Source organism: Pongo abelii, chromosome 15, assembly GCF_028885655.2.
Source record: "Pongo abelii isolate AG06213 chromosome 15, NHGRI_mPonAbe1-v2.0_pri, whole genome shotgun sequence".
In the NCBI taxonomy this organism is placed as follows: Eukaryota; Metazoa; Chordata; class Mammalia; order Primates; family Hominidae; genus Pongo; species Pongo abelii.
The window spans coordinates 111215229-111287317 of NC_072000.2; the positions used below are offsets into that span (position 1 = coordinate 111215229).

General features: G+C 42.9%; 9 gene segments (V, D, J or C); all 9 read right to left on the bottom strand.

The window, feature by feature from the left end:
- Positions 1–213: 213 nt before the first annotated feature.
- On the bottom strand, positions 214–1972 carry LOC134759986 (immunoglobulin heavy variable 4-4-like). The segment is given in 3 exon segments: positions 214–336; positions 1355–1785; positions 1869–1972. Coding segments are annotated over 3 exon segments (621 nt in total).
- A 14866-nt stretch (positions 1973–16838) lies between these two features.
- Positions 16839–18029, bottom strand: LOC129047373 (immunoglobulin heavy variable 1-58-like). The segment is given in 2 exon segments: positions 16839–17846; positions 17932–18029. Coding segments are annotated over 2 exon segments (363 nt in total).
- Positions 18030–22051: 4022 nt separating this feature from the next.
- Positions 22052–22833, bottom strand: LOC129047414 (immunoglobulin heavy variable 4-59-like). The segment is given in 2 exon segments: positions 22052–22647; positions 22730–22833. Coding segments are annotated over 2 exon segments (663 nt in total).
- Positions 22834–29518: 6685 nt separating this feature from the next.
- Positions 29519–30096, bottom strand: LOC129049885 (immunoglobulin heavy variable 4-38-2-like). The segment is given in 2 exon segments: positions 29519–29943; positions 30019–30096. Coding segments are annotated over 2 exon segments (492 nt in total).
- A 9477-nt stretch (positions 30097–39573) lies between these two features.
- Positions 39574–42384, bottom strand: LOC100431520 (immunoglobulin heavy variable 1-58-like). The segment is given in 3 exon segments: positions 39574–39667; positions 41737–42046; positions 42132–42384. Coding segments are annotated over 3 exon segments (450 nt in total).
- Positions 42385–46256: 3872 nt separating this feature from the next.
- LOC100446017 (immunoglobulin heavy variable 4-59-like) lies at positions 46257–47011 on the bottom strand. The segment is given in 2 exon segments: positions 46257–46852; positions 46935–47011. Coding segments are annotated over 2 exon segments (642 nt in total).
- A 6120-nt stretch (positions 47012–53131) lies between these two features.
- LOC129049886 (immunoglobulin heavy variable 4-39-like) lies at positions 53132–54374 on the bottom strand. The segment is given in 3 exon segments: positions 53132–53271; positions 53781–54158; positions 54234–54374. Coding segments are annotated over 3 exon segments (585 nt in total).
- Positions 54375–65925: 11551 nt separating this feature from the next.
- On the bottom strand, positions 65926–66373 carry LOC100935981 (immunoglobulin heavy variable 1-58-like). The segment is given in 2 exon segments: positions 65926–66242; positions 66328–66373. Coding segments are annotated over 2 exon segments (363 nt in total).
- Positions 66374–70662: 4289 nt separating this feature from the next.
- On the bottom strand, positions 70663–71207 carry LOC100446599 (immunoglobulin heavy variable 4-59-like). The segment is given in 2 exon segments: positions 70663–71048; positions 71131–71207. Coding segments are annotated over 2 exon segments (432 nt in total).
- Between the last annotated feature and the right edge of the window lie 882 nt (positions 71208–72089).

Here is a 72089-nt window from a genome sequence, read left to right on the forward strand (position 1 = left end):
GCTGATACCGGCTTCTGGCCATTCCTAGGTAGCCTGATGAGGGGTGTTGAGAGAAGGATGGATGCAGGATGTGGATTTTAGAAAGTGTTGTGGTGTTGGGGGCATTGACAGCCAAATTTTATTTTAAGTCTATTCTGTCCTTGGTACTTGGGGAGGACTGGGAAGAAAGGAACAAAACTCAGACCCCATGTAGCTCCCCATTTAGAAAGGGATTCAGTGCAAATTTAGAAAGTTGAAGAAATACACTATACTGCAGGGATCATTTCTATAGTCCGTTTGAGGTGGTTGAAGAAAAACAGTGAAGTTGGTGATGTTGGTGTGGTTTTCTGTGACATACTAAGGAGATGACAGAAGATGATCAGTGGCCAGTCTCCATCCAGCTGGTACCTCTTGTCGATTTGTTATGTCCAAATAAAAGATAAAAGACAACATTTGTTACACACACACACCAGGGCTGGTTTCAGAGACCTTGCTCAAAATTGGCCAAAAGGGCCATGACACATTTCTGTGTGAGAAGTACTATTTTTGCCTACTTCATGTGGAAATCTGAGAGATGCAGTGCCCAGCCTCCGGGGGCTGCTTCTCCCTCCAGGAGACAGAGCTAACAGAGTTACGTGGTATCAGTCACTTTGGGTCTTCATAAGAAGACAACAGGGGTGGGTGGTTTAAACAACAAATATTGATTTTCTTACAATTCTGCAGTCTGAATGTGGAAGACCAAGGAGCTGGCAAAATTGGTTCTTAGTATGGCTTCTTCCTGGCTTGCACAGGGCCACCTTCTAGTGTACTACATCTCCACATGGCTTCTTCTCTGTGTGCAAGCGAAAAGTGAGAGGTCTCTGGTGTCTCTTCCTCTTCTTATAAAGACAACTGGTTTATTGAATTAGGGTCTCACACTTTGACCACATTTAACCTTAATTTCATCATTAAAATTCTAGTATAGATCCATTGGATTTAAGGTTTCAGTAAATGAATTTCAAATAGGGCACAATTCCATTGATGACACAAATCAAGAGATGGTGAGAACCATATATATATATGGTGTGTGTATATATATAATATATATATGGCGTGTATATATGTAATACATATGGTATATATATATGGTGTGTGTGTGTATATATATGGTAAAATGAGTCATGCAGGAACTTGTAGGAAAGTTCCTAATAATTGGTGAAACCTCAACAGTAAACAGAAAAATTGTCTTCCTCCTTTCTTGTCTGCCACAAGAATGTGAGGAAGCAGAACCACAGATAATAAAGAAAGAGGAGCCCTGGGGACAGCGAGGTGTTGGCGAGGAGGGAGACCACAGAGCAGATGAGGAAGCCCCGCCCTCCCTGCACCGGCTCCTGACCCGGCCTCCAGCTCTGTGGGCCCCGCGCGCCCCCTGCTGGTCCTGAGCAGCAACTGCGGCCGCCCCCTCCGCCTCCCTGCAGGGAGGTTTTTGTCTGGGCTCACACTCACCTCCCCTCACTGTGTCTCTCGCACAGTAATACACGGCCGTGTCCGCGGCGGTCACAGAGCTCAGCTTCAGGGAGAACTGGTTCTTGGACGTGTCTACTGATATGGTGACTCGACTCTTGAGGGACGGGTTGTAGTAGGTGCTCCCACTGTAATAGATACCCCCAATCCACTCCAGGCCCTTCCCTGGGGGCTGGCGGACCCAGCTCCACCAGTTATTACTGCTGATGGAGCCACCAGAGACAGCGCAGGTGAGGGACAGGGTCTCCGAAGGCTTCACCAGTCCTGGGCCCGACTCCTGCAACTGCACCTGGGACAGGACCCCTGTGAACAGAGAGACCCACAGTGAGCCCTGGGATCAGAGGCAGCCTCCCATATCTCCATGTCTGGATCCCTGAGACACTCACATCTGGGAGCTGCCACCAGGAGGACGAAGAACCACAGGTGTTTCATGTTCTTGTGCAGGAGGTCCATGAGTCTCAGAAAGTATTTCCCATATGAGCTGGACCCTGAATTTAAGGAAATGTGTTATGGTTTCCTGTGGGTGCCTAAGTGAAGATTTGCATGTGGGTGGTGCCTTTGTATGGACAGGTGAAAAGGGATGAGGGAGGCCCAGTCTTTTGGGCTCACGCTGAAAGGAGGCTGCTGGCTGTGCCCTCTGAGAACTCAGTTCTCTTCCTGTGGCCTCCCCTTACCAAGCACATAGTCCTCTTCTTCCAGGTAGAGAAATGTGCTGAAGATGCTGGTCTGGGAGATCAGTGTGATCTTGGATCAAGGACAAATTTTGGAATAGGTTCAATGCTGTTCTATCCTTGAAGATTTATATAAAACAAACCACACACCCAGGTCATCTAAATTGTCATTTACCCCTTCAGACACATTGAAACAGCAGCGAAGTGTAATAATCACAGTGAATTCAGACCCTGGATCCATGCAATGTTTATTGTAGTTCAGAACATCCATCATGTTTAGAAGGATGCTACCTGTCCCACGAAGTGGGTTATTTTTAAATAGCCCCTGAGAGCTGCCCTTCTGAGACCTTTTGAAATTTCGGTTTCTGCCTAAGATCTCAGGAGAAGGTAGTGGAATATATCTCTGTCCTTCTCAATGTGGGATCCTGAAGATGTGGCCTGACCTCTAAACACTTCTGCTTGAAAAGATATAGATTGTGGATAGCAGTGTCAACTTCAAACAACAGTACATCAGCACAGGAAGACTGTCTCATCACCAAGATTAATGCAATTACCTTTCCTGGGAACAAGAGAGGACCTCTGGGACCCGTCCCCTCGGAGAACACAAGAAACTCTGGTTCTTCCCTGACAGGTCACACCTGTGAAACATGGCTGGAAAATGACACTTAAGCCCAGAGTCCTTACACACATATTTACCAGTGCAGTTCCATCTGTCTCTGAAAGACTTTCTCCTCCATTCAACTGCATGAACATACCCTAGGATGTGCAATATTGCACCTTGGGCCTTTGACATTACTTTGATTAATTGTATAATAAATAATGTATCTCCATGGATGTGGGTAACAGGAGAGTCAGCAGAAGTTGGGAATGTTGTAAAATCAAGATAAAACTGAGCTCTCTTCTTAGGACCTGAAAAAGTGGGCTGACCTTATGTGAGACAACAGGGGAAACAGGTGAGCCAGGTGAGCTCCTTACGTAGCTCAGGTGGTCTCTGGGCCTTTTGTCTGAACAAATCCAGAAATATCTTCCTCACCCTCAGAAGAATTATGAACATTGAAGGAAATTGAGATAAATTTTTATTTACAGAGATTAATTCATAGGCTTGTAGACATCTACCTGTGTGAGTACAAGGTTGCTAGGATGTGCTCATACACAGAACAGAAATAATTATATTTTGTGGAAAGTAACCAAAGAACTTCTGAATTTGTAGGTATTGCTTGCCACAAATGTATCATGTCACTAGATAATGTTACGATGCTAGAGGTAAAAACTTCTCAACATTGTCATGGAGACAAAAATGCAAAAATGTAAAAATTCAATTGAGATTCCCTTGAAAATCACCAGTAATGAACAGGCTGAAAGAAATCAACCATTATGGAAAGAGTGGTCATTAAATGAAACAGTAAATTCCATGCTGAGGTGAGAAGGAAGATCCGTCTGACAGCTCATTTTCACCCCGCGAAGACTTCAGAGCACAGACTAAGAGCAGAGAGTGAACTTAGGGCAAACAGGGGTCAGATGTTTGAGAAGGATGCAGAGTGAGGTGGAGTCATTGTGAGCTATTCAGAAAAGCAGAGTTTTCCAGGGTGTATTGAATCCTCCTGAGTTAAGAGGTGCTGAATATGTGCAAGTTTCACTGCCCTCATTGCATTTTATTCTCCAGACTCTCTTGGATGTCCAGATTTGAACACGTGGAGTGTTGATGGAACTGAACATAACTTGGGAAGATTTCAGTGAAGATATAGGTAACAATGTGGGTGTAATTAAATTTGGGTTATGAAAATATTATTATCTGAAATGTCAAAGTCAGTACCTATTAATTTATCTTTCTTTTTTATTTACAGGCAAGACTTGTTTTGTTGCCCAGCATAAAAATGATCAGCCCAATTTATGTAGTCCTGTTATCTCCATCAAGGATTTAGGTCCACGTGGCCTGCGACATAGCTCTAGTCACAGAGGGAAGAGCGGTGGTTTGTTGAGTTGATGCTGCCTCTTCAGAGGGGAATTTAAACAATCAACTCCTCACCTCGCCCAGTCTATTTTTATAATTTTGGATGACGCTTGGGAATGCAGTTGCCGTTTCTTACATAATGGGAGTTGACTGTGCTGTGAGGGTAACAGGAAGATGTGTAAATTTAAAGCCTGGTTACATAACCTGCTGAATTTTAAAAGCCTAGAGCCAATCACATTCTGGCATCTTGTTTAATTAGTTCTGAATTTATCTTTCGTTGGTTACTTCAAGTTCCCGTAATTCATTTTCTGCTACAAGAGTCACATACAATAATCTTGATATAGTAAAATAAAAAATAACTAATTTGAAAATGAACCTGACTTCCAGAAGAGGTGAACATTTCTTTGGGGTGAATGGTGGGAAGGGTGGAGACATGGTTGAACACTGAGGTTGTGCTCACAATTGTTTTATTTTAATTAGGGGAACTTCTATATATCCCTTAAATTTATAAGAAACTCCCGACGGGAACCTTGAAGTAACGTAATTAGTTGATAGAACACAACAACAACGGTGATGAAGGTTATTGAGCAGGAATTGCTATCACAACGTTAGCCTTGCTTTACAGCACATTTTTCTACCTGATGAGAAATTAGCCCAGGTGCGCTGATGAGAGCTTGTCAGTTAACCAAAGACCAGGAAATGGGTACACATGTTTCTGGAGCAGGGCATGGCTTTGGGATGCTTTGCTAACAAAGTGGCTTCTCACGTCTTCTGGAAAACCCATCAAAATGGGCAAGTTAAGGATCTCTTAGGAGCACCCGTCTATCCCACATTCCTGGCTAATATTAAAGCGGAACTCAATGCAAACTTAGATAAAATGGAAGTTTAGAGACATGCTGCACCACTGCCTCAGCTCATCACAGCTGCCTCCTCCCTCAGGGTTTCTAAAACCCTTGGGATGTGGGTTTCCACACGGTGTACCTCACACAGTAATAAATGGCTGCATCCTCAGTCTTCAGGCAGCTGGTCTGCAGATCTGCTGTGCTGACAGATGTGTCCATGGAGAAGACAAACCGTGTGTGAAGCTGTGGGCATACGTTGGGTTCACCAGGGTAGGATGATCCATTCCATCCACTCAAGCCCCTGTCCTGGGGTCTGTCGTATCCAATTCATACCATAGGTGATGACAGTTTAACCAGAAGCCTTGCAGGAGAACTTCACCGGTCCCCAGGCTGCTTCACCTCAGGCCCAGACTGCACCAGCTGCACTCGGGAGTGGGCATCTGTGGAGAGGAGACAGCAGTGGGTGAAGTCTCACATGACTGGCCTGGTTTCTCCCTCAGCCCTGGGACTGGGGAGTCCCTTACCTGTTGCTGCTGCCACCAAGAAGAGGATCCTCCAGGTCCAGTCCATGGTGAGAAGCTGTGATCTAGGGGATTCTCCCAAGGAGGGGTGCGGTTGTTGGGTGATGCTCTCACAGCACAGAGATATCTGTATTAACCTTAGTGATTTACATATTCATGAAGGATGCTATTGAATAGCCCAATTCCTGAGCCAGGATGAGATAGAGCAAATACATGACACATGGACGACACAATTGTAGAAACTGAGGGTTCAAGCCGTAATCCTGTTAGAGGCGATGCGACCCGTACACATCCCTGAACTCTGTGTTGACAGAGCTTCCCCCACTGGAGAACAAGCTCCCCCAGGACACGCATCTCACTTTGAACCCACATTCGAATGTCCCAGGGACAACTTGAACCATTTCTAGATCTTAATATGTGAACGCGTTATTTTGGGAATGAGTATGTTTCTCCAAAAATTGTGCTTACTTAAGAGAAAGGATCTCTTATTGACCTCCAGTTGCTTACTATTAAGATATCTAGGGGAGTTGGAAATCCCCATTGTAAAAGTGGTTCTTGTTACAACATCCAGTTTGATAAATGCTCACAATTGAATAGGATATTTATACAAACATCAGCAGCCCTTGTGAAATACTTATTTTAGATATTTTCAAAGGAACTCCCAGTCCCTGAGAGGAACCCCTCCCCAGCCTCCTGTGCACCTGCTCTGGGGCGGGAGACTGTGCTGGGTTTATCCTGAGCGCCCCCTGCAGCCCAGCCCCTACCATGCACGAGGATTTCTGTCTAAACTTACAGAGTATATTCATACCAGTGTCTCTAGCCCAGTATAAAGTGGCTGTGCCCTGGCTCAGAATTCTCCTTTAGTGACACCACATGCTCCTCACACCATCTTTAGAAATAGTGAATTGCCCTTAGGAAACCCAGAGAACTTTGCTGGGAGACCTGAAGAAAAGATCTCATACATCACCGGGGAGCCCCTTCCTGGAGCTCTAGAGGCACTGAATCATTGGATACACGGTAAACCCAAACACTCTTCAGGGGTTTGGGGAGACTCTTATTTCCTTTAGGGTCAGGCAGTTGATTATTGCACCTGAGACTACCTGCAGGTGCAGGCGCATGTGGATAGAAGCCCACTCCAACTCTAGTATTCAAATCACACATACACACACACACATACACGCACACACACATACAGTGGCTAATTTTTACATTAATTGGCCCCATGTTTTTCCTTTTTCTCTGGTATTCATGTCATGGAAAGCACTCCCTACACTGACACTAAGGCTGAGTATGTGTCTACTTTCTGCAAATAGAAGTAAAGTAAACAGAATACAAGTGGACACCTGGGAAGTGCATGCACATTGAATTCACCTGGTCTCACTGTGGAACCCTGAAGATGCTCCATGAAAAGTAAATTTGAGGCCAATGAAGGTGAAATCATTTCCTTGGTGCTGAAGTTGCTGGTGTCAGAGGCTTCAAATTGCTATATTTTCTTTAACATTTTTTCTCTGATTTTCCTCCTTAGTTAGAGTTGGTGCATTGCCATGCTCTCATATTTAATCCATATTGACTAAACTGGTGAGACGTAATGTGTGGAACACGGAAGCATTGCATGTTCTTACAGTTGCATTTTAATTCTGTGGTGATTTTCTTTGTCTGGGCTGTGCCCTATACAGGAAGTCTCCAGGTGTGAAGCTGATTTTTGCTCTTTTCTGGATGGAACATCACAGGAAAATTTTCTTAAATGTGCCCCATTGGCTAACTTTACCTATTTTCATGATAAAGTTAGGCTGCTGGCAGGGGCTTCTAATGGGTATGGATTACTTTTCCCCACATACATAAGGGTGTAAAAATGCCCTTTCCCTGGGTTGTCTGTCTGAAGAAGGTCTGAGTGATTTTATCAGAGATTTGGTCTCCTGGCAATAGAGCCATGAAGGGATCTGTGTGGATTCTCACCCTGAGGACCTGGAGGTTCCTGGAGGAAAGGGCAATAAGAGTAAGGGGGGTGGAGCTCCCAGAATCTCTCACCCTCATGCTAGTCCAGACATGCCCTTTATGTATATTTAGTTCAGGTTTTCATATAACAAACCACACAGCCAGGCCCATTTAAATTATCCATACTCAGTCCATATAGGATCAGCATCTGAGTATAATAATCACATTGAACTCAGACAAAACTGGGTCCAATCCAATGTTTACTGTAGCTCAGAACAGCTTTACTGACTCACTGAACTTGGAGATTATTTCTTCCCTGAGAGAACTGTAAGGGTTGCTGTGGAGCCTCTGCAGGGTTGGATTTTTTTGCATCAGCCTGTCATGCAGGGTATTCCGAATGATGTAGACCTTTACACTTAGATGGTAATTATCCTTAGTGTTGTGGAAATGGCTGGCAGTCCTCAATTCTGTTAATTCCTTCGGTTCACCTGAGTGTCTACAAGAATCTGATGAACCTCAGGACTCTCCTTCATAGATGACTGCGAAGATTGTCAATAGACTCAGTGCTATGGACAGAGGGAGCTAATGGAAGATTCTCAGTCCACTGATATGTTGGGCAAGCAACTTAGGACACATCCAAGAATGAACAATTTTTGTCAATGCAAATCAATATTAAATTCAAGAGTCAAGATTTTCAGTAAACTGGAGTGTAAAATTTTCATGATTCTGGACAATGGGGTCTCAAACTTCATGGTATGCAGAAGAAATGAGCTCATCATGGTTAGACAGAAGTTTCTTTACCTAGGGAGTTAGTCTTTCAAACTAAAGCACGAGAGACATGGTTTCCTGAGATCTTGTGAAAATTTATCTACTGGGGAAAAAAATCAGAAAAACTGGTCTCAAATAATTGAAAGAAACTTTATAAGAAAGTTTTAACAACACAGCCATGAAATTCCAAAAAACTCCAGTCAATTTTTTGGTTCATGTCTTACAACTCAAGAAGCAATGAAGAAATCTACAAAACTGGAAGCCTTCTCCAACAGAGATCATTTTCCCTAATTGAGAAATAGACCAGTATTTATAAAGAGACACTTTTTCATGGGACCTCCAACTTACACAGATTTCTGTGACCTGAAGAATTTTCCCTAAGAGAATCATCCTCTAGACATCTGTATATGCAAAAATACATTGTGTATATTTGTGTATGATTAATCTGTAGAAGCCTTTGGCATATTAAACAAACTTCATGCAAAGGTGATAAGTTTATCACTTACTGTGCACTCACACTTTACTTGTTTCAAAAGTTCATCGCCCTTGTGATGCAGCAATAGGTGCCTTTGAGAATGTGCTGTTGCTTCAGGCGAACACATTCTAGATCCTCATTTGACTTCGTGGTTTCATATTGAGTATCGACATATCTATGACTGAAAACCCAACATTTTTATCCAACTGAGTTTCCTCTTATGATATCATTCTGAACCCTGCTAACAGCCTCCATCATGCATGCTTCAAATCTTTTGCTTTTGAGGGAATAAGGGATAAAATTAATCCTTGCTTTAATGTGAGAAGCTTTCTTGACTTCTATCATATTTATTAGAAATTCTCATGGAGAGCCATAATCAAACATTATTTGTTTATGGATCACACCTCAAAACTGAAACTGTTTTTCATAATGGCTATACCATTCTATATTTTCACAATTATGGAAAGCAATATAAAGGCACCAAATGAATTAAAACTGGAAATATTATATGACCAGAAATTATTTTAGAAATATACCCAAAGCAGATGAAATTACCACCTTGTTAAGATAGTTGAATTCTATGTTTATTGAAACACTATTAATAATAGCCAATATATGGAAACAATCTGAGTGTCAGTAGATAGACAAATGGATAAAGGCAATGTTGTATTTATACACCATAGAAAACTATTTAATCTTGTAAAAGAAGAAGAAGCTGCCATTTGCCACAAGATGGATTCATTCCCATAACCACTAACAGGGTACACCATCCGTTATAGTTCCTCCCTAGGGATGGCAGATCCTTACTCAGTAGTAGACACTGGCAGTGATGGGAAGTAGACTTTTATGAACTATTGCATTTTTCAGCATAACATATCAAAGTCTTAAAATATTCTGCTGTGTCTGCATGTGATAAAGTGGAGTCTAATATTAGAGGTAAAATTAAAAGTGCAGGGGTCTTCTAGACACCAACTCATAGTATGATCATGTCTGTGTACTTAAGGGTATGGACCATAGGTCATGAATACTAGTTGGAGTGGTTTTGGCAAAAGATGTTCCAGAGGTAAAACTTTCTTGAACTGGCCAGAGGCTGCACAGGTGAGGCAGAGGGTCAGTGAGGGCACTTTCAGTCTAGGGCTGACTCCTGTAGCTGCTCCTAGGACAGGACACTTAGAGATATAGAGTCTCAGTCCCTGTCAGTCACGTGCAGTCACAACCATCCCTATAGGTCATGTCTGACATCTGAAACACTCAACTTGAGAGCAGTCACTGGGCAAAGGAGAAGACATAACAATGTCACCATCTTCATAAACACAACTCTGCATTCCTCTCAGACCTTCACCTTTTCTAAGGACAAAGTGATTAGCTTTTCCATTCCCAATGTTGACTCTATCTGAGGGCTCGAAGAAAAATCTTGATGTGGCACAGCTTTGCCTTTATAAGAGAGAGAGACTGAGGTCAGACTCCCCTGTATTTGAAAGTTTTATTGTTGTCTTTCTTTCTGGCTGAATTGAAGCACTGTCTTGCCAAAAACCACAACCATTAAGGGTGATGAAAGCTTCTTGATTCTGATATTTCAACTTGGGACATATGAACTTCTATATCAATTGATTCATGCAAATCTCAGGAGAATAATTTCAAAATAACTCTCTAATTCATGAGTATTACTCCAATACTAGGCTGTTATTACTGCCAAAAATCTTCTGGAAAGGTTGATGAAGAAATACATAGTAAATTCAATTTTAAAATTAAAGTTATCAAAACTTTCAGAAACCCCTGAACACCCTTTGCCAAAGGTAGTGCCACTAGTGTGTATGACCTCTAGTTCACTCCCTCAGGGTCACAGGCATAATTACCCTATGACTTATATCTGAAGGTCCATGGATGATTTATTTTACCTCCCATATTAGACTCTGCTATATTACATGCAGAACAACAAAATATTTTAAGAGATTGATATTTGCTGTATTAGTCTGTTTTCACACTGCTAATAAAGACATACATGAGACTGAGTAATTTATAGCGGAAAAAGTTTAATGGACTTACAGTTACACATGGCTTGGGAGGCCTCAACATCATGGTGGAAGGCAAGGAAGAGCAAGTTATATCTTACATGGAGATGGCAGCAGACAAAGAGAGGGCAGGGAAACTCCCATTTTTTAAAACCATCAGATCTCCGAGAGTCATCCACTATCACAATAACAGCACAAAGAAGAACTCCCTCCATGATTTAATCACCTCCCACTGGGTTTCTTCCACGATACGTGGGAATTGCGGGAGATACAATTCAAGATGAGATTTGTGCAGGGACACAGCCAAACCATATGATTCCACCACTGGCCCCTCTTAAATCTAATGTCCTTACATTTCAAAACCGTTCATGACTTTCCAACAGCCCCCTGAAGTCGTAACTCATTTGAGCCCCAACTCAAAAGTCCACAGCCCATGGTCTTTTCTGAGATGAGGCAAGTCCCTTCCATCTATGAGCCTGTAAAATAAAAAACAAGCAAGTTACTTCGTAAATACAATGGAGGTTCAGGCATTGTGTAAATACAGCCATTGTAAATGGGAGAAATTGGTCCAAACTGCAGGCCACATGCAAGTCTGCAATCCAGCTGGGCAGTCAAATCTTAACATTCCAAAATAATCTTCTTTGACTCCAGGTCTTAAATCCAGGTTACCTGATGCAACTGGTGGGTTCCCATGGTCTTGGACAGTTCTGACCTTGTGGCTTTGCAGGGCACAATCTCCCTCCTGGCTACATTCATGGGCTGGCACTGAGTGTTTGTGGCTTTTCCAGGCACACTGTGCAAGCTGTCAGTGGATCTACCATTCTGGGTTCTGGAGGATGGTGGCTTTCTTCCTACAGCTCCACTAGGTGGTAACCAAGTAGAGACTTTGTGTGGGATTTCTGACCCCACATTTCCCTGGGAATAAAGGCACGTGCCACAACACCTGCTAATTTTTGTATTTTTAGTGGAGATGGGGTTTTGCCATGTTGACAAGGCTGGTCTTGAACTCTTAACCCCAAGTCATCTGCTTGCCTAAGCCTCCCAAAGTGCTGGGATTACAGGCCTGAGCCTCCCTGCCTGGCCAAGATTAATGTAACTATGAAATTTAATGATGTATTTGAAAACTTGATGGTCATGCAACCACACATACATACACAACAGCCCAGCAAAGACTCATACATGTGCCCATGCAAAAGAGAACGTATATCTAAACACCAAAACAACGCACCTATTTGTTTCATATTATTCTAATTATTTAACTGAATTAAAATTGTGTTTACCGTTTGAGGTTGTAGTACAAAATAATGCTTTTCTACGTGTATGTCTGCCTATACCAATATTAAAAAGACAAATATATTTAAATCCATGTTTTGGTAAAAATATATGTAAATGCCATTCTTGTCAAATATGTCACTTAAATGTGCAATGGAATTTATTTTAAATATCATTCTGTTTTTAATAAATTGAATAACCAATAAGACAAATGTCACCTTCAAAATTGTATTACATTATTTGTTGAATTTACGTTATAGTTTTCAAACTAGGCAGGAAAAATTGTTTTATTTGAAAAGTTTTGAAAGAAAACTTTTTTGGCATGAATATTCAATACAAACTCTAGTCTTAATTGCCAGTATTCCTTTAAAATAGAGAAGATTCAGCAATATGAAACTGAACACAGCCCATAATTTCCAGGACTCACTCACAATGGCATCTTCCTAGAGGGTGGTCTGAGAGAGTCTAAGCACATGGGGATTTGGACTTCATCATCAAAGCACTAGTGAGCCCCAAGGCTGAGTACACACAGGACAGCAGGAACTGCAGAGCCCACTCTGTGGTACTTAGGGAAGGGAGGGTATGGGATGAGTGTGATGTGTGCAGGACCCTAGAAAAGGGTGAGAAGGGCAGAGAGTCTGCAGGTAGATGAGCATATTCTAAGGAGAACTGTTATCCTCCTAAACTTGGTTGGCTTCAGTGATTATGAAGAGAAGGGAACTGATTCACTAGACTTGGAGGACAGAAAGTAAAGGGACTTTCTTTATCCTGCGTGGAGACTGAGAAAGAAAAAGACTTTCAAAGAAAAAGGGAAGATGAAAAAATAGTCTGAAAAACAGGACACCCGAAGCGAACCAAAGGAGAGAACAAGAGCATTTAAAGTGGTGTTTAATTTCCAAAAACAGCAAATGAAAGAAAAAGAAACAAAACACCATGCATATGCTGAGTTACAGTTAGAAAATATATACAATTGATTATTACAGCACAAAGACACAAAGCTCTACTTATTGAAACAGTTTGTATTTTTAAGAAAGGGTCTCACTCTGTCAACCAGGCTGGAGTGTAGTGGCACAATCACAGCTCACTGCAGCATCAACCTCCCAGGCTTAAGGGATCTTCCCACCTCAGACTTTCAAGTAGCTGGTACCAGAGGTAGCACCACACCTAGCTATTTTCTTTTTCTTTTTCTTTTTGTATGGAAAAGATCTAAATGTGTTGCCAGGCTGTTCTAAAACTCCTGAGCGCAAGTGATCTGCCTGCTCAAGCCTCCTAAAGTGCTGGGATTAGAGGTGTGATTTTAAAAATTCTACTATTTTCAAGATAGTATCATTTTACATAAATAAAATATATAAATAACCAATTTTAAAAATTGTCCTGAGGGGACATTGCTAGTATTACTTGGAAAATCTGCAGCATTAAAAGTTGAATTAAATCCCTGTTCTAACTTAATGTTTTGTAGGTAAAAAAAATCATGGATTTACGAAGAAGAAATGGTGACAGATCCTGGGGAAGACTTTTGCTTGACCAGGTCAGGAATCACCAAGGTTTAAAAGGAAACCACAGCCTCTCTGGCTCCTGATGTGGAGCTGCTTCCTAAGAGAACCCTCATGTACTGGGCAGCCCCTGGTGGTTTTGAGTGCCCCCTCGTTGTCCTGAGCGCCCCCTGATGTCCTGAGCGTCCCCTGATGTCCCGAGCACCCCTGGTGGTTTTGAGTGCCCCCTGGTGTCATGAGCACCCCCTCGTGGTCCTGAGCGCCCCCTGACGTCCTGAGCACCCCTGGTGGTTCTGAGCGCCCCCAGGTGTCCTGAGCGCCCCGTTGTGGTCCTCAGCGCTGCCTTGTGTCCTGTGGGCCCCCTGGTGGTTCTGAGTGCTCCCTGGTGTCCTGTGCGCCCCCTCGTGGTCCTGAGCATCCCCTGATGTCCTGAGCACCCCTCATGGTTCTGAGAGCCCTGGATGTCCTGAGCACCCCTGGTGGTTCTGAGCACCCCTGGTGGTTCTGAGCACCCCCAGGTGTCCTGAGTGCCTCCTGATGGTCCTGACTGCCCCCTTGTGGTTATGGGGAGCATCTACCATGCAGTTCCCTCCTGTCTTCCTGCAGAGATTTTTCTGTCTGGGCTCACACAGATATTCCCTCTCCTGTGTCCCTCACAGTCTAACAAGGCCTTGCCCTTGACTTTCAGGTTGGTCATTGTAAGGTAGACTGCACATGAAAAGGCGTCGCTTGGAACTGTTAATTTATTTGTACTCAAGGAGAGTAACTCTGAACTCCCGCATGATCACTCACTGTTTCCACCCACACCAATCTCTGTCATGAAGCCTGATGGACCAAGGTCATGCTGTAGCCAGTGAAGGTGATATCAGAGGCTTTGCAGGAGAGTCTCAGTGAACCCCTGCACTGTACAATTTTCCCCCTCTGACTCCATCAATAAACTTCACACAGGACTTCTGCAAACACAGAGGAAATGGAAGAATGGCCCCATGTGGAGCAGCTGCAGCTGGACCTGATTCACAAGGGATGCTAATATTGAGGGTGATGAGAAGGGAAGCCCAGACCAGTGCACACCCCACGGTGTGGACACTGAGCAAGGGAACATACATGGGGTGGCTCCTCACCAGGGCCTGAAGGAAAAGGGGATGAGCTGCCTTTCATGAGGAGGGGAGGGGACACATTGCCATGTCTTTCCTTTTGTGGTCATGGGTGCACTGCTCAGCATTGCTCATCCTTCCTCTGTGTCTCCATTTCGGAAGGGCAGGATCAAAGGACTCCTGGGTCTGGTTGCACAGGGTTAATCTGCTTATCACTCTTTCTTATTCTCTCGTATGGACAGTGTTCGGGTATCTTCATAGTAGCAAACATTATCAAAAAATATGTCCAGTAAGAACACAAAAATACATTTCCAGAGAAAAGGGATAACTTTCTCACAAAACAGTTCAATAGTGGATATATGTGCTTGTGTAAGGAAACAGTCAGTGTGGAAATACACATACTTATCTGACTGAAGAGTTCACATGGAGACATGTTTGCTTGTCTGAGACAAGAGTCCACATGATGCAATGTCTGTTTTCTGAGGAAATAGTAAATGTAAGGACAAATGTTGTAATCTGTGGAAAGAGTCCATGTGGGGACATGTGTGTTTGTCTGAGGGAAGAATCCACATGAGTAAAGGTGTGTTTGTCTGACAGAAGAGTCCCCATGTTGACAGGTGTGTGTACCCATCTGAGGGTAAATGCCCATTCAGGGACAGTGTATACCTGACGTGTGCTGAAGCTTGTAGAAAATCTTTCTCAACCAAGGAAAGAAAAGAATCCTATGAGTTATTTGCTTGTCAGAAGGAAAAAAAAACTGGATCACGTAGAAAACTGTTTTTTTAATTAAAGGTCTTTAGTGAACAGTAACATCTTATATGCAAATGAGGAAAATACCTTAATTCTTTGTTGCATGTGTCTCATGATACCCCCACCCTCATCAAATAAGTTATTAGATAATTTTATACAGTCTTGTTTAATCCTGGGGTTAATGAACTGCTGAATTTTTTTTTACAAAAATTGTATATATTTAGGTTTATATTTTCTGTCACAAAAGTATGAGCTTAGCGAAATTAATTGTGTTATGTCTCAACCATTGCATATCACTAAAATAATTTTACTCTTCTTAAACAGTGCCATTTTTGCTTATTTTATACCCACTCTCTAAATTCCTTGAATATCCTCTATATGTTTACCTGACTATAGTTTTGGCTTTGAAAGAATTTCAAATAAATGACATTATACATTGTCATTGAAATGACTTCACTGAGGAAAGTGGAAAATGAAGTTGCTGACCTAAGCAACTTTGAAAATGAAGAAATTCTGTAAGTTTACAGTGTAAAGAAACTGCACATAAGCAGTCTGTTCTAGTAGATAAACATGTTTCCATGAGCTTTACATTTCTGATACTACTATGCGTGTGTCCTGAAATTGTGCAGCTAAGTAATCAAATGGCATATGGTGGGATGGGGTTCCTCACTTTGCAGTGGATGGTTATGGACAGTGAGAGAAGGAAGGCTAGAAACGTCCATGTGGCAGCATAGTTGGGTGGAGACACCAGTGTGTTCTCATTTTTAACGTAATCATGTTACAGAAGATTAGATACATAAATAGTTTCGATGTGTCCATAAACATGGGTTCATATAAACATGCCCATTTACTAGGTCAATTAGTTGAGATGTGCAAGAAGAAGTACTGATACCACATTAACAACACACATACCCAGTATCACATTTTTAAATTTTGATACTATTCTTTAACATGAGACACAAGCAGTCTTTAGAAAAATGGCTGATTCAATGTACAAAGAAGGTAACGTAGAGAACAAGCTTAGAATTTTTTGTAATACTTGGAAGCAGGGAAATGTCCAAAAACAAAAAGATGAGGTTTGCTGTAAGGATGCAGGATCCAAACTAAATGAGCTCCCAGCACCTAATAAAGCTGTGGTGTTTTGAACAATAAAACAAGTAATGTAACAAGGATCTTCTTCAGAGTATGAAATAGACACCCATAAACCAATATGGACATCAGTAGATGACTAAATAAAGAAATAATGGGAAGGATACATCTCCTTACAGAAGTATTCCAAATATCTCAGGTGGGTAGTCCTCCAGTCAGATAGGGAAGGTTAAACACTCATGAATTGACTGTGTCCTAAGATTAGAGACATGGAAAAAATAATGACTATTGTGTCTTTTACAATGAGATTTCAGATATACTGCCAAAGACATGATCTTTGAATGAATAAAAATGTACATTTTTAAAATCTAAATTTGTACGTACACATGCACACACACACACACAAACATTTTTCTGCAATACACAGGGATAAGGGAGTAAAAGACAACTGCAGACTTGGAGAAAAAAATTCCAAGTCACATATTTGTTAAATGAATTATTTTAATTTGTTAAATGACTTTTATAATCAATGTGCAAGCATACTTACAACTCATAAAAAATGCAGTTAAAAAATGAACCAAATATCACAAGAGGCATCTCACCAAAAATTATACAAAAATTGTTAAATATGAATTTTTTTAGGGACATGTGCATTTAAATAAAAATTAGATACCGTTACTCACCTATTAGAATGGTTAAAACACACAATACTCTTAATGACAAATGACAACGTGAATGAGGAAAACCAAGAACTATCATGCATTGACGGTGGGAATTCAAAATGGGACATGCACAAAATAAGATTCTTTTTGGCATTTTTTGAAAATAGAGATAAAAGTAGAGTAAAAATGTGATCTTGTGTCTGTGTTCCAAAATATTCACAACGCTGATTCAGAAATTGATGTTTACGAAGATATCTTCAGAGGATGTCTATATCAGCTTTATTAATTGGATTCATATTCCAATCCCTGAAATAGCTTACAGAATAAATGTTGTATGAAAAATCTCTCAAAAAATTAAAATTTCTCAAACACGCATTTATGTTGTTCCTTTTCTTTAATGACTTGACGTTGTTTTCTACGAAAATCTTCAATCTCATAATCTTTGTCATCCTCTCCATGCCAGTACAGCTGCCTCCTTCCTGGAGTTTCTGACACTCTCAGGATGTGGGTTTTCACATTGTGTCTGCCGCAGAGTAATACTCAGCCATGTCCTCGGATCTCAGGCTGCTCAGCTCCATGTAGGCTGTGCTCGTGGACATGTCCCTGGTAATGGTGACTCTTCCCTGGAACTTCTGTGCGTAGTTTGTGTTACCATTGCCAACGATGATCCATCCTATCCACTCAAGGCCTTGTCCAGGAGCCTGTTGCACCCACTGCATAGCGGAGCTAGTAAAGATGTATCCAGAAGACTTGAAGGAGACTTTCACTGAAGAACCAGGCTTCTTCACCTCAGGCCCAGACTGCACCAGCTGGACCTGGGAGTGGGCACCTGTGGAGAGAACACAGGAGTGGGTGAAAGCCACCTTGACTGGACTCAATCCCCTCCTCATCGCTGGGACTTGGCAGCCCCTTACCGGTCACTGCTCCCACCAAGAAGAGGATCCTCCAAATCCAGTCCATGGTGAGGAGCTGTGCTGTCTGGGGCTTCTCTAGCTGAGGGATGTGGTTTCTGGGTGATGCTCTCAGAGCTGACAAATATCCTTATCTACCTCAGTGGATCTCAGGTTATTTGCGTATTCATGAGCAGAACATTTCATAGCTGAAGACCCTGATGCAGGATAAGAAAGGGAAGGTAAATGACACATCAGCCTTACAAAAGTGGGATGCTGATGCTTCAAGCCCTAATCCTCCTTGAGGAAATGCATGCCCTGCTCCATTTACAAACTTTTGGTTGCCAGACATCCTTTCACTGAAGACCAAGCACCCAGTGGACATGCTCCTCACTGTGAACCCATAATTGACTAGCGAATAGACCACCTGGATGATTTCTGGAACCATCACTCTCTATGACACTGAGAAGGTGCCTTGACCCCATCCTAGTCCCATCAGGCACCAGCACAGCTCACTGGTGACTCTGAGAAAGTGACTGCTGATGTCCCACGTGAGTGTCCATCAGGCCCCCCTGAGATCATCTGGGCACTCCTGAGACAGTGTCTCCAGCACCTGTCTGGCATCCTGATCCACCACGATCTTCAATAGAAACACTCTTGGTTTACAGATTTGCCCTGTGATCCTAATTAGAGCTGAATTTCTCATCTCATGGACAATAGGAATCAGAAGATGTAAGAGAAGTGGGTTTCTGATTAACTCATTGCTCCCAAAATAATCGTCAAGGAATTTGTGTTTTGGATAAGTTTGGGTTTTATTTCCTACTCTATTTAATAGAATTTCATGAACTGTTTACATACTTTCAGTTCATATCCATAGATCCTCATCTTTCCATATTGATTTCTGACTCACTAGGTCTGTGCACCTGCCACACTCTCAGATCCACCACTGCCCTGTCACTCACACAATGTAGGCAACATTACTTAACACTGAAATCTGAATTTTTAATTCATAGGAATATAGTGACTCCCACAATTCTGTATCCTTTCAATTAGTAAAACCATTCCTATCCTTTATACCCTCAATATTAGGATACTTACAGTCCTTGGAACTCACTTTAAAAAATAGTTTTGGTTGCCTTAAGTTATATGAATGGTTCTGATGTAACAGGATATTTAAAGACACATCAGCAACTTCTTGAACACTTAGGATTTTTTTTGTTGCCAAAGGAAGACACAGGTTCTGAGAGGGAACCTCACCCTCAGCCTCCTGTGCACCGCTCCAGGGATGGAACCTGTGCCGGGCGGCTTCTGCGCGCCCCCTCCAGCCCAGCCCTTGCCTTGTGAGGAAGTTCCTGTGGGGCTCACAAAGCATCTTCCCCCAGCTTCCCTAGCCTAACATGAAATGGCTTTGTTCTGGTTTAGAATACTCCTTCAGTGACAGCATACGCTGCTGACACCATCTCTTGGAAGAATTGATTAGCTTTGCTAAATCTAATGAACTCTATAAGGAAACTCAAAGCAAGGATGCTATGACACAGGAGGGAGCCCCTTCTCTGAAGCTCCAGTTGCACTGAATCAGTGGACAATGAATCCAAAATCTTCCAGGAGATGTGGATGTGCCTTGTTTCTTGCAGTTGAAAGTTGCATTTGAGATTTCCAGCAGGTGCAGATGCTTTCAGATGAGAGCACACTTCATATCCACTATTCCAATAACACACGTTTTCCGTTTCTTCTAGTGCCTCACCTGTAGAAAGTGCCTCCTACACTGACACTAGGCTGAGGTATCTGACTTTTTTCTCCTAGAGATCTAAAGCAAACAGGATACAAGTGGAGACTTCAGAAATGCATGCAGGTTGTTATTTTCTTTGTCTCAGCTAAGAACCTTGCAAAGTCTTCATGATAAAAGAAGCTGAGGTGAACGAGGGAGTTTCCAAGATATTGTTTTTAAAAATGTTGAAGCCAGAGGCTTCATGTTGCTCTACTATCCTTGTCTAACTCTCTGCCATTGCTTTTTTAGTGTCCCTATGTTCTCCTCAGAGTCTGTGCATTGCCACACCCTCATATTTAATCCAGACCATCATCCTTGTTAGAAAGGATTGTGCAGTGCAGGTCAGCACTGCCTGTTCTGACCATGGAAACCTAGAGACTTGATCAGCTTCCTCTTCTGGGTTGTGACTTTGACCAGGCGTTTCCAGGGAAAAAGCTGAATTTTCATCTTTACTCTTTTTTGTGGTTTCAAGTTCCCTGGACTATTTGTTTACATCTTACCCTATTGGCTAATTTTACTCATTTGTATAATAATGGAGGAAGTGGAGAGGGATCTGGAATGGGCTGATTTTTCTTCTGGAAAAGTTCTTCCCTGCAGGATCTTTTGGAGAAGTCTCCTGGTATATTGGTATATTTTTCAGTAATTAAACTTCCCCAATTCTGACCCATAGGAAATGTACTTGGATTGTATTTTTTAGATTCTGAAGATTTCTGGAGGGAAATTCCAGAAGACTGAGGAGTGTGTGGCTCTCTGGAACTGTCATTTCACCGTAGTCCACATCTGTCTTGCAGACGTCTATAGTGCTAACCATGTAAGTGCCTTCAACAGCTTGTGGCTTCTGCAGCTTCTCTTCCAGTTAAGCAACTGTCAACTGCCATTCTGGACATGCCCATCTCTCCAGTTTTTGGAGTGGTAATTTAAAAAATGGAATTTCATTCATTTGATGAATTCTAAAATGTATTGAAGATCAGATTGTGCAGATGATTCTTGGTGTAAGAATGAGGGTGATGACTTCTGTAATCTTTATATTTTGGAGCAAAGACCAAAAGTACAACCAAAGGTCCTCTTCATGTGTTACTGGAGGCAGGATTCTAACCTGATTACATAAATGTGGCACCTGGTCTCACAGAAATGAACAGCGAGAAAACAGAGAAAGGACATGGCACAATGCTTATGAAAAATTCTCTGCAATTGTAATTTTCTGGTGAGGAAGCAGAAATAGTGAAAGTGAAACAGTGTGACTGGTCATGTCTCAGGTGATGTTGTGTTCTGGAAAGTATCTCCAGTCCTGGGCTGGATCTAGTAGATTTACTCAGGCACCCAAGCCTGAAACAGGGACTCTTATTCCTTAAACAGAAGACATTCCAATGAGAAAGCTGTTCTCAGGTGAGTTGCAGAGCATGGAGGAGGAGATGGAAGCACACTTGGCTTTCCAGAATTGCTGAAACTTGAAGACCAAGGCCAGGATAGATAAGACCTTTCCCAGAGAAACAAAAACCAAAGGACTTCCTCAACGCTGGGCCGGCCTTAAATACCAATCGGTGCAAATTTATAAAGTTGAAGACATAGAGTAATGTTGGTGTGGTTTTCTGTGGCATACTTAGGAGACAGCTGAAGACAGTCAGTGGTCAGTCTGCATCCAACTGGTACTCATTGTCCATTAGTTATGTCCTAATAAAAGGTAAAAGCAAATTCTATGACAAAGCCCCCAGGGCTTCTTTAAAAGACCTTGCCCAGAAGTTGGCCAACAGGGACATGACAAGTTTTTATATCAGAACTACTATTTTTTGCCTACTTTATGTGGAAATCTGAGAGATGTGCCCAGCCTCAGGGGGCTGATTCTCCACTCAGGGGACAGCGCTAACAGAGTTATGTGGTATTAGTCTGTGCGGACCTTCATAAGAAGACAACAAGGAGTGGGTGACTTAAACAACAAATATTGATTTTCTTAAAATTCTGCAGTCTGAATGTTGAAGATCAATGTGCTGGCAGGGTTGGTTCTTGTCGCGGCTTCTTCCTGGCTTGCACTGGGCCACCTTTTAGTGCATGACGTCTCCACGTGGCCTCTTCTATGCCTGCACGTGAAAAGTGAGAGGTCTCTGGTGTCTCTTCCTCTTCTTATAAAGACGACACGTCTATTGCATTAGGGTCTTACACTTATGACCACATTTAACCTTAATTATTTCATTAAAATTCCAATATAGATCCATTGAATTTAAGGTTTCAGCATATGAATTTCAAAGAGGGCACAATTCAGTTGATGACACAAATGAAGAGATGGTGAGAAGGGTTAGAATATATATTTTTTAATCAGTAAGCTATAATGGGCCCTGCAGGAAGTTGTAGGAAACTTCCTAGTAATTGGTGAAACTTCAACTACAGACGAAAATTTGTCTTCCTCATTTCTTTCCTGGCACAAGAATGTGAGGAAGCAGAACCACAGATAATAAAGAAAGAGGAGCCCTGGGGACAGCGAGGTGTTGGCGAGGAGGGAGACCACAGAGCAGACGAGGAAGCCCCGCCCTCCCTGCACCTGCTCCTGACCCGGCCTCCAGCTCTGTGGGCCCCGCGCGCCCCCTGCTGGTCGTGAGCAGCAACTGCGCCCGCCCCCTCCGCCTCCCTGCAGGGAGGTTTTTGTCTGGGCTCACACTCACCTCCCCTCACTGTGTCTCTCGCACAGTAATACACGGCCGTGTCCGCGGCGGTCACAGAGCTCAGCTTCAGGGAGAACTGGTTCTTGGACGTGTCTATTGACATGGTGACTCGACTCTTGAGGGAGGGGTTGTAGTAGGTGCTCCCACTGGAATAGATATATCCAATCCACTCCAGTCCCTTCCCTGGTGGCTGCCGGATCCAGCTCCAGTAGTTACTACTGATGGAGCCACCAGAGACAGCGCAGGTGAGGGACAGGGTCTCCGAAGGCTTCACCAGTCCTGGGCCCGACTCCTGCAGCTGCACCTGGGACAGGACCCCTGTGAACAGAGAGACCCACAGTGAGCCCTGGGCTCAGAGGCACCTCCCATATCTCCATGTCTGGATCCCTGAGACACTCACATCTGGGAGCTGCCACCAGGAGGAGGAAGAACCACAGGTGCTCCATGTTCTTGTGCAGGAGGTACATGAGTCTCAGAAAGCATTTCCCATGTGAGCTGGACCCTGAATTTAAGGAAATGTGTGGTGGTTTCCTGTGAGTGCTTAAGTGAAGATTTGCATGTGGGTGGTGCCTTTGTATGGACAGGTGAAAAAGGAGGAGGGAGGCCCCAGTCCTTTGGGCTCGCCCTGGGAGTAGGATGCTGGCTGTGCCCTTTGAGAACTCAGTTCTCTTCCTGGGGCCTCCCCTCAGGAAGAGAGATAAATTTTTATTTACAGAAAATAATTCATAGGCTTGTAGACATTTATGTGGGTGTGTACAGGGTTGCTAAGATATGCTTATACACAGAACAGAAAGAATTATATTACATGGAAAGAAAAACAAAGAGCTTCTGAATTTGTAGGTCTTCTTTGCCACAACTGTGTGAGATCACTATATCATGTTATGATGGTGGAGGTAAAACTTCCCAACATTTTCATGGAGACAAAATACAAAAGAGTAAAGATTCAGATGAGATTCCTTCGAAAAATACCAGTAATGAGCAGCCCAAAAAAATGAACCATTATGGAAAGAGTGCTAAGAATTGGGGTTTGAGAACCTCTGCCTAGATTTCAGAAGATGTGTGAAAACACCTGGATGTCCACTCATAAGTTTGCTGCAATGGTGGATCAGTCACGGAGAACCTCTGCTTCAGCAGTGAAGAAGGGAAATATAGGGCCAGAGCTCCCACACAGAGTCCTACTGGGGCACTACCTGGTAGAGCTGTGAGAAGAGGGCTGCTATCCTCCAGACCCTGGAATGGTAGATCCACTGACAGTTTGCACTTTGTGCCTGGAAAAGCCACAGACACTGAACACCCGCCTGTGAAAGCAGCCAGCAGGGAGGCTGTACCCTGCAAAGCCACAGGGGTGGAGCTGCCCAAGACCATCGGAACTCAGCTGTTGCATCAACATGTCCTGGGTGTGAGAAAGGGTGTTACAGGTGATCATTGTGGAGCTTTATGATTTGACTGCCCTGCAGGACTTTGGACTTGCATGGGGTCTTTTTGTTATGGCTAATTTCTGTGATTTGGAATGGGTGTGTTTACCCAATGCTTGAAAGTTGCTTTTGAATTTACAGGCTCATAAGTGGAAGGCACTTGCCTTGTCTCAGATGAAACGTTGTACTGTAGACTTCTGAGTTAATGATGAAATGAGTTTATACTTTGGGGAGCTGTTGGGAAGGCATGATTGGTTTTGAAATGTGAGGACATGAGATTTGGGAGGGAACCTGGGGTGGAATGATATGGGTCAGATGTGTCCCCTCTCAAATCTCATCTTGATGTGTAACTCTCATAATTCTCAATGTTGTGGGAGGGACCAGTGGGAGGTGACTGAATTATGGGAGTGGGTCTCTCCTGCACTGTTCTCTTAATAGTGAATGAGTCTCATGAGATCTGATGGTTTTAAAAAGGGGAGACCCCAGCACAAGCTCTCTTCTCTTGTCTGCCGCCATGTCAGATGTGCCTTTCACCTTCCACCATGGTGGTGAGGCCTTGGCAGCCACGTGGAACTGTAAGTCCAATAAAACTCTTTCTACTGTAAGTTTCCCAGTCTCTGGTATGTCTTTATCAGCAGTGTGAAAACAGACAAACACAGTCAGATGTGCACTACTCAAGGTCTCTGCACATGGAGGAAAAACAGGGAAATTGAAAATGCATTTTCTTGGTTTGATGAAAAATACCTATAGAAAACACAACCCTGTGCCAAGACGTCATGCAGAATTCAGAAATATTGGAATTGGAATAAATGTGAAAATTACAATCATTTGTAGATGCACATTTGTTCATTTATCTTCAAATGAAATAAAGTAAAAGCAGGTGTTCTGTGTAAAAATCCACAAAGAGTGCGTTGACCTTGAGAATACACCCCTCTCCCAGCCTCTAAAGGTGAGAAAATGCACCTGGATCAGGTGTCAACCTGCTGCTTTGTGACGTCTGTGGTATGGCTTGTGCTGAAGCCCAGGTGCTGCGGTCAACTCTAATGAAAGGAAGGACTCTTCAATGGTTTTGAGGCAGAGCCTTTGCTGGAGTCATCGGGGCCCCCTGTGGGGTATTTTCCTCAGGACAGTGATCAATGAGATCAAGGCAGGTCATTTCTGCCCCCAAAGTGAGACTCAGGCTTCTGCAGGGTGAGGATGTGTCCTCCTGTTACAAAATAAAAGATACAAAGTTGGGGGGACATTTTGCAGTCAGAGACGACATCAAATGTTATTACAGAATTTGAAATCTCGAGAAGGTCCCTGGGGTAATTTGCTAACAAGGCAACCCTAGTCCATGACAGGAAACCCAGGCTTACACCACCTGCACTTGCCCCTGGGGACACCCCAGTACACAGTGTCCCAGGCTTTCCCTGGTTGTCCCTGGTATCCTGCAGGGAGGTTTGTGTCTGGGCTCACACTGACTTCTCACTGCATCTTTCACACAGTAATACACAGCCGTGTCCTCGGCTCTCAGGCTGTGCATTTGCAGAGACAGTGAATTCTGGGTATTGTCTCTGGAGATGGTGAATCGGCCCTTCACAGAGTCTGGGTAGAGTTTGGTACCACCACTTGTACTAGTAACTGAGACCGACTCCAAACCCTTTCCTGGAGCCTGGCGGACCCAGTCATAGCATAGCTACTGAAGGTAAATCCAGAGGCTGCACAGGAGAGTCTCAGGGACACCCCAGGCTGTACCAAGCGTCGCCCAGACTCCACCAGCTGCACTTCACACTGGACACCTGCAAAAACAGAGACACCCTGGTCAGAAACTGCCACACATACCCACTGTTTCTGTCACTTATGTCCAATCACACTCAGTGTCTCTCATTCTCCATAAATCATCTTTTAAATTGCAACAAGGAAAACCCAGCTCAGCACAAACTCCATAGTGCTTCTTCTGTGTTCACTTTTCATGACTAAGTGGAGACAGCTGGGAATCCCAGGGCTGGGGCTCCTCTCCCAGAGTTGCAGGGTCAGGATTTGGCTGGTTTCAACAGCAGAGGGAGGGCCCTATTTGCTTGTCTCCTACTACATAGAGAGCTATCGGGTGGGAACCCTGAGGAGACGGCACACCCCAGATAAAATGACAGGGCCCCACAGGAGTTGGGTGACAATTATGGTATTTGGAAAATACACTGTCTTATTAGGAAATTTTGTTGTGATAAATATTGCACTATTTTATCTTTTGTATATTTGTGTAAATTATGTTCTGTAGGAGTCAATGGTTTCTCCATTTACATATGTGAAAGTCAACCCACACATTGAGGAGGGGCTAAGTGTGTGTCTATGAGCTCATGCCTGGGATGAGTGAGTCCCGGTATCTGGGCCTGTGATTCCTCATCACTGTTACTCCCTGAACCAAATCTTGGTGAGAATTGGACGTACCTCGTGTGCTTTGTGGAACCCACTTCCTGTACTGAGAATGTGTGTGATTTTGGTGCACTGTACCATTCACCTAAAAATAAGGAGGGAACTAGGGTTCAGGAGTTAAATTCTCAGACATTTCTGACATTTAATATATATATTTTCTATCTTTATACCACATTTTTTGTCTAATTTTTCATTTGTCTGCTTGCAACAAATTTTGTGAGTGTTAACTGGCAGATAATAGACTTCACATATTTAAAGTGTGCAATTGATCAACGTGATGTAAGCCATAATTACCAAGCTGGACAAGTGAATTCCCCTCAACATTTTCTCTTGTTCTTCTGTATGTTTCCTCCTTTCCCCTTCCTTTCATCTACCCTTTTTCCAGGTAACTACTGATCTTCTGGATATTACTTTAGATTCTTTTTCATTTAAAAGAAATTTCATAAATGGAGTAATATGGTACATATTCTTATTTGTCTGGCTTATTTTACTCGGCATAAACACTCAGATATTTTTCTTTGTTGTTCTGTGTACCAGAAATATATTTATTATAAGTGATGAGTAGTGTTCCAGTGAACACATTTAGCATAATTTGTTTTTTTTGGGCAGCTGAAAAATGTTTGGATTCTTTTATTATTCTAGGTTTTACTTAAAAATATGCTGCTCAGCTTAAAAATGTACATAAATTTTCTCCCATTCTGTAGGTTGCCTGTTCACTCTGATGGTAGTTGCTTTTGCTGTACTGAAGCTCTTTAGTTTAGTTAGATTCCATTTGTCAATTTTGGCTTTTGTTGTCACTGCTTTGGTGTTTTAGACATGAAGTCCTTGCCAATGCCTATGTCCTGAATGGTATTGCCTAGGTTTTCTTCTAGGGTTTTTATGGTTTTAGGTCTAAAATGTAAGGGCTAATATCCAGAATCTACAATGAATTCAAACAAATTTACAAGAAAAAAACAAACAACCCCATCAAAAAGTGGGCGAAGGATATGAAGAGACACTTCTCAAAAGAAGACATTTATGCAGCCAAAAAACACAAGAAAAAATGCTCATCATCACTGGCCATCAGAGAAATGCAAATCAAAACCACAATGAGATACCATCTCACACTAGTTAGATTGGCAATCATTAAAAAGTCAGGAAACAACAGGTGCTGGAGAGGATGTGGAGAAATAGGAACACTTTTACACTGTTAGTGGGACTGTAAACTAGTTCATGCATTGTGGAAGTCAGTGTGGCGATTCCTCAGGGATCTAGAACTAGAAATACCATTTGACCCAGCCATCCCATTACTGGGTATATACCCAAAGGATTATAAATCATGCTGGTATGAAGACACATGCACACGTATGTTTATTGCGACACTATTCACAATAGCAAAGACTTGGAACCAACCGAAATATCCAACAATGATAGACTGGATTAAGAAAATGTGGCACATATACACCATGGAATACTATGCAACCATACAAAATGATGAGTTCATATCCTTTGTAGGGACATGGATGAAGCTGGAAACCATCATTCTCAGCAAACTATCACAAGGACAAAAAACCAAACACCGCATGTTCTCACTCATAGGTGGGAATTGAACAATGAGAACACATGGACACAGGAAGGGGAACATCACACACTGGGGCCTGTTGCGGGGGTGGGGGGAGGGGGGAGGGATAGCATTAGGAGATATACCTAATGTAAATGACGAGTTAATGGGTGCAGCACACCAACATGGCACATGTATCCATATGTAACAAACCTGCACATTGTATCCTAAAACTTAAAGTATAATAAAAAAACCCACCATCCACACTTTGCTCAGAAATCCCCTCAGCTAAGTTTTTAAGTGTCACTTACTAATAAAAAAAGAAAATATTCATATTTAGCTCAGAACATTAAAAAACTTTGGAAAAAAATTCATCTTAAACCCTCCAAGTCTAATTAACTCTCTTCAGGGATGCCCATTTTTTTCTTGTTTTCCTATAGGATATGGCCCTCGTTTCTACCTCAGTCCAGTCCTTGTTTTCATATGCATGAGGCATCCAACCGTCACACACCCAGGACCATCTTGGAGGAATGTACCCTACCATCTGCCTCATTAGCCTTCAGGTGGGCAGTGGCCATTCCTTCAGCTGTTGTATGTGCTTTAGGGTTTTCCATTTAAACGTGCATTTCACCAGCCCCCAAATAAAGTTCCTGGACATTAAAAAGTGATGTGGTGTTGTGGGCTTTAACAGCCAAATTTCGCTGAAAGTCTTTTCTGCCCTTGGTAATTGTGGAAGACTGGGAAGAAGGTAACAAAACTCAGACCCCATATAGCTCCTCATTTAGCAAAAGATTCAGTGCAAATTTAGAAAGATGAAGACATAGCGTAATGTTGCTGTGGTTTTCTGTGATATAATAATGAGACAGCAGAAGATGGTCAGGTGTCAGTTTCCATCCAGCTGGTACTCATTGTCCATTAGTTATGTCCTAATAAAGGATAAAAGACAACATTTGTGACAAAGCCCCAGGGCTTGTTTAAAAGACCTTGTCCCAACAGGGACATAACAGCTATTATATGAGAGCTACTGTTTTTGCCTAATTCATGTGAAAATCTGAGAGATGTGCCCATCCTCAGGGGGCTGCTTCTTCCTCCAGGAGACAGAACTAACAGAGTTGTGTGGTACTAGCCTGTCTGGGTCTTCGTAAGAAGACAAAAGGATTGGGTGGCTTAAACCGCAAATATTAATTTTCTTACAATTCTTCAGTCTGAATATCAAAGATCAAGGTGCTGGCAGGGTTGGTTCTCAGTGCGGCTTCTTCCTGGCTTGCACAGGGCCACCTTCTAGTGCACTAGGTCTCCACATGGCCTCTTCTCTGTGTGCACGTGAGAAGTGAGAGGTCGCTGGTGTTTCTTCCTCTTCTTATAAAGACAACAGATATGTTGCATTAGGGTCTCACTTATGTCCACATTTAACTTTAATTGTATCATTAAAATTCCATTATCGATGCAGTGGATTTAGGGTTTTAGCATATGAATTTCAAAAAGGGCACAATTAAATTGATGACACAAAACAAGAGATGGTGAGGAGCATTAGAAATATATATATATGTATATGTATGTGTATATATATATATAAGGTATAATGGGTCAGGTAGGAACTTGTAGGAATCTTGTAGGAAAGTTCTTAGTAATTGGTGAAACTTCAACTATAGACGAAAATTTGTCTTCCTCGTTTCTTTCCTGGTACAAGGATGTGAGGAAGTAGAATCACAGACAATAAAGAAAGAGGGACCTCTACGGAAAGCTGAGGTACTGGCGAGGAGGGAGACGACCCAGCAGTTGAGGAAGCCCCACCCTTCCTGCACCTGCTCCTGACCCGGCCTCATGCTCTGTGGGCCCCGCGCGCCCCCTGCTGGTCGTGAGCAGCACCTGCGCCCGCCCCCTCCGCCTCCCTGCAGGGAGGTTTGTGTCTGGGCTCACACTCACCTCCCCTCACTGTGTCTCTAGCACAGTAATACACGGCCGTGTCTGCGGCGGTCACAGAGCTCAGCTTCAGGGAGAACTGGTTTTTGGACGTGTCTGCTGATATGGTGACTCGACTCTTGAGGGACGGGTTGTAGTAGGTGCTCCCACTGTAATAGATACTCCCAATCCACTCCAGTCCCTTCCCTGGTGGCTGCCGGATCCAGCTCCAGTAGTAACCACTGCTGATAGAGCCACCAGAGACAGCGCAGGTGAGGGACAGGGTCTCCGAAGGCTTCACCAGTCCTGGGCCCGACTCCTGCAGCTGCACCTGGGACAGGACCCCTGTGAACAGAGAGACCCACAGTGAGCCCTGGGATCAGAGGTAGCCTCCCATGTCCTCATCCCTGAAACACTCACATCTGGGAGCTGCCACCAGCAGGAGGAAGAACGACAGGTGTTTCATTTTCTTGCACATGAGATCCATAACTCTCAGAAATTATTTGCCATGTGAGTTGGACCTGAATTTAAGGAAATGTGTGGTGGCTTCCTGTGGGTGCATAAGTGAGGATTTGCATGTGGGTGGTGCCTTTGAATGGAGCAGTGAAAAGGGATGAGGGAGGCGCCAGTCTTTTGGGCTCACCCTGGGAGGAGGATGCTGGCTGTGCCCTTTGAGAACTCAGTTCTCTTCTTGGGGCCTCCCCTCTCCAAGCCCAGAGTCCTCTTCTTCCAGGTAAAGAGATGTGCTGAAAGAGCTGGTCTGAGAGATGAGTGTGATCATGGATCAAGGACAGATTTTGGAATAGGGGCAATACTGTTCTACCTTTAAAGATTCATATAAAACCAACCACACACCCAGGCCATCTAAATGGTCATTTACCCTTTCGGACATATTGGAACAGCAGCTGAATGTAATAATGACAGTGAATTCAAACAGTCCTGGATCCTCCCAATGTTTTATTGTAGTTCAGAACATGCACCATGGTTAGAGGAAAGCTCTTGTCCCAGGAAGTGGGTCATTTTAAAAAAGCACCTAACAGCTGCCTTTCTCTGACCTTTTGAAATTTGGGATTCTGTCTGAGATCTCAGGAGAAGGTAGTGGGACATATCTCCATCCTTCTCAATGTGTGACCTTGATGTTGTGACCTGACCTCTAAACACTTCTGTAGAGAATACGTAGATTGAGTATTGCAGTGACAACTTCAGACATAAATTCTATAATGGGTCAGCACTGCAGGATAGTCTCAGGATGATCATGAAGATTATTGCAATTACCCTTCCCGTGAACCAGAGGACCTCCGTGAGCCCTCCCCTCTGAGAGCACAAGGAACTCTGGTTCTTCCCTAATGGTTCACCCCTGTGAAACACGGCTGGACAATGATACTCAAGCCCAGAGCCCTTACCCACATATTTACCAATTCAGATCCATCTGTCTGTGAAAGACTTTCTCCTCCATTGATTTGCATGAACGAACCCTAGGGTGTGTGGTGTTGCAACTTGGGCATTTGACATTAGTTTGGTGAGTTATATAATAAATAATCTATCTCCATGGATGTGGGTAACAGGAGAGTCATCAGAAGTTGGGCTGTTTTAACATCAGGACAAATCTTGGCTGTCTTCTTAGGAGCTGAACAAGTGGGCTGACCTGTGGGATGGAAGAGGGGAAAAGACAGAACCAACATCCAGAGCCAGGTGAGCTCCTCACCTAGCAGGTGGTCTCTGGGACTTTTGTTTGAACAGATCCAGGGAGACCTTCCTCACCCTCGGGAGAATTATGAACTTTGAGAGAAATTGAGTTAAATTTTTATTTACAGAGAATAATTCATAGGCTTGTAGACATCTATGTGGGTGTGTACAGGGATGTTAGGATATGCTCATATACAGAACAGAAAGAATTATATTTCCTGAAAAGAAAACCAAAGAGCTTCTGAATTGGTAGGTATTGTTTGCCACAAATGTGTCAGGCCCTAGATCAAGTTACAATGCTAGAGGTAAAACTTCCCAACAATGAGTTCTCAAATCTGATGTTTTGCAGAAGAAATAAGCTCATTATGGTTAGACAGAAGCTACTTTGTCTAGGAAGCTAGTCTTTTAAACTACAGTGCCTGAGAGGTGGTTTCCTGAAATCTTGTGAAAATTTATCTATTGAGGAAAAAGAAAATCAGGAAAACTGGTCTCAAATAATTGAAAGAAAGCTTATAAGAAATTTTCATCAATGCAGCTATGAAACTCCAGTTCGTCAATGTTTTTGGTTCATTTGTTACAACTCAAGAAGCACTTAAGAAATCTACTCAACTGGAAGCCTATTATCCAACAGAGATAATATTTCCTAACTTGAAAAACAGACTAGCATTCATAAAGAGACACTTACCGATGAAATCTACAACTTACACAGATTTGTGTAACCTGGAGAAGTTTCCCTAAGAAGATTTTTCTCTAGACATTTATGTATGCAAAAATATGTTTTGTGTACTTGTGCATGATTAATCTGTACAAACCCTTGGCACATTAAACAATCTTCGTGTAAACGTGATAACTTTATCACTTACTGTGCGTTCACACTTCACTGTTTCAAAAGTTCATCCCCCTTGCCCTGTAGCAACTGGTGTCTTTGAGAATGTGCTGTTGTTTCAAGTGAACATGTTCTAGATCTTCACTTGACTTCATTGTTTCATATTGAGTGTAGGTATGTATGGGACTGAAAACCCAACATTTTTATCCAACAGATTCTCCTCTTATGAGATCATCCTGAAACCTGCCAACAACCTCCATCATCCATGCTAACAATCTTTTGCTTTTGGGAAATAAGAGGCAAATTCATAATCCATCCCTGCTTTAAGGTGAGGAATCTTTCGGAAATTCCATTATATTTAGTAGATATTCTCATTGAGAGCCATAATCAAACATTATTTGTTTATAGCTCATACCTCAAAACTGAAATTGTTTTTCATAATGGCTATACCATTCTACTTTTCCACAATTGTGGAAAGCAGTACAAAGGCTCCTAAAAGAATTAAAACCAGAAATATTACCCGACCAGAAATCCTGTTTCTGTGAGTATACACAAACGAGATGAAATTACCACCTTGTAAAGATATCCACATCTTATATTTATTGAAACGCTGTTAAAAACAGCCAAGATATGGAAACAATCTGAGTGTCAGCAGATAGACAAATGGATAAAGACAATGTGGTATATATGCACAATAGAATATGATTTAATGTTACAAAAGAAGAAGATGTTGACATTTGCCACAAGATGGATCAATTCCCGTAACTATTAACAGTGCACACGATCCATTATAGCTCTTCCCTAGGGGATGACAGACGCTTATTCTGTAGTAACTACTGGCTATCATGGGAAGGCAACTTTAATGTACTGTTGAATTTTTCAGCATGACACATAAATGTCTTAAAATATTCTGCGGTGTCTGCATGTGATAAAGTAGAGTCTAACATTGGAGGTAAAATTAAAAATGCATAAGTCTTCTAGACACTAAGTGATAGGATGATCATGGCTGTATCCTTAAGGGTGTGAACCATAGGTCATACACACTAGATGGAGTACTTTTGACAAAAGAAGTTCCAGGGGTATAACTTTCTTGAACTGGCCAGAGACTGCACAGGTGGGGCAGACGGTCAGTGAGGGCACTTTCAGTCTAGGGCTGGCTCCTGTAGGTCCTTCTAGGACGGGGCACTTACAGATACAGAGACTAAGTACCTGTCAGTCACTTGCCGCCACGACCATCCCTATAGGTCATGTCTGACATCTGAAACACACAACTTGGGCACAGTCACCCGACAAAGGAGAAGACACAACAATGTTATCTTTTTCATCAACACAGCTCTGCATTCCTCTAAGACCTTAGCCTTTTCTAAAGAGAAAGTGATTAGCTGTTCCACTGCCAATGTTGATTCTATCTGAGAGCTTGAAGAAAAATCTTGATGTGGCACAGCTTTTTCTTTATAAGAGAGAGAGAGACTGAGGTCAGGCTTCCCTGTATTTGAAAGTTTTATTGTTGTCTTTTTTTTTTCTGGCTGAATTGAAGCGCTGCCTTGTCAAAAACTACAGCCATTATGGTTGATGAATGCTTCTTTACTTTGATATTTCAGCTTGTGACCTATGAACTTCAATTGACTCGTGTAAATCTCAGGAGAATAATTACAAAATAACTCTCTAATTTGTGAGTATTTCTCCAATACTACACTGCCCTTACTGCCAACAATCTTCTGGAAATGTTGAAGAAGAAATAAATAATAAATTCAATTTTAAAAATAAAATTATCAAAACTTTCAGAAACCCATGAACACCCTTTGCCAAAGCTACGGCCACTAGTGCGTACGACCTCTGGTCCACTCCCTCAGGGCACAGTCATAATAACCCTATGACTTAATATCTGAAGGTCCATGCATTACTTATTTTACCTCCCATATTAGAATTTGCCGTGTCAATGCAGATCTAACAACATATTTTAAGAGACTGATATTTCATGTATTAGTCTGTTTTCACGTTGCTGATAAGACATACCCGAGACTGTGTAATTTATAAAGGAAAATGTTTAATGGACTTACAGGTTCACACGGCTTGGGAGCCCTCAAAATCATGGTGCAAGGTAAGGAGGAGCAAATTGTATCTTACATGGGGATAGCAGCAAGCAAAGAGAGGGCATGTGCAGGGAAACTCCCATTTTTAAAACCATCAGATCTCCTGAGACTCACCCAGTATCACAAGAACAGCACAAGAAAGAACTGCCTCCATGATTCAACCACCTCCCACTGGGTTCCTCCCATGATAAGTGGGAATTGTGGGATATATAATTCAAGATGAGATTTGAGCAGGGACACAGCCAAACCACGTGGTTCCACCCCTAACACCTCTCATATCTTATGTCCTTACATTTCAAAACTGTTCATGACTTTCCAACAGCCCCCCAAAGTCTTAACTCATTTGAGCCTTGACTCAAAAGTCCACAGTCCAAGATCTCATCTCAGACAGGACAAGTCCCTTCCATCTATGAGTCTGTAAAATCAAAACCAATCAGTTACTCCCTAGACACAATGGGGGTACAGGCGTTGTGTCAATACAGCCATTCCAAATGGGAGAAATTGGCCAAAACTAAAGGTCCCATGCAAGTCTGAAATCCAGCTGGGCAGTCAAATCTTCATGTTCTACAATAATCTTCTTTGACTTCATGTCTCAAATCCAGGTTACCTGATGCAGAGGTGGGTTCCCATGGTCTTGGGCAGTTCTGCCCCTGTGGCTTTGCAGGGCACAGTCTCCCTTCTGGTTGCTTTCACGGGATGCCCTTGAGTGTCTGTGGCTTTTCCAGACACACGGTGCAAGCTATTGGTTGATCTACCATTCTGAGTCCTGGAAGACAGTGACTTTCTTCTTATAGCTCCACCAGGTGGTGTCCCAGTAGGCATTCTGTGAGAGATTTCTGACCCCACATTTCCCTGTTGCACTGGGACTAAAGGTGTGTGCCACAATGCCTGCCTCATTTTTGTATTTTTTAGAGAGATGGGTGTTTGCCATGTTGGCCAGGCTGGTCTTGAACTCTTGACCTCAGGTGATCTGCCTGCCTAAGCCTCCCAAAGTGCTGGGATTACAGGCCTGAGTCACTGTGCCTGGCCAAGATTAATAAAACTATGTCATTTAATGGTGTATTTAAAACTCCATGGTCATATAAACACACATACATACACAAGAGCCCAGCAAAGACACATACATGTGCCCATGCAAAAGTGAATGTATATCTAAACACCAAAACAACACACCCATTTGTTTCATATTATTCTTATTATTTAATTGAATTTAAATTGTGTTTGCAGTTTGAGGTTGTAGTACAAAATAATGCATTTCTACGTGTATGTCTGCCTATTCCAATATTAAAAAGACAAATATATTTAAATACATGTTTTGGTAAAACTGAAAATCAATGCCATTCTTGTGAAGCATGTGACTTTAATGTGTAATGGTATGTATTTTAAATCTCAGTCTGTTATTAATAAATTGAATAACTAATAAGACAAACATCACTTTTAAAATTGTATTGCATTATTTGTTGAATTTAGATGGTAGTTTTCAAACTAGGCAGAATAAAACTTTTTTATTTGAAAAGTTTTGAAAAAAACTTTTTTGGAATGAGTATTCAATACAAACTCTAGTCTTTATTTGCCAATATGCCTTTTATAATAGATAACATGCAGCAGCATGAAACTGAACCAAGCCCATACTTTCCAGGAGTCACTCACAATGGCAGCTTCCTAGAGCGTGGTCTGAGAGGGTGCAAGCATATGGGGATTTGGACTTCATCATTAAAACACTAGTGAGCCCCAGGGCTGAGCACACAGAGGGAAGCAGTAGCTGCAGAGCCCACTCTGTGGTACTTAGGGAAGGGAGGGAATGGGGTATGATGTCTGCAGGACCCTAGAAAATGGTGAGGAGGGCAGAGAGTCTGCAGGTAGATTAGCATACCGTAAGGAGAACCGTTATCCTCCTATACTTGGTTGGCTTCCGTGATTATGAAGAGAAGGGAACTGTTCACCAGACTTGGAGTTCAGAAAGTAAAGGGACATTCTTTTTCCTGCATGGAGACTGAGGAAGATAAAAGACTTTCAAAGAAAAAGGGAAGATGGAGAAATAGTCTGCAAAACAGGACACCAGAAGCCAACCAAAGTGGAGAACAAGAGCCTTTAAAGTGCTGTTTAATTTCCACAAACAACAGATGAAAGAAAAAGAAACCAAACACCATGCATATACTGAGTTGAAGTTAGAAAACAAATACAATTGCTTGACAATCACAGCACAAAAACACAAAACTCTATTCATGGAAACAGTTTGTGTTGAGGATACATATTTTTTTAAGACAGGGTCTCACTCGGCCAACCAGGCTGGAGTGCAGTGGGACAATCACAGCTCATTGCAGTCTCAGCCTCCCAGTCTTAAGGGATACTCCCACCTCAGCCTTACAAGCACCTGAGACCACAGGCAGCATCACAGCCAGCTATCTTTTTTCTTTTTTGTATAGAAAGGATTTCACTATGTTGCTATCCTCTTCTAAAACTCCTGAGATCAAGTGATCTGCCTGTCTCAGCCACCCAAAGTGCTGGGATTACAGGTGCGATTTAAACAAATTTAATCTTTTAATAATAGTATTATTTTTAATACATAAAATATATAAATAACATTTTAAAAATTGTCCTGAGAGATCATTGCTAGTATTACTCAGAAAATATGCAGCATTAAAAGTTCAGTTAGGGTGTGGTGGTTCACACCTCTAATCCCAGTGCTTTGGGAGGTTGAGGCAGGTGGATCACCTGAGGTCTGAAGCTCGAGGCCAGCCTGGCCAACATGGTGAAACCCCATCTCTAGTAAAAGTACAAAAATTAGCCGGGCATGGTAGCAAACGTCTGTAATCCCAGCTACTCTGGAGTCTGAGGCAGGAGAGCTGCTTGAACCCTGGAGGCCAAAATTGCATTGAGCCGAGATCGTGCCACTGCACTCCAGCCTGGATGAGAAGAGCAAGATGAGGTTTCAAAAAAAAAAAAAAAAAAAAAAAAGAAAGAAGGAAAAAGAGAGAAAGAAACAGAGAGAAAGAAAAAAAAAGTTGAATTAAATCCCTGTTGTGATTGGGTTACAGTGGCTCACGTCTGTAATCCCAGCACTTTGGGAGGCCGAGGTGGTAGGCTCACGAGGTCAAGAGATTGAGACCATCCTGGCCAACATGGTGAACCCCGTCTTTACTAAAAATACAAAAATTACCTGGGCGTGGAGACACATGCCTGTATTCCCAGCTACTCTGGAGGCTGAGGCAGGAGAATCACTTGAACCTGGGAAGAAGAGGCTGCAGTGAGCCGAGATGGCACCACTGCACTCCAGTCTGGCAAGAGAGGAAGACTCTGTCTAGAAAAAAAAAAAATCTCTGTTCTAAACTAATGTAGTGTAGGTAAGAAATCATGGATTTACAAGCAATTGATGGTGAGAAGTTCTGGGAAAGACTTTTGCTTGCCCAGGTCAGGAATCACCAAAGGCTAAAAGGAAACTATAGCCTCACAGGCTCCTGATGTGGAGAGCCCTTCTAAGAGGACACTGATGTCCTGAGCACCCCTTGGTGGTTCTCAGTTCCCCCCTCTCTGGTGTCCTGAGTGCCCCCTGGTGCTTCTGAGTGCTCCTTGGTGTCCTGAGCTCCCCCTGGTGGTCCTGAGCAACCCCTGTTGTCCTGATCGCTCCCTCTTGGTTCTGAGCGTCTGCTGGTGTCCTGAACGCCCCATGTTGGTTCTGAGCACCCCCTTGTAGTTCCGAACACCCCCTGGTGTCCTAAGGGCCACCTGGTGGTTCTGAGCGTCCCCTGTTGTTGTAAGCACCCTCTGGTGTCCCGACCACCCCCCGGTGGTTCTGAGCACCCCCTGGTGTCAGGAGCGCACCCTGGTGGTTCTGAGCGCACCCTGGTGTCCTGAGTGTCCCCTGGTGGTTCTGAGCACCTCCTGGTGTCCTGAGCGACCCCTGGTGGTTCTGAGCCCCCCCTGGTGGTTCTGAGCCCCCCTGGTGTCCTGAGCGCCATCTGTGGTTCTGAGCACCCCTGCTAGCTCTGAGTGCAACTTGGTAGTGATGAGCAGCATCTACCACGCAGTTCCCTCCTGTCTCCCTGTAGAGGATTTGGCATCTGGGTTCACGCAGATGTTCCCTCTCCTGTGTCCCTCACAGTAATACTCGGCCTTGTCCTTGGCTTTCAGGTTGGTCATTTTAAGGTAGACTGCAGTTGAAAGGGTGTTGCTTGGGACTGTTAATTTACTTGAACCCATGGAAAGTAACTCTGAGAACTCCCACATGATCACTCACTGTTGTCACCTGCACTAATCTGTGTCATGAAACCTGTTGGACCAAGCTCATACTGTAGCCAGTAGAGGTGACGTCAGAGGCTTTGCAGGAGGGTCCCAGCGAACCGCTGGGGTGTACAATTTTCCCCTCTGACTCCATCAGTAAACTTCACACAGGACTTCTACAAACACAGAGGAAATGGAAGAACGGCCCCATGTGGAGCAGCTGCAGCTGGACCTGATTCACAAGGGACGCTAATATTGAGGGTGATGAGAAGGGAAACCCAGATCAGTGCACACACCATGGTGTGGACACTGAGCAAGGGAACATACATGGGGTGGCTCCTCACCAGGGCCTGAAGGAAAAGGGGATGAGCTGCTTTTCATGAGGAGGGGAGGGGACACATTTCCATATCTTTCCTTTTGTGGCCATGGGTGCACTGCTCAGCATTGCTCATCCATCGTCTGTGTCTCCATTTCAGGGAGGGCAGGATCAAAGGACTCCTGGGTCTGGATGCACAGGGTTAATCTGCTTATTACTCTTTTTTATTCTCTAGTATGGTCAGTGCTCAGGTATTTTCATAGTAGGAAACATTATCAAAAAGTATGTTCAGTGAGAACATAAAAATACATTTCCAGAGAAAAGGGATACCTTTCTCACAAAACAGTTCAATAGTGGATATATGTGCTTGTGTAAGGAAACAGTCAATGTGGAAATACACGTACTTATGTGATGGAAGAGTTCACATGGAGACATATTTGTTTGTCTGAGACAAGAGTCCACATGAGGAAATGTCTGTTTTCTGAGGAAAGAGTAAATGTAAGGACCTATGTGGTAGTCTGAGGAAAGAGTCCATGTGGGGACATGTGTGTTTGTCTGAAGGAAGAATCCACATGAGTAAAGGTGTGTTTGTCTGACAGAAGAGTCCCCATGTTGACAGGTGTGTGTACCCATCTGAGGTAAATGCCCATTCAGGGACGGTGTATGCCTGAAGTGTGCTGAAGCTTGTAGAAAATCTTTCTCAACCAAGGAAAGAAAAGAATCCTATAGGTTATTTGCTTGAAGAAGGAAAAAAACCTGGATCGCCTAAAAAATTCATTTTTTTATTAAAGGTCTTTAGTGAATGGTAACATCTTATATGCAAATGAGGAAAATTACTTCATTCTTTGTTGCATGCGTATCGTGATATCCCCACCCTCACCAAATAAGTTATTAGATAATTTTATACAGTCTGCATTTAATCCTGAGGTTAATGAACTGACAAATTTTTTTTACAAAAATTGTATATATTTAGGTTTATATTTTCTGTCACAAAAGTATGAGCTTAGCCAAATTAATCGTGTCATTCATGTCTCAACCATTGTATATCACTAAAAATAATTTCGCACTTGTTAAACAGTGCCATTTTTACTTATTTTATACCCACTCTCTAAATTCCTTGAATATCCTCTATATGTTTACCTGACTATAGTTTTGGCTTGGAAAGAATTTCAAATAAATGACATTATACATTGTCATTGAAATCACTTCACTGAGGAAAGTGGAAAATGAAGTTGCCGACCTAAGCACCTTTATAAATGAGGAAATTGTATAAGTTTAAAGTGTAAAGAAACTGCACATAAGGACTCTGTTCCAGTAGATAAACATGTTTTCAACAGGGGCACAGCTTTACGTTTCTGATACTGCTGGGCATGTCCTGAAATTGTACAGCTAAGTAATCAAATGGCGTGTGGTGGGATGGGGGGTTCCTCATTTAGCCGTGGGTGCTTATGGAGAGTCAAGGAAGGAAGGCTAGAAAGGTCCATGTGGCAGCATAGTTGGGTGGAGAGACCAGTGTGTGCTCAGTTTTAATGTAATCAAGTTACAGAAGATTAGATACATAAATAGTTTCGATGTGTCCATAAACATGGGTTCATATAAACATGCACATATACTAGGCCAATTAGTTGGGATGTCCTAGAAGTACTGATACCACATTAACAACACACATACCCAGTACCATATTTTTAAATTTTAATACTATTCTTTAACATCAGAAACAAGCAGTCTTTAGAAAAATGGCTGATTCTATGTACAAAAATGGTAACGTAGAAAAGAAGCTTAGAATTCATTGTAGTACTTGGAAACAGGGAAATGTTTTTTAAAAAAGATGAGGTGTGCTGTAAGGATGCAGGATTCAAACTAAATGAGCTCCCAGCACCTAATAAACCTGTGGTGATTTGATCAATCAAACGAATAATGTAGCAAGGATCTTCTTCAGAGTATGAAATAGACATCCATAAACCAATACGGACATCCATAGATGACTAAATAAAGAAATAATGGGAAGGACACATCTCCTTACAGAAGTATTCCAAATATCTCAGGTGGATAGTCCTCCAATCAGATAGGGAAGGTTAAATACTCATGAGTTGATTGCGTCCTGAGATTAGAGACGTGGAAAAAATAATCACTATTAGTGTATTTTATAATGAGATTTCAGATATAATGCCGAAGACATGATCTTTAAATGAATAAAAATTTACATGTTTTTAATCTAAATTTGTACGAACACACACACACACACACACACACATTTTTTCTGCAATACACAGGGATTAGGGAGTAAAAGACAACCGCAGACTTGGAGAAAAAAATTCCAAGTCGCATATTTGTTAAATGACTTTTATAATCAATAGGCAAGCATACTTACAACTTATAAAAATGCAGTTAAAAATGAACCAAATATCATGAGAGGCATCTCACCAAAAATTATACAAATATTGTTAAATATGAATATTTTTAGGGACATATGCATTTAAATAAAGATTAGGTAACATTACTCACCTATTAGAATGGTTAAAACACACAATACTCTTAATGATAAATGGCAACTTGAATGAGGAAAACTGAGAATTATCATGCATTGATGGTGGGAATTCAAAATGCACAAAATAAGATTCTTTTTGGCATTTTTAAAAAATAGAGGTAAAAGTAGAGTAAAAATGTGAACTTGTGTCTGTGTTCCAAAATATTTACAACACTGATTCAGAAATTGATGTTTACAAAGATGCGTTCAGAAGATGTCTATATCAGCTTTATTAATTGGATTCATATTCCAATGCCTGAAATAGCTTACAGAATAAATGTTGTATGAAAAATCTCTCAAAAAATTAAAATTTCTCAAATACACATTTATGTTGTTCTTTTTCTTTAATGACTTGACGTTGTTTTCTAAGAAAATCTTCAATCTCATAATCTTTGTCATCCTCTCCATGCCAGTATAGCTGCCTCCTTCCTGGGGTTTCTGACACTCTCAGGATGTGGGTTCTCACAATGTGTCTGCCGCACAGTAATACACGGCCGTGTCCTCGGATCTCAGGCTGCTCAGCTCCATGTAGGCTGTGCTCGTGGACGTGTCCCTGGTAATGGTGACTCTTCCCTGGAACTTCTGTGCATAGTTTGTGTTACCACTGCCAACGATGATCCATCCTATCCACTCAAGGCCTTGTCCAGGAGCCTGTCGCACCCACTGCATAGCAGAGCTAGTAAAGGTGTATCCAGAAGCCTTGCAGGAGACCTTCACTGAGGACTCAGGCTTCTTCACCTCAGGCCCAGACTGCCCCAGCTGGACCTGGGAGTGGGCACCTGTGGAGAGAACACAGGAGTGGGTGAAAGCCACCTTGACTGGACTCAATCCCCTCCTCATTGCTGGGACTTGGCAGCCCCTTACCAGTCGCTGCTGCCACCAAGAAGAGGATCCTCCAAATCCAGTCCATGGTGAGGAGCTGTGCTGTCTGGGGCTTCTCTAGCTGAGGGATGTGGTTTCTGGGTGATGCTCTCAGAGCTGACAAATATCCATATTTACCTCAGTGGATCTCAGGTTATTTGCATATTCATGAGTCAGAGCATTTCATAGCTGAAGACCCTGATTCAGGATAAGAAAGGGAAGATAAATGACACATCAGCCTTACAAGAGTGGGATGCTGATGCTTCAAGCCCTAATCCTCCTTGAGGAAATGCATGCCCTGCTCCATTTACAAACTTTTGGTGGCCAGACATCCTTTCACTGAAGACCAAGCACCCAGTGGACATGCTTCTCACTGTGAACCCACATTTGACTAGCGAATAGACCACCTGGATGATTTCTGGAACCATGACTCTCTATGACACTGAGAAGGTGCCTTGACCTCATCCTAGTCCCATCAGGCACCAGCACAGCTCACTGGTGACTCTGAGAAAGTGACTGCTGATGTCCCACGTGAGTGTCCATCAGGTCCCCCTGAGATCATCTGGGCGCTCCTGAGACAGTGACTCCAGCACCTGCCTGGCATCCTGATCCACCACGATCTTCAATAGAAACACTCTTGGTTTACAGATTTGCCCTGTGATGCGTAATTAGAGCTGAATTTCTCATCTCATGGACAATAGGAATCAGAAGATGTAAGAGAAGTGGGTTTCTGATTAACTCACTGCTCTCAAAATAATCGTCAAGGAATTTGTGTTTTGGATAAGTTTGGGTTTTATTTCCTACTCTATTTAATAGAATTTCATGAACTGTTTACATACTTTCAGTTCATATCCATAGATCCTCATCTTTCCATATTGATTTCTGACTCACTAGGTCTGTGCACCTGCCACACTCTCAGATCCACCACTGCCCTGTCACTCACACAACGTAGGCAACATTACTTAACACTGAAATCTGAATTTTTTTATTCATAGGAATATAGTGACTCCCACAATTCTGTATCCTTTCAATTAGTAAAACCATTCCTATCCTTTATACCCTCACTATTAGGATACTTACAGTCCTTGGAACCCACTTTAAAAAATAGTTCTGGTTGCCTTAAATTACATGAATGGTTCTGATGTAACAGGATATTTAAAGACACATCAGCAACTTCTTGAACACTTAGGATTTTTTTTGTTGCCAAAGGAAGACACAGGTGCTGAGAGGGAACCTCACCCCCAGCCTCCTGTGCACCGCTCCAGGGATGGAACCTGTGCCGGGTGGCTTCTGCGCGCTCCCTCCAGCCCAGCCCTTGCCTTGTGAGGAAGTTCCTGTGGGGCTCACAAAGCATCTTCCCCCAGCTTCCCTAGCCTAACGTGAAATGGCTTTGTTCTGGTTTAGGATACTCCTTCAGTGACAGCATACGCTGCTGACACCATCTCTTGAAAGAATTGGTTAGCTTTGCTAAATCTAATGAACTCTATAAGGAGTCTCAAAGCAAGGATGCTATGACACAGGAGGGAGCCCCTTCTCTGAAGCTCCAGTTGCACTGAATCAGTGGACAATGAATCCAAAATCTTCCAGGAGATGTGAATGTGCCTTGTTTCTTGCAGTTTAATGTTGCATTTGAGATTTCCAGTCGGTGCAGATGCTTTCAGATGAGAGCACACTTCATATCCACTATTCCAATAACACACGTTTTCCCTTCCTTCTAGTGCCTCACCTGTAGAAAGTGCCTCCTACACTGACACTAGGCTGAGGTATCTGACTTTTTTCTCCTAGAGATCTAAAGCAAACAGGATACAAGTGGAGACTTCAGAAATGCATGCAGGTTGTTATTTTCTTTGTCTCAGCTAAGAACCTTGCAAAGTCTTCATGATAAAAGATGCTGAGGTGAACGAGGGAGTTTCCAAGATCTTGTTTTTAAAAATGTTGAAGTCAGAGGCTTCATATTGCTCTACTATCCTTGTCTAACTCTCTGCCATTGCTTTTTTAGTGTCCCTATGTTCTCCTCAGAGTCTGTGCATTGCCACACCCTCATATTTAATCCAGACCATCATCCTGGTTAGAAAGGATTGTGCAGTGCAGGTCAGCACTGCCTGTTCTGACCATGGAAACCTAGAGACTCGATCAGCTTCCTCTTCTGGGTTGTGACTTTGACCAGGCGTTTCCAGGGGAAAAGCTGGATTTTCATCTTTACTCTTTTTTGTGGTTTCAGGTTCCCTGGACTATTTGTTTACATCTTACCCTATTGGCTAATTTTACTCATTTGTATAATAATGGAGGAAGTGGGGAGGGATCTGGAATGGGCTGATTTTTCTTCTAGAAAAGTTCTTCCCTGTAGGATCTTTTGGAGAAATCTCCTGGTATACTGGCATATTTTTCAGTAATTAAACTTCCCCAATTCTGACCCATAGGAACGTATTTGGATTGTATTTTTTAGATTCTGGAGATTTCTGGAGGGAAATTCCAGAAGACTGAGGAGTGTGTGGCTCTCTGGAACTGTCATTTCACCGTAGTCCACATCTGTCTTGCAGATGTCTATAGTGCTAACCATGTAAGTGCCTTCAACAGCTTGTGGCTTCTGCAGCTTCTCTTCCAGTTAAGCAACCATCAACTTCCATTCTGGACATGCCCGTCTCTTCAGTTTTTGGAGTGGTAATTTAAAAAATGGAACTTCATTCATTTGATGAATTCTAAAATGTATTGAAGATCAGATTGTGCAGATGATTCTTGGTGTAAGAATGAGGGTGATGACTTCTGTAATCTTTACATTTTGGAGCAAAGACCAAAAGTACAACCAAAGGTCCTCTTCATGTGTTACTGGAGGCAGGATTCTAACCTGATTACATAGATGTGGCACCTGGTCTCACAGAAATGAACAGGCAAGAAAACAGAGAAAGGACGTGGCACAACGCTTATGAAAAAGTCTCTGCAGCTGTAATTTTCTGGTGAGGAAGCAGAAATTGTGAAAGTGAAACAGTGTGACTGGTCATGTCTCAGGTGATGTTGTGTTCTGGAAAGTATCTCCAATCCTGGGCTGGATCTAGTAGATGCACTCAGGCACCCAAGCCTGAAACAGGGACTCTTATTCCTTAAACAGAAGACATTCCAATGAGAAAGCTGTTCTCAGGTGAGTTGCAGAGCATGGAGGAGGAGTTCGAGGCATCCTAGGCTTTCCAGAATTGCCGAAACTTGAAGACCAAGGCCAGGATAGATAAGACCTTTCCCAGAGAAGCAAAAACTAAAGGAGTTCTTCAACGCTGGGCCTGCCTTAAATACCAATCTGTGCAAATTTATAAAGTTGAAGACATAGAGTAATGTTGGTGTGGTTTTCTGTGGCATACTTAGGAGACAGCAGAAGATGCTCAGTGGTCAGTCTGCATCCAACTGGTACTCATTGTCCATTAGTTATGTCCTAATAAAATGTAAAAGACAAATTCTGTGAGAAAGCCCCCAGGGCTTCTTTAAAAGACCTTGCCCAGAAATTGGCCAACAGGGACATGACAAGTTTTTAAATCAGAACTACTGTTTTTTTGCCTACTTGATGTGGAAATCTGAGAGATGTGCCCAGCCTCAGGGGGCTGATTCTCCACTCAGGGGACAGCGCTAACAGAGTTATGTGGTATTAGTCTGTGCGGATCTTCATAAGAAGACAATAAGGAGTGGGTGGCTTAAACAACAAATATTGATTTTCTTAAAATTCTGCAGTCTGAATGTTGAAGATCAGTGTGCTGGCAGGGTTGGTTCTTGGCGCAGCTTCTTCCTGGTTTCTACTGGGCCACCTTCTAGTGCATGACGTCTCCACATGGCCTCTTCTATGCCTGCACGTGAAAAGTGAGAGGTCTCTGGTGTCTCTTCCTCTTCTTATAAAGACAACACGTCTATTTCATTAGGGTCTTACACTTATGACCACATTTAACCTTAATTATTTCATTAAAATTCCAATATAGATCTATCGATTTTAAGGTTTCAGCATATGAATTTCAAAGAGGGCACAATTCAGTTGATGACACAAATGAAGAGATGGTGAGAAGGGTTAGAATATATATTTTTTAATCAGTAAGCTATAATGGGCCATGCAGGAACTTGTAGGAAAGTTCCTAGTAACTGGTGAAACTTCAACTACAGACGAAAATTTGTCTTCCTCATTTCTTTCCTGGCACAAGAATGTGAGGAAGCAGAACCACAGATAATAAAGAAAGAGGAGCCCTGGGGACAGCGAGGTGTTGGCGAGGAGGGAGACCACAGAGCAGATGAGGAAGCCCCGCCCTCCCTGCACGTGCTCCTGACCCGGCCTCCAGCTCTGTGGGCCCCGCGCGCCCCCTGCTGGTCCTGAGCAGCACCTGCGTCCGCCCCCTCCGCTTCCCCGCAGGGAGGTTTGTGTCTGGGCTCACACTCACCTCCCCTCACTGTGTATCTCACACAGTAATACACGGCCGTGTCCGCGGCGGTCACAGAGCTCAGCTTCAGGGAGAACTGGTTCTTGGACGTGTCTACTGACATGGTGACTCGACTCTTGAGGGAGGGGTTGTAGTTGGTGCTCCCACTGGAATAGATATATCCAATCCACTCCAGTCCCTTCCCTGGTGGCTGCCGGATCCAGCCCCAGTAGTAACTGCTGATGGAGCCACCAGAGACAGCGCAGGTGAGGGACAGGGTCTCCGAAGGCTTCACCAGTCCTGGGCCCGACTCCTGCAGCTGCACCTGGGACAGGACCCCTGTGAACAGAGAGACCCACAGTGAGCCCTGGGCTCAGAGGCACCTCCCACATCTTCATGTCTGGATCCCTGAGACACTCACATCTGGGAGCTGCCCCCAAGAGAAGGAAGAACCACAGATGTTTCATGTTCTTGCACAGGAGGTCCAGGACTCTCAGAAAGTATTTCCCGTGTGAGCTGGATCCTGAATTTAAGGAAACGTGTGGTGGTTTCCTGTGGGTGCTTAAGTAAGGATTTGCATGTGGGTGGTGCCTTTGTATGGACAGGTGAAAAAGGAGGAGGGAGGCCCCAGTCCTTTGGGCTCGCCCTGGGAGTAGGATGCTGGCTGTGCCCTTTGAGAACTCAGTTCTCTTCCTGGGGCCTCCCCTCAGGAAGAGAGATGAATTTTTATTTACAGAGAATAATTCATAGGCTTGTAGACATTTATGTGGGTGTGTACAGGATTGCTAAGATAAGCTTATACACAGAACAGAAAGAATTATATTACATGGAAAGAAAAACAAAGAGCTTCTGAACTTGTAGGTATTGTTTGCCACAAATGTTTGAGATCACTAGATCATGTTATGATGGTGGAGGTAAAACTTCCCAACCTTGTCATGGAGACAAAATACAAAAGAGTAAAGTTTCAGGTGAGATTCCTTTGAAAAATACCAGTAATGAGCAGCCCAAAAAAATGAACCATTATGGAAAGAGTGCTAAGAATTGGGGTTTGAGAACCTCTGCCTAGATTTCAGAAGATGTATGAAAACACATGGATGTCCAGTCATAAGTTTGCTGCAATGGTGGATCAGTCATGGAGAACCTCTGCCGCAGCAGTGAAGAAGGGAAATATAAGGCCAGAGCTCCCACACAGAGTCCTTACTGGGGCACTACCTAGTGGAGCTGTGAGAAGAGGGCTGCTATCCTCCAGACCCTGGAATGGTAGATCCACTGACAGTTTGCACTTTGTGCCTGGAAAAGCCACAGACACTGAACACCCGCCTGTGAAAGCAGCCAGGAGGGAGGCTGTACCCTGCAAAGCCACAGGGGTGGAGCTGCCCAAGACCATCGGAACTCAGCTGTTGCATCAACATGTCCTGAGTGTGAGAAAGGGTGTTACAGGTGATCATTGTGGAGCTTTATGATTTGACTGCCCTGCAGGACTTTGGACTTGCATGGGGCCTTTTTGTTATGGCTAATTTCTGTGATTTGGAATGGGTGTGTTTACTCAATGCTTGAAAGTTGCTTTTGAATTTACAGGCTCATAAGTGGAAGGCACTTGCCTTGTCTCAGATGAAACGTTGTACTGTAGACTTCTGAGTTAATGATGAAATGAGTTTATACTTTGGGGAGCTGTTGGGAAGGCATGATTGGTTTTGAAATGTGAGGACATGAGATTTGGGAGGGAACCTGGGGTGGAATGATATGGGTCGGATGTGTCCCCACTGAAATCTCATCTTGATGTGTAACTCTCATAATTCTCAATGTTGTGGGAGGGACCAGTGGGAGGTGACTGAATTATGGGAGTGGGTCTCTCCTGCACTGTTCTCTTAATAGTGAATGAGTCTCATGAGATCTGATGGTTTTAAAAAGGGGAGACCCCAGCACAAGCTCTCTTCTCTTGTCTGCCACCATGTCAGATGTGCCTTTCACCTTCCACCATGGTGGTGAGGCCTTGGTAGCCACGTGGAACTGTAAGTCCAATAAAACTCTTTCTACTGTAAGTTTCCCAGTCTCTGGTATGTCTTTATCAGCAGCGTGAAAACAGACAAACACAGTCAGATGTGCACTACTCAAGGTCTCTGCACATGGAGGAAAAACAGGGAAATTGAAAATGCATTTTCTTGGTTTGATGAAAAATACCTGTAGAAAACACAACCCTGTGCCAAGACGTCATGCAGAATTCAGAAATATTGGAAGTGGAATAAATGTGAAAATTACAATCATGTGTAGATGCACATTTGTTCATTTATCTTCAAATGAAATAAAGTAAAAGCAGGTGTTCTGTGTAAAAATCCACAAAGAGCGTGTTGACGTTGAGAATACACCCCTCTCCCAGCCTCTAAAGGCGAGAAAATGCACCTGGATCAGGGGTCAAGCTGCTGCTTTGTGACGTCTGTGGTATGGCTTGTGCTGAAGCCCAGGTGCTGTGGTCAACTCTAATGAAAGGAAGGACTCTTCAATGGTTTTGAGGCAGAGGCATTGCTGGAGTCATTGGGGCCCCCTGTGGGGTATTTTCCTCAGGACAGTGATCAATGAGATCAAGGCAGGTCATTTCTACCCCCAAAGTGACAGTCAGGCTTCTGCAGGGTGAGGATATGTCCTCCTGTTACAAAATAAAAGATACAAAGTTGCGGAGACATTTTGCAGTCAGAGACGACATCAAATGTTATTACAGAATTTGAAATCTCGAGAAGGTCCCTGGGGTAATTTGCTAACAAGGCAACCCTAGTCCATGACAGGAAACCCAGGCTTACACCACCTGCACTTGCCCCTGGAGACACCCCAGTACACAGTGTCCCAGGCTTTCCCTGGTTGTCCCCGGTATCCCGCAGGGAGGTTTGTGTCTGGGCTCACACTGACTTCTCACTGCATCTTTCACACAGTAATACACAGCCGTGTCCTCGGCTCTCAGGCTGCTCATTCGCAGATACAGTGAATTCTGGGTATTGTCTCTGGAGATGGTGAATCGGCCCTTCACAGAGTCTGGGTAGAGTTTGGTACCACCACTTGTACTAATAACTGAGACCCACTCCAAACCCTTTCCTGGAGCCTGGCGGACCCAGTCATAGCATAGCTACTGAAGGTAAATCCAGAGGCTGCACAGGAGAGTCTCAGGGACACCCCAGGCTATACCAAGCGTCGCCCAGACTCCACCAGCTGCACTTCACACTGGACACCTGCAAAAACAGAGACACCCTGGTCAGAAACTGCCACACATACCCACTGTTTCTGTCACTTATGTCCAATCACACTCAGTGTCTCTCATTCTCCATAAATCATCTTTTAAAATTGCAACAAGGAAAACCCAGTTCAGCCCAGACTCCATGGTGCGTCTTCTGTGTTCAGTGTTCATGACCAAGTGGAGACAGCTGGGAATCCTGGGGCTGGGCTCCTCTCCCAGAGCTGCAGGGTCAGGATTTGGCTGGTTTTCAACAGCAGAGGGAGGGCCCTATTTGCTTTTCTTCTACTATATAGAGAGCTCTGGGGTGGGAACCCTGAGGAGATGGCAGACCCCAGATAAAATGACATGGCCCCACAGGAGTTGGGTGACAATTATGGTATTTGGAAAGTACACTGTCTTATTAGGAAATTTTGTTGTGATAAATATTTGCACTATTTTATCTTTTGTATATTTGTGTAAATTATGTTCTGTAGGAGTCAATGGTTTCTCCATTTACATATGTGGAAGTCAACCCACACATTGAGGAGGGGCTAAGTGTGTGTCTACGAGCTCATGTCTGGGATGAGTGAGTCCCGGTATCTGGGCCTGTGATTCCTCATCACTGTTACTCCCTGAACCAAATCTTGGTAAGAATTGGACATACCTCTTGTACTTTGTGTAACCCACTTCCTGTACTGAGAATGTGTGTGATTTTGGTGCACTGTACCATTCACCTAAAAATAAGGAGGGAACTAGGGTTCAGGAGTTAAATTCTCAGACATTTCTGACATTTAATATATATATTTTCTATCTTTATACCACCCTTTCTTTGTCTAATTTTTCATTTGTCTGCTTGCAATAAATTTTGCGAGTGTTAACTGGCAGATAATAGACCTCACATATTTAAAGTGTGCAATTGATCAACATGATGTAAGGCATCATTACCAAGCTGGACAAGTGAATTCCCCTCAACATTTTCTCTTGTTCTTCTGTATGTTTCCTCCTTTCCCCTTCCTTTCATCTACCCTTTTTCCAGGTAACTACTGATCTTCTGGATATTACTTTAGATTCTTTTTCATTTAAAAGAAATTTCATAAATGGAGTAATATGGTACATATTCTTATTTGTCTGGCTTATTTTACTTGGCATAAACACTCAGATATTTTTCTTTGTTGTTCTGTGTACCAGAAACATATTTATTATAAGTGATGAGTAGTGTTCCAGTGAACACATTTACCATAATATTTTTTTTTGGGCAGCTGAAAAATGTTTGGATTCTTTTATTATTCTAGGTTTTACTTAAAAATATGCTGCTCAGCTTAAAAATGTACATAAATTTTCTCCCATTCTGTAGGTTGCCTGTTCACTCTGATGGTAGTTGCTTTTGCTGGGCTAAAGCTCTTTAGTTTAGTTAGATCCCATTTGTCAATTTTGGCTTTTGTTGTCACTGCTTTGGTGTTTTAGACAAGAAGTCCTTGCCCATGACTATGTCCTGAATGGTATTGCCTAGGTTTTCTTCTAGGATTTTTATGGTTTTAGGTCTAAAATGTAAGGGATAATATCCAGAATCTACAATGAACTCAAACAAATTTACAAGAAAAAAACAAACAACCCCATCAAAAAGTGGGTGAAGGATATGAACAGACACTTCTCAAAAGAAGACATTTATGCAGCCAAAAAACACAGGAAAAAATGCTCACCATCACTGGCCATCAGAGAAATGCAAATCAAAACCACAATGAGATACCATCTCACACCAGTTAGAATGGCAATCATTAAAAAGTCGGGAAACAACAGGTGCTGGAGAGGATGTGGAGAAATAGGAACACTTTTACACTGTTGGTGGGACTGTAAACTAGTTCATCCATTGTGGAAGTCAGTGTGGTGATTCCTCACGGATCTAGAACTAGAAATACCATTTGACCCAGCCATCCCATTACTGGGTATATACCCAAAGGACTATAAATCATGCTGCTATAAAGACACATGCACACGTATGTTTATTGCGGGACTATTCACAATAGCAAAGACTTGGAACCAACCCAAATATCCAACAATGATAGACAGGATTAAGAAAATGTGGCACATATACACCATGGAATACTATGCAACCATACAAAATGATGAGTTCATGTCCTTTGTAGGGACATGGATGAAGCTGGAAACCATCATTCTCAGCAAACTATCGTAAGGACAAAAAACCAAACACCGCATGTTCTCACTCATAGGTGGGAATTGAACAATGAGATCACATGGACACAGGAAGGGGAACATCACACACTGGGGCCTGCTGTGGGGGTGGCGGGAGGGGGGAGGGATAGCATTAGGAGACATACCTAATGTAAATGAGGAGTTAATGGGTGCAGCACACCAACATGGCACATGTATCCATATGTAACAAACCTGCACATTGTATCCTGAAAACTTAAAGTGTAATAAAAAAAAAAACCCACCATCCACACTTTGCTCAGAAATCCCCTCAGCTAAGTTTTAAGGGTAACTTACTAATTAAAAAAAAGAAAATATTCATATTTAGCTCAGAACATTAAAAAACTTTGGGAAAAAAATTCATCTTAAACCCTCCAAGTCTAATTAACTCTCTTCAGGGATGCCCATTTTTTTCTTGTTTTCCCATAGGATATGGCCCTTGCTTCTACCTCAGTCCAGTCCTTGTTTTCATATGCATGAGGCATCCAACCATCACATGCCCAGGAACATCTTGGAGGAATGTACCCTACCATCTGCCTCATTAGCCTTCAGGTGGGCAGTGGCCATTCCTTCAGCTGTTGTATGTGCTTTAGGGTTTTCCATTTAAACGTGCATTTCATCAGCCCCCAAATAAAATTCCTGGACCTTAAAAAGTGATGTGGTGTTGTGGGCTTTAAAAGCCAAATTTCGCTGAAAGTCTCTTCTGCCCTTGGTAATTGGGGAAGACTGGGAAGAAGGTAGCAAAACTCAGACCCCATATAGCTCCTCATTTAGCAATGGATTCAGTGCAAATTTAGAAAGTTGGAGACATAGAGTAATGTTGCTGTGGTTTTCTGTGATATAATAATGAGACAGCAGAAGATGGTCACTGGTCAGTTTCCATCCAGCTGGTACTCATTTTCCATTAGTTATGTCCTAATAAAGGATAAAAGACAACTTTTGTGACAAAGCCCCAGGGCTTGTTTAAAAGACCTTGTCCCAACAGGGACATGACAGCTTTTATATGAGAGCTACTGTTTTTGCCTAATTCATGTGAAAATCTGAGAGATGTGCCCAGTCTCAGTGGGCTGCTTCTCCCTCCAGGAGACAGAGCTAACAGAGTTGTGCGGTATTAGCCTGTCTGGGTCTTCGTAAGAAGACAAAAGGAGTGGGTGGCTTAAATTGCAAATATTGATTTTCTTACGATTCTTCAGTCTGAATATCAAAGATCAAGGTGCTGGCAGGGTTGGTTCTCGGTGCGGCTTCTTCCTGGCTTGCACAGGGCCACCTTCTAGTGCACTACGTCTCCACATGGCCTCTTCTCTGTGTGCACGTGAGAAGTGAGAGGTCGCTGGTGTCTCTTCCTCTTCTTATAAAGACAACAGATATATTGCATTAGGGTCTCACTTATGTCCACATTTAACCTTAATTGTATCATTAAAATTCCATTAGCGATGCAGTGGATTTAGGGTTTCAGCATATGAATTTCAAAAAGGGCACAATTAAATTGATGACACAAAACAAGAGATGGTGAGGAGCATTAGAAATATATATATATATATATATATATATATATATATATATATATATATAACGTATAATGGGCCAGGCAGGAACCTGTAGGAAAGTTATTAGCAATTGGTGAAACTTCAACTATAGACGAAGATTTGTCTTCCTCGTTTCTTTCGTAGCACAAGGATGTGAGGAAGTAGAATCACAGACAATAAAGAAAGAGGGACCTCTAGGGAAAGCTGAGGTGCTGGCAAGGAGGGAGACGACTGAGCAGTTGAGGAAGCCCCACCCTCCCTGCACCTGCTCCTGACCCAGCCTTGTATATTCTGTGCACCCCGCGCGCCCCCTGCTGGTCGTAAGCAGCACCTGCGCCCGCCCGCTCTGCTGCTCTGCAGGGAGGTTTTTGTCTGGGCTCACACTCACCTCCCCTCACTGTGTGTCTCGCACAGTAATACACGGCCGTGTCCGCGGAGGTCACAGAGCTCAGCTTCAGGGAGAACTGGTTCTTGGACGTGTCTACTGATATGGTGACTCGACTCTTGAGGGACGGGTTGTAGTAGGTGCTCCCACTGTAATAGATACTCCCAATCCACTCCAGTCCCTTCCCTGGTGGCTGCCGGATCCAGCCCCAGTAGTAACTACTGCTGATGGAGCCACCAGAGACAGCGCAGGTGAGGGACAGGGTCTCCGAAGGCTTCACCAGTCCTGGGCCCGACTCCTGCAGCTGCACCTGGGACAGGACCCCTGTGAACAGAGAGATCCACAGTGAGCCCTGGGATCAGAAACAGCCTCCCATATCTTCATCCCTGAAACACTCACATCTGGGAGCTGCCACCAGCAGGAGGAAGAAGGACAGGTGTTTCATTTTCTTGCACATGAGATCCATAACTCTCAGAAATTATTTGCCATGTGAGTTGGACCTGAATTTAAGGAAATGTGTGGTGGCTTCCTGTGGGTAACTAAGTGAGGATTTGCATGTGGGTGGTGCCTTTGAATGGAGCAGTGAAAAGGGATGAGAGAGGCCCTGGTCTTTTGGGCTCACCCTGGGAGGAGAATGCTGGCTGTGCCCTTTGAGAACTCAGTTCTCTTCTTGGGGCCTCCCCTCTCCAAGCCCAAAGTCCTCTTCTTCCAGGTAAAGAGATGTGCTGAAGGAGCTGGTCTGAGAGATGAGTGTGACCATGGATCAAGGACAGATTTTGGAATAGGGTCAATACTGTTCTACCTTTAAAGATTCATATAAAACCAACCACACACCCAGGCCATCTAAATAGTCATTTACCCTTTCGGACATATTGGAACAGCAGCTGAATGTAATAATGACAGTGAATTCAAACAATCCTGGATCCTTCCAATGTTTATTGTAGTTCAGAACATGCATCATAGTTAGAGGAAAGCTCTTGTCCCAGGAAGTGGGTCATTTTTAAAAAGCACCTAACAGCTGCCTTTCTCTGACCTTTTGAAATTTGGGATTCTGTCTGAGATCTCAGGAGAAGGTAGTGGGACATATCTCCATCCTTCTCAATGTGTGACCTTGATGTTGTGACCTGACCTCTAAACACTTCTGTAGAGAATATGTAGATTGAGTATTGCAGTGACAACTTCAGACATAAATTCCATAATGGGTCAGCACTGCAGGATAGTCTCATGACGATCATGAAGATTATTGCAATTACCCTTCCCTTGAACCAGAGGACCTCTGTGAGCCCTCCCCTCTCAGAGCACAAGGAACTCTGGTTCTTCTCTAATGGTTCACCCCTGTGAAACATGGCTGGACAATGATACTCAAGCCCAGAGCCCTTACCCACATATTTACCAATTCAGATCCATCTGTCTGTGAAAGACTTTTTCCTCCATTGATTTGCATGAACGAACCCCTGGGGTGTGTGGTATTGCAACTTGGGCATTTGACATTAGTTTGGTGAGTTATATAATAAATAATCTAACTCCATGGATGTGGGTAACAGGAGAGTCATCAGAAGTTGGGCTGTTTCAAAATCAGGACAAATCTGGGCTGTCTTCTTAGGAGCTGAACAAGTGGGATGACCTGTGGGACAACAGAGGGGGAAAGACAGAACCAACGTCCAGAGCCAGGTGAGCTCCTTACCTACCAGGTGGTCTCTGGGCCTTTTGTTTGAACAGATCCAGAAAGACCTTCCTCACCCTCAGGAGAATTATGAACATTGAGGGAAATTGAGTTAAATCTTTATTTACAGAGAATAATTCATAGGCTTGCAGACATCTATGTGGGTGTGTACAGGCATGTTAGGATATGCTCATATACAGAACAGAAAGAATTATATTTCTTGGAAAGAAAACCAAAGAGCTTCTGAATTGGTAGGTATTGTTTGCCACAAATGTGTCAGGCCCTAGATCAAGTTACAATGCTAGAGGCAAAACTTCCCAACAATGAGTTCTCAAACCTGATGTTTTGCAGAAGAAATAAGCTCATTATGGTTAGACAGAAGCTACTTTATCTAGGAAGCTAGTCTTTTAAACTACAGTGCCTGAGAGGTGGTTTCCTGAAATCTTGTGAAAATTTATCTATTGAGGAAAAAGAAAATCAGGAAAACTGGTCTCAAATAATTGAAAGAAAGCTTATAAGAAATTTTTATCAATGCAGCTATGGAACTCCAGTTCATCATTTTTTTTGGTTCATTTGTTACAACTCAAGAAGCACTTAAGAAATCTACTCAATTGGAAGCCTATTATCCAACACAGATAATATTTCCTAACTTGAAAAACAGACTAGCATTCATGAAGAGACACTTACCGATGAAATCTACAACTTACACAGATTTGTGTAACCTGGAGAAGTTTCCCTAAGAAGATTTTTCTCTAGACACTTATGTATGCAAAAATGTGTTTTGTGTATTTGTGCATGATTAATCTGTACAAACCCTTGGCACATTAAACAATCTTCGTGTAAACGTGATAACTTTATCACTTACTGTGCGTTCACACTTCACTGTTTCAAAAGTTCATCTCCCTTGCCCTGTAGCAACTGGTGTCTTTGAGAATGTGCTGTTGTTTCAAGTGAACATGTTCTAGATCCTCACTTGACTTCGTTGTTTCATATTGAGTGTAGGTATGTATGGGACTGAAAACCCAACATTTTTATCCAACAGATTCTCCTCTTATGAGATCATCCTGAAACCTGCCAACAACCTCCATCATCCATGCTAACAATCTTTTGCTTTTGGGAAATAAGAGGCAAATTCATAATCCATCCCTGCTTTAAGGTGAGGAATCTTTCGGAAATTCCATTATATTTAGTAGATATTCTCATTGAGAGCCATAATCAAACATTATTTGTTTATAGATCATACCTCAAAACTGAAATTGTTTTTCATAATGGCTATACCATTCTACTTTTCCACAATTGTGGAAAGCAGTACAAAGGCTCCTAAAAGAATTAAAACCAGAAATATTACCCGACCAGAAATCCTGTTTCTGTGAGTCTACACAAACGAGATGAAATTACCACCTTGTAAAGATATCCACATCCTATATTTATTGAAACGCTGTTAAAAACAGCCAAGATATGGAAACAATCTGAGTGTCAGCAGATAGACAAATGGATAAAGACAATGTGGTATATATGCACAATAGAATATGATTTAATGTTACAAAAGAAGAAGATGTTGACATTTGCCACAAGATGGATCAATTCCCGTAACTATTAACAGTGCACACTATCCATTATAGCTCTTCCCTAGGGGATGACAGACCCTTGTTCTGTAGTAACTACTGGCTATGATGGGAAGGCAACTTTTATGCACTGTTGAATTTTTCAGCATGACACATTAATGTCTCAAAATATTCTGCGGTGTCTGCATGTGATAAAGTAGAGTCTAACATTGGAGGTAAAATTAAAAATGCAGGAGTCTTCCAGACACCAAGTCATAGGATGATCATGGCTGTTTCCTTAAGGGTGTGAACCATAAGTCATACACACTAGATGGAGTACTTTTGACAAAAGAAGTTCCAGGGGTATAACTTTCTCGAACTGGCCAGAGACTGCACAGGTGGGGCAGACGGTCAGTGAGGGCACTTCCAGTCTAGGCCTGACTCCTGTAGCTCCTCCTAGGATGGGGCACTTACAGATACAGAAACTAAGTACCTGTCAGTCACGTGCAGCCACGACCATCCCTATAGGTCGTGTCTGACATCTGAAACACACAACTTGGGCACAGTCACCCGACAAAGGAGAAGACACAACAATGTCATCTTCTTCATGAACACAGCTCTGCATTCCTCTAAGACCTTAGCCTTTTCTAAGGAGAAAGTGATTAGCTGTTCCACTGCCAATGTTGATTCTATCTGAGAGCTTGAAGTGGCACAGCTTTTTCTTCATAAGAGAGAGAGAGACCGAGGTCAGACTCCCCTGTATTTAAAAGTATTATTGTTGTCTTTTTTTTTTCTGGCTGAATTGAAGCGCTGCCTTGTCAAAAACTACAGCCATTATGGTTGATGAATGCTTCTTTACTTTGATATTTCAGCTTGTGACCTATGAACTTCAATTGACTCGTGTAAATCTCAGGAGAATAATTACAAAATAACTCTCTAATTCGTGAGTGTTTCTCCAATACTACACTGCCCTTACTGCCAACAATCTTCTGGAAATGTTGAAGAAGAAATAAATAATAAATTCAATTTTAAAAATAAAATTATCAAAACTTTCAGAAACCCATGAACACCCTTTGCCAAAGCTACGGCCACTAGTGCGTACGACCTCTGGTCCACTCCCTCAGGGCACAGTCATAATAACCCTATGACTTAATATCTGAAGGTCCATGCATTACTTATTTTACCTCCCATATTAGAATTTGCCATGTCAATGCAGATCTAACAACATATTTTAAGAGACTGATATTTCATGTATTAGTCTGTTTTCACGTTGCTGATAAGACATACCCGAGACTGTGTAATTTATAGAGGAAAATGTTTAATGGACTTACAGGTTCACACGGCTTGGGAGCCCTCAAAATCATGGTGCAAGGTAAGGAGGAGCAAGTTGTATCTTACATGGGGATAGCAGCAAGCAAAGAGAGGGCATGTGCAGGGAAACTCCCATTTTTAAAACCATCAGATCTCCTGAGACTCACCCAGTATCACAAGAACAGCACAAGAAAGAACTGCCTCCATGATTCAATCACCTCCCACTGGGTTGCTCCCATGATAAGTGGGAATTGTGGGATATGTAATTCAAGATGAGATTTGAGCAGGGACACAGCCAAACCACGTGGTTCCACCCCTAACACCTCTCATATCTTACGTCCTTACATTTCAAAACTGTTCATGACTTCCTAACAGCCCCCCAAAATCCTAACTCATTTGAGCCTTGACTCAAAAGTCCACAGCCCAAGATCTCATCTGAGACAAGACAAGTCCCTTCCAACTATGAGTCTGTAAAATCAAAACCAAGTCAGTTACTCCCTAGACACAATGCGGGTACAGGCGTTGTGTCAATACAGCCATTCCAAATGGGAGAAATTGGCGAAAACTAAAGGTCCCATGCAAGTCTGAAATCCAGCTGGGCAGTCAAATCTTCATGTTCTACAATAATCTTCTTTGACTTCATGTCTCAAATCCAGGTTACCTGATGCACAGGTGGGTTCCCATGGTCTTGGGCAGTTCTGCCCCTGTGGCTTTGCAGGGCACAGTCTCCCTTCTGGTTGCTTTCATGGGATGCCCTTTAGTGTCTGTGGCTTTTCCAGGCACACGGTGCAAGCTATTGGTTGATCTACCATTCTGAGTCCTGGAAGACAGTGACTTTCTTCTTACAGCTCCACTAGGTGGTGTCCCAGTAGGGACTCTTTGAGAGATTTCTGACCCCAGATTTCCCTGTTGCACTGGGACTAAAGGTGTGTGCCACAATGCCTGCCTCATTTTTGTATTTTTTATAGAGATGAGTGTTTGCCATGTTGGTCAGGCTGGTCTCGAACTCTTGACCTCAGGTGATCTGCCTGCCTAAGCCTCCCAAAGTGCTGGGATTACAGGCCTGAGCCACTGTGCCTGGCCAAGATTAATAAAACTATGTCATTTAGTGGTGTATTTAAAACTCCATGGTCATACAAACACACATACATACACAACAGCCCAGCAAAGACACATACATGTGCCCATGCAAAAGTGAATGTATATCTAAACACCAAAACAACACACCCATTTGTTTCATATTATTCTTATTATTTAATTGAATTTAAATTGTGTTTGCAGTTTGAGGTTGTAGTACAAAATAATGCTTTTCTATGTGTATGTCTGCCTATTCCAATATTAAAAAGACAAATATATTTAAATACATGTTTTGGTAAAACTGAATGTCAATGCCATTCTTCTCAAGCATGTCACTTAAATGTGCAATGGTATGTATTTTAAATCTCAGTCTGTTATTAATAAATTGAATAACTAATAAGACAAACATCACTTTTAAAATTGTATTGCATTATTTGTTGAATTTAGATGGTAGTTTTCAAACTAGGCAGAATAAAACTTTTTTATTTGAAAAGTTCTGAAAAAAACTTTTTGGAATGAATATTCAATACAAACTCTAGTCTTTATTTGCCAATATGCCTTTATAATAGATAACATGCAGCAGCATGAAACTGAACCAAGCCCATACTTTCCAGGAGTCACTCACAATGGCAGCTTCCTAGAGCGTGGTCTGAGAGGGTGCAAGCATATGGGGATTTGGACTTCATCATTAAAACACTAGTGAGCCCCAGGGCTGAGCACACAGAGGGCAGCAGTAGCTGCAGAGCCCTCTTTGTGGTACTTAGGGAAGGAAGGGAATGGGGTATGATGTCTGCAGGACCCTAGAAAATGGTGAGGAGGGCGGAGAGTCTGCAGGTAGATTAGCATACTGTAAGGAGAACCATTATCCTCCTAAACTTGGTTGGCTTCCGTGATTATGAAGAGAAGGGAACTGTTCACCAGACTTGGAGGTCAGAAGTAAAGGGACATTCTTTTTCCTGCATGGAGACTGAGGAAGATAAAAGACTTTCAAAGAAGAAGGGAAGATGGAGAAATAGTCTGCAAAACAGGACGCCAGAATCCAAACAAAGTGGAGAACAAGAGCCTTTAAAGTGCTGTTTAATTTCCACAAACAGCAGATGAAAGAAAAAGAAACCAAACACCATGCATATGCTGAGTTAAAGTTAGAAAACAAATACAATTGCTTGAAAATCACAGCACAAAAAAACAAAACTCTATTCATGGAAACAGTTTGTATTGAGGATACATATTTTTTAAGACAGGGTCTCACTCGGCCAACCAGGCTGGAGTGCAGTGGGACAATCACAGCTCACTGCAGTCTCAACCTCCCAGTCTTAAGGGATACTCCCACCTCAGCCTTACAAGCACCTGAGACCACAGGCAGCATCACAGCCAGCTATCTTTTTTTCTTTTTTGTATAGAAAGGATCTCACTCTGTTGCTAGCCTCTTCTAAAACTCCTGAGATCAAGTGATCTGCCTGCCTCAGCCACCCAAAGTGCTGGGATTACAGGTGCGATTTAAACAAATTTAATCTTTTAATAATAGTATTATTTTTAATAAATAAAATATATAAATAACCTCTTTTAAGAATTGTCCTGAGAGATCATTGCTAGTATTACTCAGAAAATACGCAGCATTAAAAATTCAATTAGCATGTGGTGGCTCACACCTGTAACCCCAGTGCTTTGGGAGGTTGAGGCAGGTGGATCACCTGAGGTCTGAAGCTCGAGACCAGCCTGGCCAACATGGCGAAACCCCATCTCTAGTAAAAGTACAAAAATTAGCCGGGCATGGTAGCAAACATCTGTAATCCCAGCTACTCTGGAGGCTGAGGCAGGAGAGCTGCTTGAACCCTAGAGGCCAAAATTGCATTGAGCCGTGATCGTGCCACTGCACTCCAGCCTGGATGAGAAGAGCGAGACGAGGTTTCAAAAAAAAAAAAAAAAAAAAAAGAAAGAAAGAAAGAAAGAAAGAGAAAGAAAGAAAAAAAAGTTGAATTAAATCCCTGTTGTGATTGGGTTACAGTGGCTCACATCTGTAATCCCAGCACTTTGGGAGGCCGAGGTGGTCGGATCACGAGGTCAAGAGACTGAGACCATCCTGGCCAACATGGTGAACCCCGTCTTTACTAAAAATACAAAAATTACCTGGGCATGGAGACACATGCCTGTATTCCCAGCTACTCTGGAGGCTGAGGCAGGAGAATCACTTGAACCTGGGAAGAAGAGGTTGCAGTGAGCCGAGATGGCACCACTGCACTCCAGCCTGGCAACAGAGGAAGACTCCGTCTAGAAAAAAAAAATCTGTGTTCTAAACTAATGTATTGTAGGTAAGAAATCATGGATTTACAAGGAATTAATGGTGAGAAGTTCTGGGAAAGACTTTTGCTTGCCCAGGTCAGGAATCACCAAAGGCTAAAAGAAAACCATAGCCTCACAGGCTCCTGATGTGGAGAGCCCTTTTAAGAGGACACTGATGTCCTGAGCACCCCTTGGTGGTTCTCAGTGCCTTCGCCCCGCCACGGTGTCCTGGAGTGCCCCCTGGTGCTTCTGAGTGCTCCTTGATGTCCTAAGCTCCCCCTGGTGGTCCTGAGCAACCCCTGTTGTCCTGATTGCTCCCTCTTGGTTCTGAGCGACTGCTGGTGTCCTGAACCCCCCATGTTGGTTCTGAGCACCCCCTGGTGGTTCCGAACTCCCCCTGGTGTCCTAAGGGCCACCTGGTGGTTCTGAGCGTCCCCTGTTGTTGTAAGCACCTTCTGGTGTCCCGACCACCCCTGGTGGTTCTGAGCACCCCCTGGTGTCATGAGCGCACCCTGGTGGTTCTGAGCGCACCCTGGTGTCTTGAGTGTCCCCTGGTGGTTCTGAGCACTTCCTGGTGTCCTGAGCAACCCCTGGTGGTTCTGAACGCCCCCTGGTGGTTCTGAGCCCCCATTGTGTCCTGAGCGCCATCTGTGGTTCTGAGTACCCCTGCTAGCTCTGAGTGCAACTTGGTAGTGATGAGCAGCATCTACCACGCAGTTCCCTCCTGTCTCCCTGTAGAGGATTTGGCATCTGGGCTCACGCAGATGTTCCCTCTCCTGTGTCCCTCACAGTAATACTCGGCCTTGTCCTTGGCTTTCAGGTTGGTCATTTTAAGGTAGACTGCAGTTGAAAGGGTGTTGCTTGGGACTGTTAATTTACTTGAACCCATGGAAAGTAACTCTGAGAACTCCCACATGATCACTCACTGTTGTCACCCGCACTAATCTGTGTCATGAAACCTGCTGGACCAAGCTCATACTGTAGCCAGTAGATGTGACATCACAGGCTTTGCAGGAGAGTCTCAGTGAACCGCTGGGGTGTACAATTTTCCCCTCTGACTCCATCAGTAAACTTCACACAGGACTTCTACAAACACAGAGGAAATGGAAGAACGGCCTCATGTGGAGCAGCTGCAGCTGGACCTGATTCACAAGGGACACTAATATTGAGGGTGATGAGAAGGGAAACCCAGATCAGTGCACACCCCATGGTGTGGACACTGAGCAAGGGAACATATATGGGGTGGCTCCTCACCAGGGCCTGAAGGAAAAGCGGATGAGCTGCCTTTCATGAGGAGGGGAGGGGACACATTTCGATATCTTTCCTTTTGTGGCCATGGGTGCACTGCTCAGCATTGTTCATCCATCCTCTGTGTCTACATTTCAGGGAGGGCAGGATCAAAGGACTCCTGGGTCTGGATGCACAGGGTTAATCTGCTTATTACTCTTTTTTATTCTCTAGTATGGTCGGTGTTCAGGTATTTTCATAGTAGCAAACATTATCAAAAAGTATGTCCAGTGAGAACATAAAAATACATTTCCAGAGAAAAGGGATACCTTTCTCACAAAACAGATCAATAGTGGATATATGTGCTTGTGTAAGGAAACAGTCAATGTGGAAATACACGTACTTATCTGATGGAAGAGTTCACATGGAGACATGTTTGTTTGTCTGAGACAAGAGTCCACATGAGGAAATGTCTGTTTTCTGAGGAAAGAGTAAATGTAAGGACCTATGTGGTAGTCTGAGGAAAGAGTCCATGTGGGGACATGTGTGTTTGTCTGAAGGAAGAATCCACATGAGTAAAGGTGTGTTTGTCTGACAGAAGAGTCCCCATGTTGACAGGTGTGTGTACCCATCTGAGGGTAAATGCCCATTCAGGGACGGTGTATGCCTGAAGTGTGCTGAAGCTTGTAGAAAATCTTTCAACCAAGGAAAGAAAAGAATCCTATGGGTTATTTGCTGGAAGAAGGAAAAAAACCTGGATCGCCTAGAAAATTGATTTTTTTATTAAAGGTCTTTAGTGAATGGTAACATCTTATATGCAAATGAGGAAAATTACTTCATTCTTTGTTGCATGCATATGGTGATATCCCCACCCTCACCAAATAAGTTATTAGATAATTTTATACAGTCTGCATTTAATCCTGAAGTTAATGAACTGACAAATTTTTTTTTACAAAAATTGTATATATTTAGGTTTATATTTTCTGTCACAAAAGTATGAGCTTAGCCAAATTAATCGTGTCATTCATGTCTCAACAATTGTATATCACTAAAAATAATTTTGCTCTTCTTAAACAGTGCCATTTTTACTTATTCTATACCAACTCTCTAAATTCCTTGAATATCCTCTATATGTTTACCTGACTATAGTTTTGGCTTCGAAAGAATTTCAAATAAATGACGTTATACATTGTCATTGAAATGACTTCACTGAGGAAAGTGGAAAATGAAACTGCTGACCTAAGCACCTTTAAAAATGAGGAAATTCTATAAGTTTAAAATGTAAAGAAACTGCACATAAGCACTCTGTTCTAGTAGATAAACATGTTTTCAACAGGGGTACAGCTTTACATTTCTGATACTGCTGGGCATGTCCTGAAATTGTGCAGCTAAGTAATCAAATGGCGTATGGTGGGATGGGGGGTTCCTCACTTAGCCGTGGGTGCTTATGGAGAGTCAAGGAAGGAAAGCTAGAAAGGTCCATGTGGCAGCATAGTTGGGTGGAGAGACCAGTGTGTGCTCAGTTTTAATGTAATCAAGTTACAGAAGATTAGATACATAAACAGTTTCGATGTGTCCATAAACATGGGTTCATATAAACATGCACATATACTAGGCCAATTGGTTGGGATGTCCTAGAAGTACTTATACCACATTAACAACACACATACCCAGTACCATATTTTTAAATTTTAATACTATTCTTTAACATCAGAAACAAGCAGTCTTTAGAAAAATGGCTGATTCTATGTACAAAAATGGTAACGTAGAAAAGAAGCTTAAAATTTATTGTAATACTTGGAAACAGGGAAATGCTTTTAAAAAAAGATGAAGTGTGCTGTAAGGATGCAGGATTCAAACTAAATGAGCTCCCAGCACCTAATAAAGCTGTGGTGATTTGAACAACCAAACGAATAATGTAGCAAGGATCTTCTTCAGAGTATGAAATAGACATCCATAAACCAATACGAACATCCATAGACGACTAAATAAAGAAATAATGGGAAGGACACATCTCCTTACAGAAGTATTCCAAATATCTCAGGTGGATAGTCCTCCAATCAGAAAGGGAAGGTTAAATACTCATGAGTTGATGGCGTCCTGAGATTAGAGACATGGAAAAAATAATCACTATTAGTGTATTTTATAATGAGATTTCAGATATAATGCCAAAGACATCATCTTTAAATGAATAAAAATTTACTTGTTTTTAATCTAAATTTGTACGAACACACACACACACACACACACACACATTTTTCTGCAATACACAGGGATTAGGGAGTAAAAGACAACCGCAGAATTGGAGAAAAAAATTCCAAGTCGCATATTTGTTAAATGACTTTTATAATCAATATGCAAGCATACTTTCAACTTATAAAAATGCAGTTAAAAATGAACCAAATATCATGAGAGACATCTCACCAAAAATTATACAAATATTGTTAAATATGAATTTTTTTAGGGACATATGCATTTAAATAAAGATTAGGTAACATTACTCACCTATTAGAATGGTTAAAACACACAATACTCTTAATGATAAATGGCAACTTGAATGAGGAAAACCGAGAATTATCATGCATTGACGGTGGGAATTCAAAATGCACAAAATAAGATTCTTTTTGGCATTTTTTAAAAATAGAGATAAAAGTAGAGTAAAAATGTGAACTTGTGTCTGTGTTGTAAAATATTTACAACACTGATTCAGAAATTGATGTTTACAAAGATACGTTCAGAAGATGTCTATATCAGCTTTATTAATTGGATTCATATTCCAATGCCTGAAATAGCTTACAGAATAAATGTTGTATGAAAAATCTCTCAAATAATTAAAATTTCTCAAATACACATTTATGTTGTTGTTTTTCTTTAATGACTTAATGTCATTTTCTAAGAAAATCTTCAATCTCATAATCTTTGTCATCTCCTCCATGCTAGTACAGCTGCCTCCTTCCCGGGGTTTCTGAAACACTCAGGATGTGAGTTTTCACACAGTGTCTGCCGCACAGTAATACACGGCCATGTCCTCGGATCTCAGGCTGTTCAGCTCCATGTAGGCTGTGCTTGTGGACGTGTCCCTGGTAATGGTGACTCTTCCCTGGAACTTCTGTGCGTAGTTTGTGTTACCACTGCCAACGATGATCCATCCTATCCACTCAAGGCCTTGTCCAGGAGCCTGTCGCACCCACTGCATAGCAGAGCTAGTAAAGGTGTATCCAGAAGCCTTGCAGGAGACATTCACTGTGGACCCAGGCTTCTTCACCTCAGGCCCAGACTGCACCAGCTGGACCTGGGAGTGGGCACCTGTGGAGAGAACACAGGAGTGAGTGAAAGCCACCTTGACTGGAATCAATCTCCTCCTCATTGCTGGGACTTGGCAGCCCCTTACCTGTCGCTGCTGACACCAAGTAGAGGATCCTCCAAATCCAGTCCATGGTGAGGAGCTGTGCTGTCTGGGGCTTCTCTAGCTGAGGGATGTGGTTTCTGGGTGATGCTCCCAGAGCTGACAAATATCCATATTTACCTCAGTGGATCTCAGGTTATTTGCATATTCATGAGTCAGAGCATTTCATAGCTGAAGACCCTGATTCAGGATAAGAAAGGGAAGGTAAATGACACATCAGCCTTACAAGGGTGGGATGCTGATGCTTCAAGCCCTAATCCTCCTTGAGGAAATGCATGCCCTGCTCCATTTACAAACTTTTGGTGGCCAGACATCCTTTCACTGAAGACCAAGCACCCAGTGGACATGCTCCTCACTGTGAACCTATATTTGACTAGCGAATAGACCACCTGGATGATTTCTGGAACCATCACTCTCTATGACACTGAGAAGGTGCCTTGACCCCATCCTAGTCCCATCAGGCACCAGCACAGCTCACTGGTGACTCTGAGAAAGTGACTGCTGATGTCCCACGTGAGTGTCCAGCATGTCCCCCTGAGATCATCTGGGCAATCCTGAGACAGTGTCTCCAGCACCTGCCTGGCATCCTGATCCACCAAGATCTTCAATAGAAACACTCTTGGTTTACAGATTTGCCCTGTGATGCATAATTAGAGCTGAATTTCTCATCTCATGGACAATAGGAATCAGAAGATGTAAGAGAAGTGGGTTTCTGATTAACTCATTGCTCCCAAGATAATCGTCAAGGAATTTGGGTTTTGGATAAGTTTGGGTTTTATTTCCTACTCTATTTAATAGAATTTCATGAACTGTTTACATACTTTCAGTTCATATCCATAGATCCTCATCTTTCCATATTGATTTCTGACTCACTAGGTCTGTGCACCTGCCACACTCTCAGATCCACCACTGCCCTGTCACTCACACAATGTAGGCAACATTACTTAACACTGAAATCTGAATTTTTAATTCATAGGAATATAGTGACTCCCACAATTCTGTATCCTTTCAATTAGTAAAACCATTCCTATCCTTTATACCCTCAATATTAGGATACTTACAGTCCTTGGAACCCACTTTAAAAAATAGTTTTGGTTGCCTTAAGTTATATGAATGGTTCTGATGTAACAGGATATTTAAAGACATATCAGCAACTTCTTGAACACTTAGGATTTTTTTTGTTGCCAAAGGAAGACACAGGTGCTGAGAGGGAACCTCACCCCCAGCCTCCTGTGCACCGCTCCAGGGATGGAACCTGTGCCGGGTGGCTTCTGCGCGCTCCCTCCAGCCCAGCCCTTGCCTTGCGAGGAAGTTCCTGTGGGGCTCACAAAGCATCTTCCCCCAGCTTCCCTAGCCTAACATGAAATGGCTTTGTTCTGGTTTAGAATACTCCTTCAGTGACAGCATACGCTGCTGACACCATCTCTTGGAAGAATTGATTAGCTTTGCTAAATCTAATGAACTCTATAAGGAAACTCAAAGCAAGGATGCTATGACACAGGAGGGAGCCCCTTCTCTGAAACTCCAGTTGCACTGAATCAGTGGACAATGAATCCAAAATCTTCCAGGAGATGTGGATGTGCCTTGTTTCTTGCAGTTGAATGTTGCATTTGAGATTTCCAGCAGGTGGAGATGCTTTCAGATGAGAGCACACTTCATATCCACTATTCCAATAACACACGTTTTCCCTTCCTTCTAGTGCCTCGCCTGTAGAAAGTGCCTCCTACACTGATACTAGGCTGAGGTATCTGACTTTTTTCTCCTAGAGATCTAAAGCAAACAGGATACAAGTGGAGACTTCACAAATGCATGCAGGTTGTTATTTTCTTTGTCTCAGCTAAGAACCTTGCAAAGTCTTCATGATAAAAGAAGCTGAGGTGAACGAGGGAGTTTCCAAGATCTTGTTTTTAAAAATGTTGAAGTCAGAGGCTTCATATTGCTCTACTATCCTTGTCTAACTCTCTGCCATTGCTTTTTTAGTGTCCCTATGTTCTCCTCAGAGTCTGTGCATTGCCACACCCTCATATTTAATCCAGACCATCATCCTGGTTAGAAAGGATTGTGCAGTGCAGGTCAGCACTGCCTGTTCTGACCATGGAAACCTAGAGACTCGATCAGCTTCCTCTTCTGGGTTGTGACTTTGACCAGGCGTTTCCAGGGGAAAAGCTGAATTTTCATCTTTACTCTTTTTTGTGGTTTCACATTCCCTGGACTATTTGTTTACATCTTACCCTATTGGCTAATTTTACTCATTTGTATAATAATGGAGGAAGTGGAGAGGGATCTGGAATGGGCTGATTTTTCTTCTGGAAAAGTTCTTCCCTGCAGGATCTTTTGGAGAAGTCTCCTGGTATACTGGTATATTTTTCGGTAATTAAACTTCCCCAATTCTGACCCATAGGAAACATATTTGGATTGTATTTTTTAGATTCTGGAGATTTCTGGAGGGAAATTCCAGAAGACTGAGGAGTGTGTGGCTCTCTGGAACTGTCATTTCACCCTAGTCCACATCTGTCTTGCAGACGTCTATAGTGCTAACCATGTAAGTGCCTTCAACAGCTTGTGGCTTCTGCAGCTTCTCTTCCAGTTAAGCAACTGTCAACTGCCATTCTGGACATGCCCATCTCTCCAGTTTTTGGAGTGGTAATTTAAAAAATGGAATTTCATTCATTTGATGAATTCTAAAATGTATTGAAGATCAGATTTTGCAGATGATTCTTGGTGTAAGAATGAGGGTGATGACTTCTGTAATCTTTACATTTTGGAGCAAAGACCAAAAGTACAACCAAAGGTCCCCTTCATGTGTTACTGGAGGCAGGATTCTAACCTGATTACATAGATGTGGCACCTGGTCTCACAGAAATGAATAGGCAAGAAAACAGAGAAAGGACATGGCACAACGCTTATGAAAAAGTCTCTGCAGTTGTAATTTTCTCGTGAGGAAGCAGAAATTGTGAAAGTGAAACAGTGTGACTGGTCATGTCTCAGGTGATGTTGTGTTCTGGAAAGTATCTCCAGTCCTGGGCTGGATCTAGTAGATGCACTCAGGCACCCAAGCCTGAAACAGGGACTCTTATTCCTTAAACAGAAGACATTCCAATGAGAAAGCTGTTCTCAGGTGAGTAGCAGAGCATGGAGGAGGAGATGGAGGCATCCTTGGCTTTCCAGAATTGCTGAAACTTGAAGACCAAGGCCAGGAGAGATAAGACCTTTCCCAGAGAAGCAAAAACTAAAGGAGTTCTTCAACGCTGGGCCTGCCTTAAATACCAATCCATGCAAATTTATAAAGTTGAAGACATAGAGTAATGTTGGTGTGGTTTTCTGTGGCATACTTAGGAGACAGCTGAAGATAGTCAGTGGTCAGTCTGCATCCAACTGGTACTCATTGTCCATTAGTTATGTCCTAATAAAAGGTAAAAGACAAATTCTGTAACAAAGCCCCCAGGGCTTCTTTAAAAGACCTTGCCCAGAAGTTGGCCAACAGGGACATGACAAGTTTTTAAATCAGAACTACTATTTTTTTGCCTACTTGATGTGGAAATCTGAGAGATGTGCCCAGCCTCAGGGGGCTGATTCTCCACTCAGGGGACAGCGCTAACAGAGTTATGTGGTATTAGTCTGTGCGGATCTTCATAAGAAGACAATAAGGAGTGGGTGGCTTAAACAACAAATATTGATTTTCTTAAAATTCTGCAGTCTGAATGTTGAAGATCAATGTGCTGGCAGGGTTGGTTCTTGGCGTGGCTTCTCCCTGGCTTGCACTGGGCCACCTTCTAGTGCATGACGTCTCCACATGGCCTCTTCTATGCCTGCACGTGAAAAGTGAGAGGTCTCTGCTGTCTCTTCCTCTTCTTATAAAGACAACACGTCTATTGCATTAGGGTCTTACACTTATGACCACATTTAACCTTAATTATTTCATTAAAATTCCAATATAGATTCATCGAATTTAAGGTTTCAGCATATGAATTTCAAAGAGGGCACAATTCAGTTGATGACACAAATGAAGAGATGGTGAGAAGGGTTAGAATATATATTTTTTAATCAGTAAGCTATAATGGGCCATGCAGGAAGTTGTAGGAAAGTTCCTAGTAATTGGTGAAACTTCAACTACAGACGAAAATTTGTCTTCCTCATTTCTTTCCTGGCACAAGAATGTGAGGAAGCAGAACCACAGATAATAAAGAAAGAGGAACCCTGGGGACAGCGAGGTGTTGGCGAGGAGGGAGACCACAGAGCAGACGAGGAAGCCCCGCCCTCCCTGCACCTGCTCCTGACCCGGCCTCCAGCTCTGTGGGCCCCGCGCGCCCCCTGCTGGTCCTAAACAGCACCTGCGGCCGCCCCCTCCGCCTCCCTGCAGGGAGGTTTTTGTCTGGGCTCACACTCACCTCCCCTCACTGTGTCTCTCGCACAGTAATACACGGCTGTGTCCGCGGCGGTCACAGAGCTCAGCTTCAGGGAGAACTGGTTCTTGGACGTGTCTACTGACATGGTGACTCAACTCTTGAGGGAGGGGTTGTAGTTGGTGCTCCCACTGTAATAGATATATCCAATCCACTCTAGTCCCTTCCCTGGTGGCTGCCGGAACCAGCTCCAGGAGTAACTAGTGATGGAGCCACCAGAGACAGCGCAGGTGAGGGACAGGGTCTCCGAAGGCTTCACCAGTCCTGGGCCCGACTCCTGCAGCTGCACTTGGGACAGGACCCCTGTGAACAGAGAGACCCACAGTGAGCCCTGGGCTCAGAGGCACCTCCCACATCTTCATGTCTGGATCCCTGAGACACTCACATCTGGGAGCTGCCACCAGGAGGAGGAAGAACCACAGATGTTTCATGTTCTTGCACAGGAGGTCCAGGACTCTCAGAAAGCATTTCCATGTGAGCTGGACCCTGAATTTAAGGAAATGTGTGGTGGTTTCCTGTGGGTGCTTAAGTAAGGATTTGCATGTGGGTGGTGCCTTTGTATGGACAGGTGAAAAAGGAGGAGGGAGGCCCCAGTCCTTTGGGCTCGCCCTGGGAGTAGGATGCTGGCTGTGCCCTTTGAGAACTCAGTTCTCTTCCTGGGGCCTCCCCTCAGGAAGAGAGATAAATTTTTATTTACAGAGAATAATTCATAGGCTTGTAGACATTTATGTGGGTGTGTACAGGGTTGCTAAGATATGCTTATACACAGAACAGAAAGAATTATATTTCATGGAAAGAAAAACAAAGAGCTTCTGAATTTGTAGGTATTGTTTGCCACAAATGTGTGAGATCACTAGATCATGTTATGATGGTGGAGGTAAAACTTCCCAACATTGTCATGGAGACAAAATACAAAAGAGTAAAGATTCAGGTGAGATTCCTTCGAAAAATACCAGTAATGAGCAGGCCAAAAAAATGAACCATTATGGAAAGGGTGCTAAGAATTGGGGTTTGAGAACCTCTGCCTAGATTTCAGAAGATGTATGAAAACACATGGATGTCCAGTCATAAGTTTGCTGCAATGGTGGATCAGTCATGGAGAACCTCTGCCGCAGCAGTGAAGAAGGGAAATATAAGGCCAGAGCTCCCACACAGAATCCTTACTGGGGCACTACCTAGTGGAGCTGTGAGAAGAGGGCTGCTATCCTCCAGACCCTGGAATGGTAACTGACAGTTTGCACTTTGTGCCTGGAAAAGCCACAGACACTGAACAGCAGCCTGTGAAAGCAGCCAGGAGGGAGGCTGTACCCTGCAAAGCCACAGGGGTGGAGCTGCCCAAGTCCA